General features: G+C 36.4%; 5 protein-coding genes across 5 annotated transcripts; 2 read left to right on the top strand and 3 right to left on the bottom strand.

Annotated features, from left to right (window-relative positions):
- The first annotated feature begins 22,835 nt into the window (after positions 1–22,835).
- On the top strand, positions 22,836–25,598 carry LOC113300606. The gene is made up of 5 exons (XM_026549809.1): positions 22,836–23,294; positions 23,546–23,596; positions 24,145–24,278; positions 25,106–25,206; positions 25,299–25,598. Exons 1-5 carry the CDS (start codon positions 22,917–22,919, stop codon positions 25,478–25,480), a joined length of 846 nt encoding a protein of 281 aa, XP_026405594.1. The 5' UTR covers positions 22,836–22,916; the 3' UTR covers positions 25,481–25,598.
- A 534-nt stretch (positions 25,599–26,132) lies between these two features.
- LOC113294379 (F-box protein At3g07870-like) lies at positions 26,133–26,813 on the bottom strand. The gene has a single exon (XM_026542776.1). The coding sequence runs from the start codon at positions 26,811–26,813 to the stop codon at positions 26,133–26,135; it is 681 nt and encodes a 226-aa protein (XP_026398561.1).
- A 565-nt stretch (positions 26,814–27,378) lies between these two features.
- On the top strand, positions 27,379–28,757 carry LOC113294380 (MATH domain and coiled-coil domain-containing protein At3g58360-like). The gene is made up of 6 exons (XM_026542777.1): positions 27,379–27,450; positions 27,544–27,676; positions 27,758–27,918; positions 27,994–28,267; positions 28,350–28,519; positions 28,618–28,757. Exons 1-6 carry the CDS (start codon positions 27,411–27,413, stop codon positions 28,755–28,757), a joined length of 918 nt encoding a protein of 305 aa, XP_026398562.1. The 5' UTR covers positions 27,379–27,410.
- Positions 28,758–28,904: 147 nt separating this feature from the next.
- Positions 28,905–30,140, bottom strand: LOC113294381 (probable serine/threonine-protein kinase At1g01540). Its single transcript, XM_026542778.1, has one exon. The coding sequence runs from the start codon at positions 30,138–30,140 to the stop codon at positions 28,905–28,907; it is 1,236 nt and encodes a 411-aa protein (XP_026398563.1).
- An 846-nt stretch (positions 30,141–30,986) lies between these two features.
- LOC113296732 (40S ribosomal protein S5-like) lies at positions 30,987–33,445 on the bottom strand. The gene is made up of 4 exons (XM_026545057.1): positions 33,251–33,445; positions 32,810–33,081; positions 31,418–31,621; positions 30,987–31,301 (listed from the first exon to the last, which is right to left on the bottom strand). Exons 1-4 carry the CDS (start codon positions 33,332–33,334, stop codon positions 31,247–31,249), a joined length of 615 nt encoding a protein of 204 aa, XP_026400842.1. The 5' UTR covers positions 33,335–33,445; the 3' UTR covers positions 30,987–31,246.
- Positions 33,446–72,089: the final 38,644 nt, after the last annotated feature.

Genomic DNA, 72,089 nt, shown 5'->3' on the forward strand with positions numbered 1-72,089 from the left:
AGATTCTATCTCAGTTTCGTAACACCTCTTTCCTTCAACCCAATCTCCCTTTATGATTCCTACACCACTGGGGTGAGGGAATTTGATGCACTGGTGGAAAGTTGAAGCTACACCTAGAATCCCATGTACCAAGGTCGACCAATTAACGCATTGTAGGGTGATTCTACATCAACGACACAGAATAAGATTTCGGAAGATATTCCTTTCAATGGAATTCGCATGGTAACCTCACCTTTAGGCTTGTTAGCAGTACCATTAAAACCATATATCGTATATGTTGATGGTATAAGATCATCATCTCTTTCACCCATGGTTTTATAAGTATGATAAAATAAAATTGTTCACTGAGCTTCCAGTATCGATTAGAATTCTATTAACTTCCTATGAATCTTCAGCTTCATCATCCTCATCTTATTTCGGTTTTGGATTAATTTCTAATTTTACTACCAATAGATTGTCATGCACCTCTTCTCCTTCGGGAATTTCTTCTGCGGTAAAATAAATGATATATTTCTGTCATTCCTCTAGTGGCGAGATTTTCGCAATATTCATAATTTCTCTTCCATCATTATCTCTTGCGAATACTCTACTCAAAACATTATCATGAAAATCTTCAATTGTCTTATATGAATGTACGATAGAGTGACATAATAGATTTTTTGCTTTTGCACCAACTTCTATGAAGAATGTTTCCTTCTTTTTCATCGTATTCACTTTGTAATGCTCTGGTGGTGGTAGCAGTGGTTGAGATTGTGGATGCCCTACCAAAAAGTCATTTAGTTTTCCTTGATCTATCATTCTCAAAATAATTCTTTTTACATTTCTGCAATCATTTGTTGTATGTCCATGAAAATGATGATAAGAACAAAACTCATGACTTCTGTGGTTTGGAGGTGGTTCCGTTCCCATGTTCCATGGTGTTGGTATATTCTCCATCAAGATTATAGCTTCCCATATCTTCTCCACACTTGCATTTAGAGGTGGAATCTTGATTTCTTCCCATACTACCTTGTGACCTCCTTGTCCTTATTATAGTTTTGTCTTTGACCTCCATAAGTTTCTTGTGGTTGATCGAGTCTTTGAATCTTGTTATTTCCACCACGATTGTAGAAATTTCTTTCTCTTTCATACTCTTCTTGATCTCGGCTTCCCATAGCCACCAGTTTCTGTTGATTGTTACTCGTCACCTTCTCTTGTTGTACTTGCGAAGTATTCGCTACCGTGTTTATTAGCTTGGGTAATAAGCTTGCATTCGCTGTTTGTGAGATGATGTTCGCAACTGGATATGATTCCATTTCATTTTGCCTTTCCTCTAGAGCAATGTATTCTTCTTGAAGTTCTCGCAATTCAGTCATTGTGATCGTATTCTTGACTCTGAAAATTTGGACATACAATAGGTTTGTTGCAAACATAGCATTGATAAATGATAATATAAGATATCTCTCATCTACACGGACAACCATTTCGCTACACATAGTTATCCATCTTTTAGTCAAGTGCTTCAAACTTTCGCTAATCCTTTGTTTTAATCCAAACACATCTTCTATACCAGGTCGCGAGGAATTATTACTTACATATGCCCCTAAGAATGTAGTCTGCAAATGATTGAAGGATGTTATTGTGTTCTTTGGTAGACCTTCAAACCATTTTAACGCCTCTCTTGTTAAGCTGGATGCGAAATATTTGCACAATACGGCATCATGATTTTCCCATTGTAACATGCACCTCACATAGTCTTTAATGTGTTGAATTGCACAAGTTGTTCCATCAAAAATGCTGGTTAATGCGGACAAATTGCATTTCGGTGGTATTCCTCCTAATTGTACTTCCCTTGTAAATGGAGTTTTCGCAGCTTCTTCTATTGCTTCATCCAATTTTCTTCTGCCTACTTCTCCTCTATTATTTAGCATTCCTCTCATTTGTTCTAATTCTTTCAAGATTTGTTTATTTACACCTGAATCTTGATCCATTGGTCTTTTTAATTTCTCCTCTCTTCTTCTGCGTTCAAGTCTATCTTCTCTCGCGAAATTTTGCATTTCTTCTTCATTATCCTCATCTCGTCTTCTTCTGCGATTCTCTTCCTCATCTCTATCTTGAATTCGCATATGATGATGCCTTTCATTTTCCCCTCCATGATTTTGTTCATTTCTTATTAATTACATTCGTTGTCTTTCAGCCATCCTCTTTACTCTATCATACTCCTCATTGAGATTACCGTTATTCCGGTTTTGTGTACGCCTTTTTTCTCGATTATCGTGATTGTTCTGGCGAATTGTCTCCTGAAGCTCTTGTTCTTCCATTTCCGCTCTCAATCTTTCACGTTCGCAGATTAAACGTGCTTGTTCAGCATAATGTCTTTCAATTTCTTCTTCAATTGTCTGTTGATTTCTTTGAGTTTCTCTCTCATGTAAAATTCTTCTTCCTTCCTCTCGATTTCCTTCGCCATCTTGGTCATTTCGTCCCTGACGTTGTCCGTTCTCTTGATTTCCACCATTTTTCCCATCATCAAAAGTTTCATTTTGTGGAACGTAACGATCATCAGCTCTTTCTCTATTTTCGCGATATTCTTCATTAGGATTTGATATTTTTTCTTGAATATTGTTTCCAGCATTGATTGTGGGTGAGTTTCGCCTCATTTCTCTTCTAGTCGATCTTGAATATGATTTTGTAATACTTCTCGATCTTCTATTCTGTAGTCTTATATTCTCCATCCTTAATTCGTGATTTTACCTTGTTAGATTTGCACGTTCTTCTGCCTCAGCTCTTCTTTCTTCATGTATTATTCGTCTCAATGTTTCTAATGTTCCAATTTCCTCATCTCCGTGAATTATTCCTTCATCTACTTATTGATTTCTCTCTTCTTGTCTATAGTTTCTGTTTTGTTGTTCTTCTTCTACTTCTTCTGTCGAATTTGATTGCCAAGTGTGTATACTCACCTTGTCATAATCTATATTCCTCCCTTGAACTAATGTTTGTTGAATTGGTGTTTGAATTTGATTTTCTCTATTACTTCTCATTCTAGTAGATTCTCCCATTTCACTTCTTTCTCTCCCAGCAATTCTCTTGCTTCTTCTAACAGTAGTCGGTTGTTCGGATGTATTTCTTCTTCTAGCCATTTCTTCAATGTTAACAATATTGCAAGAAATTATGGAAAATTCTTAATCAATCACTCTATATTTTCACAAATCTCAATATTAATTTTCAGCTTTTTCTAGAATAATATTCAATACCTCCATGTTTCTAGCGCCATTATGTAGTTGCAGGAAATCCTACACTACACCCCTCATATGATTTCATTATTAATCAACTCATTTTTAGGTTTACACTCTTAATTTTATTGATCAATCTTTGAATGTTCTTACAAGAAAAGATAAAGAAATCAAGAATGACCTCTGCTCTAAACTTTCTCTCTCCTATTTACTTGTTTCTTACTCAAAAAGATCTCTTTCTCTCTCTTTACAACTTGAACGACTATTTATAAGGAAATACATAGTGGATGACAACTAATCTGTCCTTTATTTTTGGGTATGGTCTGGGACATTCTCGCAACCTTACAAATGTTAATTTCGCAAGCTCTCTAATTTTCGCAGGACAATCACATCTTTCTCGTGATCCTAGATGATATTGTTTATCGTATCATTTCTGAAATTGTTCTGTGACGCTGTTGTATTGTGTTGTTGATAATTTCGCTGAGATATTATCGTTGCGAGATTCTGATCCTACAGTTTATTTGTTGGTATCTTGTGGTCCTTTTGAAATAGTAGGACTAATCTTATTCTAATTTGTAATACTAAGACAGAGAACCTGGGGTCTTTAGATCCCAATTTTTTGTTGGTCCTAGTGCAATTGGTTGGTTTTCTCGAAATTTTAATCAATTGTGGGTGCAAATTTAATGGTAATGAAAGATATTTTTAATTTTTAGAGGGTTAGATATGTAAATTTTCCAGAAAAAAAATTTATTTGACCCGTTCATATTTTTTTAGCTTCGTCATTGTTAGCAACTAAATACCCGTCCAAGCCACGGAACTTACTCCGAAGAGTCCTAACAAATAATGATTTAGACGAGATTCAGCATTTTAAAACCACTAAATGTTAGAGCACTGCTCGGTCGAACTCGCATGCGTTGTTATCTCAAGCATGTTTGTCAATGTTAGTGATCAAAACTATAAGTCTTGATTTCTAGCCTATTTATAGATGTCTCGGACTAGGAAATAAATTGTGTAGTTGAACTTAGACTTCACGACGTTCATCATTTGAAGACGAAGAACTACTAAGGGGAGCTTTTGGAACTTCATCGACAAAAGGTATGTGGAGACTTAAACTCATCTATCACTTGGAAAGTCTATTTCTACTCTATCTCCTATATTGAGACATAAGTCATATTACGATATAGTTTTCTATATACACATTTGAGATTTCGAGCTGAGTTTATCCCGCTTAGATATTTCTCGAAATATGTGTTGGCAAGCTTTCGCTTCGACCAAGTTCATCTTATATCATGTGAAAATTTTCGAGTAACATCTTACATGGTTTGTGTGATACAATCATTTGGTGTTGTCTTGGAATGTTTCGTTGTGATTATTTCAATAAATTGAAAATCTCTTTGATGCTAATAGTATGTGAAAACGACTATTGTCATCCTCTAAGAAAGTTTCAATGATTGAAATAATAGTTTAGAACACTTAACCATTACTGGATATGTCATGTTGTGCACTCTTGCACATATGTAATCCATGTCCGGGAACCATAGTATGCACACCCGTTTGCGTACCTGTTGGTTTGAGAAATATGGGAACCTAAGTATACATACCCGTTTGCATACTGGCGTACTAGATTCATGTACGAGAATTTCTGCTGGGATTGAAAGTTCGCATACCCGTTTGCATCTGGCGAAACTCAATCTTAGTCTGGGTATTTCAAGTATGCGTACCCGTTTGCATACTTGAAGGTTAAAGTTCTAAAATCGGTTATGAACATGAAGATAAACATTTATATAATAAGGAATGCAATCTTTGCAAACCGTGGTTGTAATGTTTATGATTGATTCGAGTGAATCAACAGATTTTGCTTCAATTGTGTTCTTGTATAATTCTATGAGAATATAGCAATTGAACAACTCTTTAACTAGTTTCATTTGAGTCATTTGAACTAGTTATGGTTAAGATGAATAAGGTTGATATGAGAGTAATCATATGGCTAACCTCGGTTAACTATTTGTGAACCAACATGGTGTACACGTTTGGGTACGGTTACATAAACCTAAATGAGGGTACATTTCATTGTGTGTAACAAGCTAAGTTCGATCTAACGGTTGAAAGATATTAGCTTGGTTGAATCAGTTTTTTCATCTAACGGTGAATATTGAATGCTTTGTTACCAAGGTAACTTGGATTGTAAACCCTGATTTGAAAACTATATAAAGGAGAACTCTAGCATCTGGGAAAACTAATCCCCACACCTCCTATGTGTTACTAGTTGCATAAACTAGAGTCGATTCTCATTTAACCTTAGGTTTCTATCAAGACCCTGTGGGTTAACGACTTCAAAGACTTCATTGGGATTGTGAAGCCAGACCCAACTATTTTATTTGTAGTTGTGTGTTCTGATCTTGCCCGATTCTATAATATTGAGTTCAATTGAAATAATTGACTCGAGATTAATTTCTCCGATAGGCAAGATAAAAGTAATCACAAACATCTTCGTCTCATCATTTGTGATTCCAAAATATCTTGTTTCGCTAGTCGATTAAGATTATTGTGAGGTGATTGATAATACCAGGTTGTTCTTCGGGAATGTAAGTCCGGTTTATCAATTGGTTCACGTTCACCTTGATTTATCAAAAGACGGAACAAAAACTCTTGGCTATTTCTGTGGGATACAGATTTATTCAATCTATAGACTTTTCTGTGTGAGACAGATTTGTTTATCAAGTTTTCGAATTTGGGTCGTAGCAACTCTTGGTTGTGGGTGAGATCAACTAAGGGAATCAAGTGTGTAGTATCCTGCTGGGATCAGAGATGTAAGGAACACAACTGTACCTTGAATCAGTGTGAGATTCATTAGGGTTCAACTACAGTCCACTCCGTAGTCAATTGGTAGTAGGCTAGAGTCTGTAGCGGCTTTATACAGTGTGGTGTTCAATCTGGACTAGGCCCCGGGGTTTTTCTGTATTTTCGGTTTTCCTCTGTGTTATTTATTTTCCGCATTATATTTTGTTATATAATTGAAATATCACAGGTTGTGCGTGAAGTTCAATCAATTAGAATATCCGACCTTGGGTTGTTGATTTAAACTGATTGATACTTGAACATTGTTCTTTGGTACCGTTCAAGTTACTCCTCTTATATGCAATCGGGCTTGCAGATTTCTATTTGTTGATTGCGGATTGAATTAAGAGTTAGAGATATTAAACTCTTTGATATACTTTACTCTAGATTGAGTCTGATTGTCTAGTTGATTCTCTAGAAAGTATATTGGAGTAAGTCCTCTCAGATTCCCAAACAAATTGTTGGGTGTGGTTGTTAGACCCCCGCATTTTCAATTGGTATCAGAGTAGGCAAACACATTAAAGACCTCATAAGTCTGTGTTTGTAGCGATCTGATGATGGATAATATTGTCTATGAAAACGCTTCACCAGAAATGGATAAACTCAACATCGAGAGTGTTCAAGAAACCATCGACAAGGTTGAGAATCTTGATTTGAAAAAACTCATTAATTTCTCGTGTCTCGAAAAACTTCGATGGATAAGGGAAATTGATGGTTATCATTATGAAGTTTATATCAAAAAACCTAAACCTCGAGAACGCTCTGAAGAGGTTGTTGACCTCCAGAAAAAGTTAAATAAACAAATCCCGATCAATTCTGATCTTGCTGCAGAAATTGCAAAGCTTAAGGATTTGAAGTCTGTAAAGTCTTTTTCAAAGGTTTTATATGACGTCTCTAATTCTACCTTGAAGAATTGTCGTAAGTCAGATGATAAGCAAGGTCTAGGCTTTGTAAAACATGACAGTGCTCAGAACTCTTCGAACAAGGTTTATAATGTTGGTACATGTTTGTTTTGTGGTTCTCATAATCACTTTCAGCATGTGTATTTGTCTTTCAAGAAAAGACTAAAGGTTTCTGGTGATCTTCATAAGAAAGCTATTCACCTTTTATCATCTCTTAAAATACATTCAATACTAACAAGAAAGCCTAAAGTGGTTAGTAGTGCTAGTATGGGAGATTTTTCTCTGAAGTCAACATCACCCTTTCATTGGTTCCTTGATAGTGGATGTAGCAGGCACATTACTGGAGATCTCTCATGGTTTATCAACTCAAGCGATTTTGATGGTGGACCAGCAACTTTTGGAGATGGAAGTTGCTGCTACATAAGCAAGAAGGGGATGATCAAGTTACCTGGCATTCCTGAAATTCATGATGTCGTATATGTTAAAGGTACAACTTCTAATCTTCTTTCTATTAATCAAATCTGTGACAAAGGCCATAAAGTTGTCTTCAATGATAAAGGATGTGACATTGTCGACAAAATCTGGAAAAGTGATTTTTCAAGGATCATGTGGCAAAAATAACTGTTATCTTCTAGATACTCAGATCAGTAATTGTTGCAATTTGACTAAGGTAGAATCTACACACCTTTGTCATGAGTGTTTTGGTCACATCAATTATCGTCTTTTAACTAAGATCATTAACAAAGAACTTGTTAGAGGCGTTCCCAAAATCAATGCTAAGGTTGAAGGTGTATGTGGTGCTTGTCAAAAGAGTAAACAAACGAAATTTCCACACAAATCATCTCGAAATATTCTCACCAAAGCTCCACTTGATTTAATTCATATGGATAACAATATACAGTGGCTGGGAAGAAATATGCTTTGGTTATGGTAGATGATTACACCAGATTCACCTGGGTGGCTTTTTTAGCTCACAAGAATGAAACACTCAGTGAGTTCAATATTATTGTTAATAGAATCCAGAATGAACAAGGTCGCAAACTAAAGAAAATTAGAAGTGATTGTGGCACAGAATTCAAAGAACCAAAGTATTTGAATACTGTAACTCTCTGGGAATTATTCAACAATACTCTCCACCTATCACTCCGCAAGCAAATGAAGTTGCAGAAAGGAAGAATAAAAATATTCAGCAAATAGCAATGGTAATGCTCCATAACAAAAACTTACCATTAAGGTTTTGGGGTGAGGATGTTTTTACGGATTGCTATTTGATCAATCATGTTTACTTGCGGTCAAAGACCTTAAACACTCCATATGAGTTGTGGTACGGTAAGAAATCCAACTTACATTATCTCAGAGTGTTCGACAGTAAGTGCTACATTCTAAAGGATCGTGAACAGAAAGGGAAGTTTGATTCGAAAAGCGATGAGGGTATTTTTCTTGGATATGCATCTGACAGTCGTGGTTTCCGAGTCTTTAATCTCAGAACCCAAGTCATGATGGAATCTGCAAATGTTATCACTGATGGTCTAAGTAATTTTCTTCATGATGACTCTCCTGCTGAATTGCTTCCAACCGAGACAATTGATAAAATCAAAGAAACATCAGAATCAGAAGAAGTTGTTCCAACGGTTACTGATCCTGATGTCTCTAGTGATGAGGATGTTAGAGCATAGCTCGGTCAACCTCGCATGCATTGCTATCTCAAGCATGTTTGTCAATGTTAGTGATCAAAACTATAAGTCTTGATTTCTAGCCTACATAGCTAAGTCTCGGACTAGGATAGAAAAGTGTAGTTGACCTCAAGGACTTCATGGCGATTCATCATACAACGACGAAGATCTATACAAGGAACCGTGGAACTTCATCAACAAAAAGGTATGTGGAGACTTGAACTTATCTATCACTCAAAAGTCTATCCCTTCTATTTCCTACTTCTTATGAGACAAAAGTCGTATGTTATATAGACTAGATCATACACATTTGATATTTCGAGATGAGCATTCATTGCTTATCTTTTATCTCGAAATCGTGTGTCTAAAGATGTGCTCTGAACATGTTTGTGAACTCAAGAGGTTATGATCTAAAGATGTGCTCTGAACATGAAATATTAAATTACTAAGGAATGCTTTATGCAAACTGTGGCTATAATGTTCATGAGCCGATTCAATCGAATCGAATCATCTTTGTTTCAATTGTGTCTTGTGTAGTTACATAAGATCTCCTAGCAATTGAACAACTCTTTAACTAGTTCATTTGAGTCAATTGAACTAGTTATGGTGAAGAAGAACAAGGTTAATATGAAATGCTCATATGGTTAACCTTTTGGGTTACTATGTTGAAATAACATACACGTACATGTTTGGGCATGGTTTTCACGAACCCAGTAAACGTCTACCCAACTGTGTGTGACAAGCTAAGTTTTTGATCTAACGGTTGAGAAATATTAGCTTGAATCTAAATCAGGTTTTCATCTAACGGTGAATAAGAATTGCTTTGTACCTAAGGCAAAACCCTGATTTGAAGGCTATATAAAGGAGACATCTAGCATTGTGTAAAACTAATCCCCACACGTCTATGTGCTACTAGTGCGCCCACTAGAGTCGATCTCCATTAACCTTTGATTTTCTTCTCAAAAATCAGGTTAACGACTTAAAGACTTCATTGGGATTGTGAAGCCAGACCGATACTACTTTATCGTAGTTGTGTGATCTGATCTTGCATCTTCTATCATTCGAGTACAATCGATTGATTGGCTTGAGATCGTGAGAGTTCTCCGATAGGAAAAATAAAGAAGTCACAAACATCTTCGTCTCACTGTTTGTGATTCCTCGACAATCCGCTTGTATAGTCAAGAAGGATTGTAGAGAGGTGATTGATTAATCTAGGCTGTTCTTCGGGAATATAAGACCGGACTATCAATTGGTTCCTGTTCACCTTGATTTTATATCAAAATACGGAACAAAACCTAGGGTTTATCTGTGGAGACAGATTTATCCTTTTATAGACTTTTCTGTGTGAGACAGATCTGTTTATTATCAAGTCTGTGATTTTGGGTTGCAGCAACTCTTGGTTGTGGGTGAGATCAGCTAAGGGAATCAAGTGAGCAGTATCCTGCTGGGATCAGAGGCGTAGGAGTACAACTGTACCTTGGATCGGTGGGATAATGATTGGGGTTCAACTATAGTCCAGTCCGAAGTTAGCTTGGAGTAGGCTAGTGTCTGTAGCGGCTTAATACAGTGTGTATTCAATCTGGACTAGGTCCCGGGGTTTTTATGCATTTGCGGTTTCCTCGTTAACAAAATTTCTGGTGTCTGTGTTATTTCTTTTACGCATTATATTTTATATAATTGAAATAATACAGGTTGTTCGTTCCTGATCATCAATTGGAAATCCAACCTTTGGTTGTTGATTGATATTGATTGATCCTTGGACATTGGTCTTTGGTACCGTCCAAGTTATCTCTCTTTGATAAAGACTCGCATATTTATATTTGCTTAAGTAAAGATCAAATCGAGATATTGAGATATTAACTCCTTGAGATATTTTTATCTAGATTGAGTCTGACTGTCTAGTTGATTCTCTAACAAAGTATTTCGTAATTAGTCCATACAGATTGCTAATCGAAATATTGGGTGGTGTTGTTGGACCCTCGCTTTTTCAATTGGTATCAGAGCAGGCAAACACGTTCAAGACCTAACAAGTCTGTGTTTGTAGCAATATGACTTTATGGACAAAGGTGTTATCTCTATTAACGTACCACCAGTCTTCGATGGCTCCAATTACTTATGATGGAAAATTTTTATGCGAGCTTTTCTTCAATCGCGTGATTTTCAATCATGGGTATATGTGGTGAATGGTTATGATGCGCCCGTTGTTGCAGCTGGAGACGGAACTGTTCCCAAGAATATTGGTGAATATAATGCTGCCGAGATTCTTGCTGCAAAGCAGAATTCTGAAGGGTTAAATGCTATCGTACATGCCATTGCCTCAAGTCTTCAACATCATGTGTCTAATTGCACTAGGTCTAGAGATGCTTGGGATATCTTAGAAACCATATTTTAAGGAAACTCCAGTGAAAAGGAAGCTAGGCTTCAAAACCTTAATTCTGATTGGGAGAACCTTCGTATGGCAGATGAAGAAATATTTGATGAGTTCAACCACAAAGTGTTTGAAATTGTTAATGCATCTTTTGCATTGGGTAAGACTATTCCTGAAAAGGACATTGTGATGAAAATTCTCAGATCGCTGCCATCTAGATACGAGTCTAAGAAGCATGCCATCGTTGAGGGGAATAACCTCAATAATATTTCCAGAAACACTTTGGTTGGGAATCTAAAGATCTTTGACCATGAGCATACATCCAAAGTCGGTAAGGATGTTTCCTTTAAAGCACATAAGAGCACTAAATTACTTTCCAAAGGTAAAAGTGTTCATGTCTCTGAGGATGATCAGTTTGAGAATGATTTTTCAGATGAAGACCTTTACAAGTCGGTCTTCTTGATCACAAGACAGTTTAGGGATCTTCTATTGAAAAGAAGTAAACGGTTTTCAAGAGACAAACCTAGGTCATCAGACAAACCTCATGGTCGCGTACCTCCTAAAAACAGGGATGCTGACGAGGCTGATGACGAGAACATGCCTTAGTGCTTTAAGTGTAAGGGTTTTGGCTATTTTGCTAACGAATACCCAAATCGTAGAAAATACACTGGTAACAAAGGTCTAGCTGTAACACTTGATGAAATGTCTGAAACCTATGATTCTGATGAAGATAGGAAATCAAGTGTACGGCTCCTTAGTGAAAACATCGATTTTGATACTTGTAGAAATACATATATCAACCTCAATAGGTTCGGAGAAGAAGGAAACCCAATCAAGATGGAAGATTCTCTAACTGGAAACCCTGTCAGTAATGTTTCAGGATCTACTGTATGTCTAGCTGCTTGCACATCTCAGATGCCTGAATACTATCCAAGTTTGACGTGCTCGTTTTGTTCGATGAAGGGACACGAACTATCAAGGTGTTACAAGTACAAGCACCAAATAAGGCACGCCAGCAAACTTCAACGAAGAGCATATCGATTAGCAAGGAAGATGAAACTTGCTCAGAAGACCGCCGAGGTATGTAGGATCTTATCTTCGTCTAAGAAGTTGGTTTCCAGGAATAGAGTAAGACCATTTGAAAAGAAAGTATGGTCGAAACGTTTTGATAGACAGAAGTCTGAAGATTCCTCCCTTGAGGAAAAAGATGGACAAATCGCTGTTCATCGCAACACAACTTGATTGTGTTGTTGGGAAAATCTTGTCTCATGTGCCTGATCGAAAAGAGACAAGATTGAGTGTTGATTCAGGATTCAGTAAAGTTTTTCCTTCTTTTCTTAGATTTTTTTATTTTCTGTCTATCAAATAAAAATAAAGGGTCATTATCGACAATTCTACTCTTTATAGGGTTTTAGAGTTGGGCGTATACGAACCTGTCAATAGGTTTCGAACCCTGCATTCCTTTTTCCTTTTTGACATCCTATATAAGATTGCTTGTTGAGTTAGGTGATTCAAAAACACAAATCCAGTTGTTTATAACTGTTCTCAAAGCACCATGTCATATGGAAAAGATGTCAACATGGTTGTTAAATCTTCAATCAAGGAAAAATGAAAATCTCATGTTTCTAATTCCCTGAAAAGAAAAAGAAGGAATACAAGAAATCCCAGGTGCCTTCTAACTCTCAGAAGTTTTCCGATGTTCTTGATGAGTTGAAGGAAGTAAGAAAGGAGACTCGTGAAATAAAGGCTTTTGTGTCAAAGTCCTTAGAAATTCAGAGAGCCTTGGTACGACATAATCATCCAAGACAGTTCGTTGATATAAACTCCTATCTTCGTGAACCGTATGTTCCAATGGATATTGACAACAAGGAGTTCGGGAATGATGTTGAATTTCTCAAAGGCATTGTCGCCTAGGATGTCTTCTTTTTGGATTAGTTGGAAGAATAACTAGTGCTTTGAATAGCGATGAATGTGACTACACATAGCTATTTTTGTTTTCATCATCTTATGTTACTTTTTTAGATTTATTGGTTTTAAATTCTAAAAATATTTGGAGGATGATGTTTGTTGCAGTATTTTAATGGTTTGTGATATTGCAATATTTTTATGGGATATGTATTGTTTACGTCCGTGAACTTGAAGGTCCCATATTGCAGTCAAAAGTAAAGTCATTCATGAATCGGTATTCGTATTGATGAAAGGACGAATAGACTTTTGACATATACAAAAGTTATGCCAATGCAGTCATGTATTTGATGGAAAATAGGATAAAATCTTTTGTTCAACAAGGATAAAGTCTATTATGTCGTTCTGATGGAAAATAGAATAGATCCTTGTATGTTATCCACGATATTGATCTTCATTGATCCATTTTATTATGTTTTACCGTGAAGGCTCCATTGTGTGTCTTATGTTGAGCACCTTACAACTAAGTCGATTACCTTGGCTTTGTTGGTTGTTCCATGAGATGATATATGTCGAGCATTAGGAACTAAATTAATCAACTAGTTTGGTTATTTAGTTAGTACTCCATAAGTTTTCTTTCTTATGTTGAGTACGTATACGGTTAAGGTTGTCATATTCTATGATGAACTTAGTCGGGGTTCCACAAGTTCTTTTGTGTTGAGCCCAAAATAATTAAATTGATTACTTCGGTGATTAGTTTGGTTATTTGTATTCCAATTAGATTAATTATAGGTTCTCTTGTAATTAATCTAGTTGAGTTTTCATATATTCCACAAGTTCTTGTGTTGAGTATATGAAAGGCTACACTATCATGTTCTTTGGTTAATGTAGTCATATATTCCGTAAGGTTTTACTTATGTTGAGTATTTGAACGGTTAAGTTAGTCATCTCCATATGATTGACTTAGTCGTCGCTCCGTGAGTTTACTTATGTTGAGCACTTTCAATTAAATTGATCACTTTTGTGGTTTGATTTAGTTGCGTATTCCAATTGAATTAATCATGGGTTTACTTATGATTAATTTGGTTGAGCTTTGGATATAGAAAATCATTCCTATGGTTTTTGGTGTCCAATAAAAAAAAACTTATTTTCTTTCGAAATTAAGGTCGCTCTTGTTGTTCTCTCGGGAATGACATCAAATAGGGGAGAGTTCTTTTGAACTTGTGATTAATGGTAATATCTTGCGGGGAGTGCGGCTGTGGAATTTTATAGGGGTTATCTTGTATCTTAAAACTCCTTGATGAATGTTGTTAGCTTCGGCTATTAGATTGCATCTAAATTAAGTTGGTATGTATTTTTCTTTTGGTCATGAAATGTCTCTTACGGAAATTTCATTATGATCCCATTCTTGTACCTTTGCCAATTTTATTGACAAAAAGGGGGAGCAATATTGTAGTTCACACTACAAATACATATGGTTTTCAGATCATTGTGTAAGGGGGAGTGGTTTCCATGATCGAGATGGAGTATTGACTAAGAGGGAGTGATACATATCACCGTAGTATTATTGTTAAAGTCATGATACAATTGGACTTTGATGTTATATAATAATACTATGACACTGTATAATAATGATCGAGAATCTAAATTTCTCTCCTTGTTATAGCTACGGATCTTCAACAACGATGGTGCTAAACTTACAACCTTTGGGATCTTTGGAATACTTGGAAGGACGAAGATTTCAAGGAATGTTGAAGATTAGATTATGGAATATGAGCCACTAAAGTTTATCTTTTTTGTATTCCATATGTATTAATAGTTTTGTCACTAAAATTGACAAAGGGGGAGATTATTAGAGCATAGCTTGGTCAACCTCGCATGTGTTGCTATCTCAAGCATGTTTGTCAATGTTAGTGATCAAAACTATAAGTCTTGATTTCTAGCCTACATTAGCTAAGTCTCAGACTAGGATAGAAAAGTGTAGTTGAGCTCAAGGACTTCATGGAGATTCATCATACAACGACGAAGATCTATACAAGGAACTGTGGAACTTCATAAACAAAAAGGTATGTGGAGACTTGAACTTATCTATCACTAAAAAATCTATTTCTTTTATCTCCTACTTCTTATGAGACAAAAGTCGTATGCTATATAGACTAGATCATACACATTTGATATTTCGAGCTGAGCATTCATTGCTTATCTTTTATCTCGAAATCGTGTGTCGGTAATGCGTTTCGCTTTGACAAGTTTATCTTCACCTAGTGACGAAAGTCATGAAAAGTTTTAATCACTTTGAGAATTGCTCTGAGTGAATCGGTCTGTGAGTAACGGCTACATAGCGTCCTCTGAGAATGTCTCATTGATTGAAATGAGAGTTTGGATTACATAACCATGTATTCCTTGAACCGAAGTTTTTGAACTTTGTTGATCAAGAGAAATCGGGAGGATTATGGAATTGGCTTGCCAAGTCCGCGAACTGTCGGAAGTTCTCGACCGAGAATTTCTGCTGGATTTTCCAAAACTCGTTTGTGTGCTAAGTCCGCGAACTCAGTCCGCGAACTGGCGGAAGTTCTCTTTCCGAGAATTTCTGCTGAGTTTGGAAAACTCAACCGATTAACTTAAGTCCACGAACTTGTTTGTGAACTTAAGAGGTTATGATCTAAAGATGTGCTCTGAACATGAAACATTAAATTACTAAGGAATGCTTTATGCAAACCGTGGCTATAATGTTCATGAGCCGATACAATCGAATCGAATCATCTTTGTTTCAATTGTGTCTTGTGTAGTTACGTAAGATCTCATAGCAATTGAACAACTTTTTAACTAGTTCATTTGAGTCAATTGAACTAGTTATGGTGAAGAAGAACAAGGTTAATATGAAATGCTCATATGGTTAACCTTTTGGGTTACTATGTTGAATTAACATACACGTACATGTTTGGGCATGGTTTTAACGAACCCAGTAAACGTCTACCCAAGTGTGTGTGACAAGCTAAGTTTTTGATCTAACGGTTGAGAAATATTAGCTTGAATCTAAATCAGGTTTTCATCTAATGGTGAATAAGAATTGCTTTGTACCTAAGGCAAAACCCTGATTTGAAGGCTATATAAAGGAGACATCTAGCATTGTGTAAAACTAATCCCCACACGTCTATGTGCTACTAGTGCGCCCACTAGAGTCGATCTCCATTAACCTTTGATTTTCTTCTCAAAAATCAGGTTAACGACTTAAAGACTTCATTGGGATTGTGAAGCCAGACCGATACTACTTTATCGTAGTTGTGTGATCTGATCTTGCATCTTCTATCATACGAGTACAATCGATTGATTGGCTTGAGATCGTGAGAGTTCTCCGATAGGAAAAATAAAGAAGTCACAAACATCTTCGTCTCACTGTTTGTGATTCCTCGACAATCCGCTTGTATAGTCAAGAAGGATTGTAGAGAGGTGATTGATTAATCTAGGCTGTTCTTCGGGAATATAAGACCGGACTATCAATTGGTTCCTGTTCACCTTGATTTTATATCAAAATACGGAACAAAACCTAGGGTTTATCTGTGGAGACAGATTTATCCTTTTATAGACTTTTCTGTGTGAGACAGATCTGTTTATTATCAAGTCTGTGATTTTGGGTTGCAGCAACTCTTGGTTGTGGGTGAGATCATCTAAGGGAATCAAGTGAGCAGTATCCTGCTGGGATCAGAGGCGTAGGAGTACAACTGTATCTTGGATCGGTGGGAGAATGATTGGGGTTCAACTATAGTACAGTCCGAAGTTAGCTTGGAGTAGGCTAGTGTCTGTAGCGGCTTAATACAGTGTGTATTCAATCTGGACTAGGTCCCTGGGTTTTTATGCATTTGCGGTTTCCTCGTTAACAAAATTTCTGGTATCTGTGTTATTTCTTTTACGCATTATATTTTATATAATTTAAATAATACAGGTTGTGCGTTCGTGATCATCAATTGGAAATCCAACCTTTGGTTGTTGATTGATATTGATTGATCCTTGGACATTGGTCTTTGGTACCGTCCAAGTTATCTCTCTTTGATAAAGACTCGCATATTTCTATTTGCTTGAGTAAAGATCAAATCGAGAGATTGAGATATTAACTCCTTGAGATACTTTTATCTAGATTGAGTCTGATTGTCTAGTTGATTCTCTAGCAAAGTATTTCGGAATTAGTCCATACAGATTGCTAATCGAAATATTGGGTGGTGTTGTTAGACCCCCGCTTTTTCAGAGGAGAAAAGCTCTAGTCAGGCCATTCCTTTTGAACAAGAACGTGTCGCTTCATGACACCTTTTGGTTCAAAGGAATCATGATACCAATAATATCATTGCAGGTAGGGATTCTACTGCTAAGACGAGAGGTCAACTTCAAAATATTTGCAATTTTGGTTGTTATCTATTGCAAGTAGAGCCTAGGAATATTGATGAAGCTCTTAGTGATCCCTTTTAGGTAAATGCAATGCATGAAGAGTTAAATCAATTCCAAAGACAAGATGTATGGAAACTCGTACCTTGTCCCCCCAATATAAATATAGTTGGTATCAAATGGATATTTAAGAACAAGTTTGATGAATTTGGCACCATTGTCAGAAACAAAGCTGGACTTGTCGCTCAGGGATATTCACAGATTGAAGGAATCTACTTTGACAAAATCTTTGCTCATGTGGCACGCCTTGAGTTCATTCGATTATTATTAGCTCATGCTTGTTTTCTTAAGGTTAAGCTGTTTCAAATGGACATTAAATCCATTTTCCTAAATGGAAACTTAAAGGAAGAAGTCTATGTCGCTCAACCTAAGGGATTTGAAAACCCTGATTTTCTCGATCATGTCCTTAAGCTCAACAAGGCATTGTAAGGGTTAAAACAAGCACCTCGTGCTTGGTTTGAAAAACTAACTACTTCCCTTCTTAGGAAAGTTTTTTCAAGAGGTGGAGCTGATAAAACATTGTTTACCAAATGGAGTGGGAAAGATGTTGTAATTGCTCAAGTTTATGTAGATGATATCATCTATGGATCAACATCGGAGAAACTTGCAAAAGATTTTCAAGTCTCTCTTGGAAAGGAGTTTGAGATGAGCAATGTTGGTGAATTAAAATTCTTTTTGGGTTTACAAATTCAACAACACAAGGATGAAATTTACTTATCTCAAAAAAAAATGCAAAAAATCTTATTTCAAGATTCGGTCTTGATAAGTCAACTCCAAAACTTACTCCTATGCCTACCATGGGTAAACTACATAGAGATGAGAAAGGTGTAAATGTGGATCAAAAACTTTATTGATCTATCATTGGAAGTCTTTTGTATCTCACTGCCACGAGACCTGACATTGCTTTTAGTGTTGGTTGTTGTGCTAGGTTTCACGCAAATCCAAAGGAATCTCATCTTGACGCCACAAAGAGGATCATACATTACATTAATCACACTACCAGGTATGGTCTTTCCTACACTTTTGATACTAACACTGAATTTACTGCCTATTCTGATGCTGATTGGGTAGGATATGTGGAAGACAAAAAAAGTACATCAGGGGGATTCTACTATGTAGGGATGAATCTTATAGCTTAGCATAGCAAGAAACATAATTCACAATCTCTCTCAACATGTGAAGCAGAATACATTGTTGCCGGTTCATGTTGTACTCAACTCATATGGATGAAAAAAATGCTTGCTGATTATGGAATTGATTTCGGAATAATGAAGATCTTTTGTGATAAATCAAGTGCGATTCGCATCACTGAGAATCCTGTTGAGCAATCAAGGACTAAGCACGTAGAAATATGGTACAATTTTATTCGAGATCTTTATGAAAATGGTATCATTACTATGGAATGTGTGCCTATGAACAACAATTGGCTGAGATTCTCACCAAACCAATAGACACTGCCACATTTCAACACCTACGGAAGTCTATTGGTGTTGTTCTAGTTCATTAGTTCTCCATAACTCTTTCCCATGCTTTTATCTCAATCTATTGAGGAATTGAGTTTGGAATTCCCAGGGTGGTGTTGCTTCATGTTTTCATTTGTTTCTAGTAGATGTGTTTTTGTCAAGTATCCTAGTGTTCTTTAGAAATCCTTCTTTTCTTGTAAAAGCAAGGTCGCATTTGTTATTCTTTCGGGAATGACATATTATGGGGGGGAGTTCTTAATTGATCTTGTGCTTAATTGCCAAATCTTTGTGGGGAGTGCGCCTGTGGAATATTATAGGGGTTATCTTGTATCTTTATAAACTCCTTGATGAATGCATTTAGCTTTGGCTTTATGATTGCATCAAAATAAGTTGATATGTTATTCTCTTTTGTTCATGAAGTATCTCTATGAAAATATCATGAGTATCCCACTAGTTACCGTACCTTTGCCAATTTATATTGACAAAAAGGGGGAGAATTAATGTGTAGTTTCATACTACAAATACATATGGTTTACGGATCATTATGTAAGGGGGAGTGGTTTTCATGTCGAGATGAAGTATTGACTAAGGGGGAGTGATACATATCACCATAGTATTGTTGTCAAAGTTTTGATACAATTGAACTTTGATGTCGTGTAATAATACTATGACACTGTTTAACAATGATTGAGAGCATTTGTTTTCTCATTGTTATCGCTACGGATCTTCAACAACTATGATGCTGAGTTGAACACATTTAGAATCATGGAGTACTTGGATGTGACGAAGTTTTTGAGTCGTGTTGAAGATGCCAAGGAGATCAAGCATTTGGATGAGAAGCTACAAAAAAAATTTATTTGTAATCCATATGTATTGATAGTTTTGTCACTAAAATTAACAAAGGGGGAGATTGTTAGAGCACTGCTCGATCGAACTCCCATGCGTTGCTATCTCAAGCATGTTTGTCAATGTTAGTGATCAAAACTATATGTCTTGATTTCTAGCCTATTTATAGATATGTCGTACTAGGACATAGATTGTGCAGTTGAGATTAGACTTCACGACATTCATCATTTGAAGAAGAAGAACTACTAAGGGGAGCTTGTGGAACTTCATCGATGAAAGGTATGTGGAGACTTAAACTCATCTATCACTTGGAAAGTCTATTTATACTATATCTCCTATATTGAGACATAAGTCGTATTACAATATAGTTTTCTATATAAACATTTGAGATTTCGAGCTGAGTTTATCTCGCTTATATATTTCTCGAAATATGTGTTGGAAAGCTTTCGCTTCGACCAAGTTCATCTTATATCATGTGAAAATTGTCGAGTAACATTTTACATGGTTTGTTGATACAATCATTTGGTGTTGTCTTGGAATGTTTCGTTATGATTATTTCAATAACTTGAAAATCGCTTTGATGCTAATAGTATGTGAAAACGACTATTGTCATACTCTAAGAAAGTTTCAATGATTGAAATAAGAGTTTTGAACACTTAACCATTATTGGATATGTCATGTTGTGCACTCTTGCACATATGTAATCCATGTCCGGGAACCATAGTATGCGCACCCATTTGCGTACCTGTTGGTTTGAGAAATCTGGGATCCTAAGTATGCGTACCCGTTTGCGTACTGGCGTACTGGTTCATGTTCGAGAATTTATGCTGGGATTGAAAGTTCGCGTGCCCGTTTGCGTACTGGCGACTATTTCAAGTATGCGTACCCGTTTGCATACTTGAAGGTTAAAGTTCTAAAATCGGTTATGAACATGAAGATAAACATTTATATAATAAGGAATGCAATCTTTGCAAACCGTGGTTGTAATGTTTATGATTGATTCGAGTGAATCAACAGATTTTGTTTCAATTGTGTTATTGTATAATTCTATGAGAATATAGCAATTGAACAACTCTTTAACTAGTTTCATTTGAGTCATTTGAACTAGTTATGGTTAAGATGAATAAGGTTGATATGAGAAATCATATGGCTAACCTCGGTTAAGTATTTGTGAACCAATATGGTGTACACGTTTGGGTACGGTTACATAAACCTAAATGAGGGTACATTTCATTGTGTGTAACAAGCTAAGTTCGATCTAACGGTTGAAAGATATTAGCTTGGTTGAATCAGGTTTTTCATCTAACGGTGAATATTGAATGCTTTGTTACCAAAGTAACTTGGATTGTAAACCCTGATTTGAAAATTATATAAAGAAGAACTCTAGCATCTGGGAAAACTAATCCCCACACCTCATGTGTGTTACTAGTTGCATAAACTAGAGTCAATTCTCATTTAACCTTAGGTTTCTATCGAGACCCTGTAGGTTAACGACTTCAAAGACTTCATTGGAATTGTGAAGCCAGACCCAACTATTTTATTTGTAGTTGTGTGTTCTGATCTTGCCCGATTCTATAGTATTGAGTTCAATTGAAATAATTGACTCGAGATTAATTTCTCCGATAGGCAAGATAAAAGTAATCACAAACATCTTCGTCTCATCGTTTGTGATTCCAAAATATCTTGTTTCGCTAGTCGATTAAGATTATTGTGAGGTGATTGATAATACCAGGCTGTTCTTCGGGAATGTAAGTCTGGTTTATCAATTGGTTCATGTTCACCTTGATTTATCAAAAGACGGAACAAAAACTCTTGGCTATTTCCGTGGGATATAGATTTATTCAATCTATAGACTTTTCTGTGTGAGACAGATTTGTTTATCAAGTATTCGACTTTGGGTCGTAGCAACTCTTGGTTGTGGGTGAGATCAACTAAGGGAATCAAGTGTGTAGTATCCTACTGGGATCAGAGACGTAAGGAACGCAACTGTACCTTGAATCACTGTGAGATTGATTAGGGTTCAACTACAGTCCAGTCCGAAGTTAATTGGTAGTAGGCTAGAGCCTGTAGCGGATTAATACAGTGTGGTGTTCAATCTGGACTAGGTCCCGGGGTTTTTCTGCATTTGCGGTTTTCCTCGTTAATAAAATTCTGGTGTCTGTGTTATTTCTTTTCCGCATTATATTTTGTTATCACAAGTTGTGCGTTAAGTTCAATCAATTAGAATATCGGACCTTGGATTGTTGATTTAAATTGATTGACACTTGAACATTGGTCTTTGGTACCGTTCAAGTTACTCCTCTTATATTCAATCGGGCTCGCAGATTTCTATTTGTTGATTGCGGATTGAATTAAGAGTTAAAGATATTAAACTTTTTGATATACTTTACTCTAGATTGAGTTTGACTGTCTAGTTGATTCTCTAGAAAGTATATTGGAGTAAGTCCTCTCAAATTGCAAAACGAATTGTTGGGTGTGGTTGTTAGACCCCGCATTTTCACTAAACGCTTGGTTTCCATTTCTTTTCTTTTTTTTCTATGGACAAAGTGCAACAGTGATGGTTCCTTTGATAATCCTTTATTGGCTAATGGCGTAGGATATGTGAAGAGAGACCATACAAGTAAAGCATCATTTTGTACAACCTTGATGTCTAAAGTTACTTCTCCATCAGAAGCTGAGATCCGAACAATCTGGGTAGAATTGAAGAAAGTTATGGAACTGAAATCTTACGCATAAAATATCGAGGGTGATGTAAAGAAATTGATTGACAATGAAAGTTTGATGGAGATCAAAGAACGCATGCTTCTTTCAAAGACTTCTTTTTTGTTGTTGTTCTAAGCTTGTGGCTTGTAAATTTACAATTTAACCATGTGCTTCTAATGATGCAACTCGTATTTTGACTGAAAGCTAACTATTTTATATGTTTTGGTCTACTCCTCTAATCTGGTTACTATCACTCTTTCAGGCAGATCGGTAGCCTTTTCAAGTAATTGGTATTGGTCGGATGTTGGCTAGGACTAGAGTTGGACCATATCACCCCCAAAAGCATCACTTTATCGGTTTCAAAAGAAACGCTAGTCAGTTTCACAGTGAAAAATCGGTAGTCAAAGTCAAACAACTAAGATTGACCATGAGATTCTATCGAGTATTTGAGTTCCCCAACATAGTAAGGTTCGCCACAAATGTCTGTCACAGATTTCATCTTCTTCTCCTTCTCTCCAGTTTCAAAACTTCATTCTGCTTCTGCTACTACTCCATTATTCACTTCCAGTTAAATGAGTTCATCTTCAATGTTATCTCTAAACAATACTTCAACTCTAACTTCAAATTTCTCTACAAATTTACATTCATTCAAACGAAATGCCCAAACCCCAATTCTCATTTCAAATGGGGGGTTTCTCAAAACCCAGAGTAGTAGTAAATTTCTATTGAACTCACATATTATAATATCTTCTTCTTCTTCTAGGTTAATTGCATGTTGTGCTAAAAATCAAAGTGTTTATGAAGAAGAGGAGATTCAAAAAGAAGATGGGGTTATTGAAAGTGAGCAGCTTAATGTTGAAATCGGAAACCCTCCTCCAGTGGTTCTTCCTGTTTCTAAATTGAACTCGACTAATCAAGTATTCTTTCTATTGGCTTTCATTGCTGCCACGGTAATTATCTTTCTCACTCGCTTTCTGTGGAATTTTGTTTGCTCTACAGCCTGCCAATGCTCAATTGCTCGATCTTGGTCTCTATTTGTTAGTGTTGGGATAAGAATGTAATGCATATCGCCTTCTAACCGTGTGATAGTGGATTTGGCAATTCTAGATGATATTTTGCACTAAGTTTTGAAGACATTTGAAATGGAATTTTTTCTTTTTGTTGTGAAAACTGACAATGCACAGCATTCCCGTGGTTGCAGACTTCCATAGCATTTACCAGCCTTGTTGTAGCAGCTGTGCCGGCATTATATGTAAGTCAGTTTTTTTACTTGGAATTTCTTTTTCTTCTTACACATTTAATGCTCATTGTGTAAACCTCATGGAATGATGGATGGTACTTTTCCTGTACTCTATAGAAACATTTATGTTTGTTCCCATTGCCTGCCTATTAGCATACCTCTTTATATTTTGTTACAGACTCCCTGATGACTGAAATCTGACCTTCTTTGAGCCCTTTCGATGTGATGCTGAATTATATACCCTTATTTGTTTTTGATTTGTCAGTACCCAGTAGGGTAGTGTAACCATCTTCAAGTGAAGAGGTCTCAATTATTTTCTACTATGGTCTGAACCAGATTTAAACTAGAATGCTTTAGGTTCATGGTCAAACAGGAAGAGCATACAAGCCAAAAAAAAAATTGTAGTTTGAGTTTAAACCTTGATATTAGCTTTGTACTTTTAAGTTTGTCCTGAACTGTTCACTCTTTTAATTGGTTGAGCAAGATACGACTGTTACATTGTTGCGTGGATCCTGGAGTACCCCGAGTGATTTTCCTTTTTCACTTTTGTTCCTGTTTAGGAAATGGGAAGAGCTGCAATATCTCTTTCAAAGCTGGCTGATACAGCTCGGGAAGAACTCCCTAGTACGATGGCCGCAATCAGGCTTTCAGGCATGGAGATTAGTGATCTTACTTTGGAACTGAGTGACTTGAGGTAAGAACTTAATTTTAGGTTCTTCCTTCTACCATTGTGTGCTATCAAGGAAAATGTGTGGATATTAAAATCTTTTGAAACTTGTGCATCTATGACTTGGCAGTCATTCTTGTTATATTGCATAAAAAATCTTTAGCTGTCTTTTTTAGTAAAGGCGATGGGTTGCTGTTGTCTCTTAAGAATAGCCTTAGTGCTAAATACCTATCTTAAGCTCTTTGCAATTCTCAGGGTTCTTTTATTTGCATGAGGATGCTACCTTTCCGTCACTTTATTTTGAGACATATATCACCATTTACATAATTGGTCGCCTTGATGCTAGAGACCTGTTTTAAGCTCTTTGTAATTTTCATGGGTCTTCTGTTCGCATGAGGATACTACATCCTTCACTTTATTTTGAGACGTAGATCACCCTTAACATGATTGACCAAGTGGAAGTTTGGACCACTCCCAAAAGCATCCTGATTACAGATGTCCTAAAAGAAAAAAAAATTGTCGAAGAGATTTAGTTTTTCTCTAGTTCCCTTTGTCCTCCACTTGATATCATTTATCTTCTACAATTTTGACCAATTAATCTCGCATATTTTAGTATTGTTGTATTTGATCTATTTAAAGTCAGGTATATTTCTCATATTTTAATTATTGTCTTTTTTTTAGAACTTAGTATCCTAGTCTAGGTTATATTTGTCTCTTGGAAACCCTTTGTCTGGCCCAAAGTGACAGTCTTGGTAGAAATCTGCTTCTTAACATGTTTTCACCTAGTTGAGATGTGTTGAACCCTTGTTAACTTGCTTCTGCATCTAACATCATCTATTGGATGCGTCACTCAGCCAAGAGATATCAGATGGAGTTAACAAGTCGGCTCAAGCTGTTCAAGCAGCAGAAGCTGGTATACGTCAAGTTGGAACTATTGCCAAACAGCAAGCCGTATGTATGTTGATGAAAATCCAACTCTTGTTTCCTCATATATCCTTTTTTTCTTTGCCTGTCTGCTTATAAAATGGTATTGTTCACATTATACAGCAATGATACAGGAGAGAGCCAACTTACCCGTTATCTCCATACAACCAGTGGTTGTAGGGGCCGCAAAGAAGACATCTCGTGCTGTTGGCAATGCCACAAAGACGTTATTGAATATGATAACACGAGGTGAGTCTACCTCTGACGATGAAGATCATGGAAATGATAGAATTGATCTCTTCTGATCATCGTTTGTGGGTTCCGAAAAAGTTTGCAACATCTTTTCATATCTTAACCCTGTAAATATTTCAAAAGTTTTGCTCAGTAATCCTAATAGATTTTTTATTTTATTTTTCTGTTCGAGTACAATTCTTACTAAATATTCTTTCTTTCATAGTTCAAGAATACTATCTGAACTGCATATCCAAAATCACAAACTTTGGATTTGCTAATGCTTAGTTTCTCCATACTGATCGCTTTGGGAGTGTACGTTTTATAACCTATTTTGGACTTCGCATAAAGAGGGTCTCTCTTAATACCATCAAGATGCTTTATTGTACCAATTTGATTACAGAGAACAAAAAGATGGGTGAAATTGTTATCTTACAGGCACGGATTTGAACAGTTGCACTTCTTATTTTACTCCCTCCTTCCAAGTTATAATGGTCGTTTTTCACATAGATTAAGAACAAATTTAATTGTTTTTGCTTAAATCATTTAGCCTTTAAAGTATTTTGATTTTTTTAATTATGATATACTCAGTACAAAAATCTAGACAACAAAAAACAAATATGATTCAGAAAGGATCCAGTGTTCACTGATTTCTATAAGAGCTGAACATGTGAAGGAAACTTACCATTGTTATTTAGCATCTCTATCTTCCTTCTGCTTTGTTAGCTACTGCTTTCTGTCTCGCACTAAATCTTGCTCTTTCATGTCCATCTGTTTCGTATCTTCTTCTCCTAATGCTTTCAATGACACTAAGGTGTTCGTGTGAGGGATTCCAAATTGAAAATTTCCCCCAAAATTCCCAAGCAAGTCGAAAGATGAAACCGTGGGAACGTAATGGTAGACATTTTTAGCACAACAATCATAGCATAGAAGGCAACCACTATTTGTAAAGGTGATCGGTATGACATTAACATGACTACACTCTTGACTCCAAATCACATCCCCAGTATTATTTATATTCTCCTTCAGAAACCATATCTCAATACCTCTCTTAAATTTATAATATGTGCATAAAACATCGCCTATAACCAGTAGTGTACCAAAACTTGGCCGAGTACCATCTCGTGGCAAACAAGGTGGTGGTGGAAGTTTGCGGAACTCTTCATCATCCAAATCGAAGGCAACAATGGTTCCTTCCTTACCTAGCCAATGAACAGCTCCATTCGCAAATGCACCAATTTGTTTATGAAATAACACATCATAGTCCATCTTCATAACATATCTCCATCCAGTGCCACTGCCAAGAGTGTAGACATACAGAATTCCAAAATTTGGGTCTCTCCCAGACTTGCAGACGCTGACAACCTTGTACTCCTTGGTTGAAGTACTGTAACCAAATCCATGCATTTTCCTTCCACTTCCGGAAGGACAATATATTCTCTAGTGATGGGGTTACATATATAAGCAGGTTTGATATCATCGCATGCATTGAAACAAACTAAACCATTACACGAACCAAAGATGTAATGATACTTAAAAGGAGGTCTTAAATTTATCCTTGGGCTTATCGGTATAGATAAACGGTTCTTCGTTATTATTAAATATGAAACTCAACTTACCAGAATCATGAGCAGAAGTAAGATCATTGAGATGATTTAAGTGTATTCTTGAGAATGATGGATGCTGAATAAGGTTTCTCCAAGATTTTGATACCAATTTGCTTTGTAAAATAGATTCAGTTGGCAATCGAGATAGAATTTCTGACAGGCAAACGTAACTAGTTCACATCATTGCTGAAGCACGCATCTGCAGCATGGTGCTTAAGCTTAACCCAAGGCAAAGCAACAGCATTAGTGCATAATGGATTCATTTCCTTGAGCACTCTAAGCACAACTTGTAAGAACAAAAGTACTCTTATAAATACTGTTAAACTACATGAAATACAAAGAGCCAATCCATACCATAAATTCTTATTACTTGAATTCTTTGTACAAGGTTTCAATTATGGCAAAAACACCGGAACTTACACCAGACGACCGGCCAAGTACGTGCATTCTTTCTTTTCTCTTCATTTCTGATTATTATTTTTTTTTGTACTCCAAGGGCTAATTGTTTTTAAATATTTTTCGAGATGAAGCTGGAGCTATAACAATGTATAGAGATGCACCACCAACTCACTTCTCCTTTACAATCCGGTCATTCTCGATGCTTGCAAAAACTTCAATCGAGAGCTATGAAACCAATCATTTTGAAGCTGGTGGTTACAAATGGTAACTAATTTTACATCCTTTTGATGATCTAACTAGCTCCTAATTAAAAGGTTTAAGGCAATAATTTTATTTTTCTTGCAGGAAGTTGTGTATGTATCCAAATGGAAACAAGACTAAAAATATCAAGGATCATATTTCTCTATACTTGGTAATGGTGGATGCAAATTCATTAAATCCAGGGTGGAACGTCAAAGTGGTGTTCTTGTATGATCAAAACCAAGACAAGTACTTGGCAATGGAAGGTACATTACAATTTATAAGAACTCAAAACTTTAATCCAAAACTCGTTTAACGTCTCTCTCAATGTGCATTGGTAGACAGCAACACAAGGAGATTTCATGTAAGGAAGATGGACTGGGGTTTCGACCAATTTATAGCTCATAAGGCTTTCAATGATCCTGCCAATGGTTACCTTGTGGACGATGTAGCCGAGGTGTTTGTTTCTAAAGAGAGTTGTAAAGGCAGAGAAGAGCACCTTTCAATGATAAAAGGAGCCGTTGCTTTTAAACATTTCTGGAAGATTGAAAATTTTGCCAAAATCCAGACCGAATTTTTGGAGTCTGAAGCATTCATTGCCGGGGATCACTCATGGTAATTGTTGCTAACCACTAGAAAGTAAAGAATCCAAGGCCATTTGCTGCGGAAGCAATTTTAACTGGCATCCATTTTGTAGGAAAGTCAGGCTTTTTCCTAAAGGAAGTGGAGAGGGCAAAGGAACTCATCTGTCTCTTTACTTAGTTTTGGCTGAGGATCCTGCAAAGTTGCCCGTTACACGGAAAGTATACGTAGAGTTCATCTTACGCGTAAAACACATAAGCGACGGAAGATCTATACAAAACAAAGGTACCTTGGTTTTGATTTCAATTTACCTCTAAGCTGCTGTAATTACCATTATAAAGTAAAAAAAATATTGAGTAACTCAACTTCTGTGTTGGTTGCAGTAATCAGGTGGTTCGGTCCTGGCAACAGTAAAGGTTGGGCAAAGTTTCTGCAACTTACTTACATGACTCAACAAGGATTTCTACAAAGAGATTCATGCAATGTTGAAGCTGAAGTTACTGTGCTTGGGGTAGTCGATTAATTACTATTCAATCAAATGTGACGCAATTTGTAACTTCATCATTGTCATCTTAATCAAGTGTCAAAATTTGTATTATGCAACTAAAACTCTTTACATCTACATTCTATGTAACAAAGATTTGTATAAACTAAGCCGTACAAGCTATTCTTACGCCTCTTGCGTCGTCTTATGTTTCTCATGGTAACGCAAGCGATCTGTATTCTCGAGCATGTGCACAATTTGGCTCATTTTAGGCCTTTGTTTTGCATCTGGATCAACGCATCGAAGAGCAACTAGTAGAACATTTTTGAGCGCCTTTGAACAAGGTTGATAAGGCATTTTAGGATCTCCTGTTTCATTGAATCTTTGTGTCTCAATCAGCTTCTTAAACCAATCCACCAAGCTCGTCTCTTCAGAGGATTCACTGAAACTGGAAGGTGACCTCCCGCTAACTATCTCCATAACAAGCACACCAAAGCTGTAAACATCACTCCTGTCATTCAAGATACCAGTGCAAGCATATTCTGGTGCGACATACCCATATGTTCCAATTACACGAGTTTCCACTTGGCTAATGTAAGAATCTAAAATCCTGGAAACTCCAAAATCAGCAACCTTAGGATTCCAGTGGTTGTCAAGTAATATATTGCATGACTTGATATCGCGATGAATGATTTTATGCTCAAGACCTTCATGGATGTTGCTCAATGCTTTCGCAATTCCAATCATAATATCCAGGCGCATGTCCCATGTTAGAGGGCTGTATTGCATTACACCCATATGAAGCCACTGATGGAGATTACCATTGTTCACATACTCATAAACAAGCATCTTGGAAGTCCCATCCAAACAGTATCCAAGCAATGTGATGCAATTTTTGTGCCTGACACGCCTAAGTGCTTGGACCTCAGCTATAAATTCTTTGGCATTGCCATGGTTGAACCGTTTCACAGCTACCCATGTACCATCACGCAAAACACCTCGGTAAACAACTCCATGCCGACCTTCTTCGATCATATTATCATTAGAAAAGATATCAGTCGCAGCACTAATTTCTCCGGAAGTAAACTGATGTAGCCTCCAACCCAAAGGAGAAATTTCCAACGGCTGAGAAAACTTTGATAATGGATTCTCTGTTTTATCTATATCAATGTGTACTTGAGGAACATAAGGTAAAGAATTTACTTTCTTTTGCAGGGTTTGGTTTTTAGGATATGAAACAGCTCTGTATCTTGGAGATTTTCTGCAACCAATACAGCAGCAGGTTAAGAGAATAAGAAAGACGATGATGCCAATCATAGCAAACACCCAGAGTTTCATGCCAAAGACGAAAGGGAGTCTCATGCCGAGGATTAAACTGAGCTGTGAAAGAAATCTGTTTACTGTATCTATCCATGATGCCATTGCTGCTGATAATAGACTCGAGGAGAAAAAGAGTGAGAATCGTTCACTTGTAAAGATGTTTGGGCTTTTATAGAGAATGATGGGGAAAAGGAAAACACTGGTTTCCTGTGAGAATCGTGAGATGATAAAAAGATGAATGAATCAGTTGTAAAGATGGTCGAGGCTTTTATATACAATGATGATGGTACTAGGAAAACACTGGTTTCCTGTTTTTGGTCAGTTTCCATATTGTGACGAAGAGCCTGATATTACTACGGGACTGTCAAATACAAATACATATTGACATGCATGGGTTTCTAAATTTGAGGAGTCCGCTAGTATCATACAAATACGCGACTCTGAAATACCACTGTAAAACCGAGATCAACGCGTCAACTGAGCTGTCCCTCTCGATGCACTTACTAAAAAGATTGGGTTACATGTATACTAAAAGGACCCCCAGGAGTTCTTTTATTTTTAAATCACCAAATAATATTGCACCATAGTTGATTCACTGCAATGAATAAGAGCACATTGCCAGTTGTTAGATCTAAGCAAGAGAAACCCAAGTCTCAAGACTAAGACTCTTCTTTGAAGGTAATTGCTATTTGGGATAGCTTAATTATGCAAGACAGCTAATCCCAACCTTGATGATACTACATTAACATCAACCCAGTCTCTAAAGAAGAGATCTCTGCAACAGAATCCAAAGTCTGTATATGCAGACATTGCAAGTCTAGCCCAGACCTGAATTTTCGAGATGCAGCATTATATCTCACAGATAATAAGCTCGTCACCCACATGGGATGCTAGCTCATGTGACAAAAACAAGACGCCGGCATGGGGCACCATAATATTTCCACAGCATGCAGCAAGATAAAGATAAATTATCAATAGAGAAAGAGGTGAACATAATAAAGAAAGAGATCCAACATCTAAAAACTCAACATTTTAAGTAGTTGACACATTGTAAACTATAAACCTTTGAATACAAAAATAGTCTCAAGCACTACACTAGAGCACATCCTGCTAATATAACTGTCAAAATCCTCTCACAGGGTTCAGATTCGAATTCAGACGACAAAAACAAACCATTTGAAGATGCCATACAGCATAACACTTGGTAATTAACGATTGGCCTTGGCAACACGCTCAATCTCATCCTTCTTCTTAATAGCGTAGCTGTGGATGAACATAATACGCATTCGTTAGATGACCATTGTCTATCACGGGCAACTCTTAAACAGGTACCGAATACGACATGTAAAGAAATACTTTAATATCAAACGATCTCATACCTGTTGGAAGAACCCTTAGCTGCATTGATAAGCTCGTCAGCAAGGCACTCAGCAATTGTCTTGACATTCCTAAATGCACTCTCCCTGGCACCAGTGGTGAGAAGGTATATTGCCTGGTTGACTCTCCTCAATGGGGAAATATCAACAGCTTGACGCCTTACAACTCCAGCTGAACCAATCCTTGTAGCATCTTCCCTTGGCCCACTGGTACAAAAGATTTGATAGAACATTAAGAATAAGAAAGAAAGAAAAAACAAAGGAAGCACAAATAGCCATGGTTTCATGTTACACAAACTAAAAATCTTATAATGTATTTGTGCTCCCGCATAAGAGAAGCACAAATAGTTGCAATGTGTTTCTATGATATAGTTAAGTTTCAGAACACAAGAGATAAAACCCATAGAATCTTGTAAGTCACAAACAAACCTATGTGACACAAGTTACTTGCTAAGTAAAAAAGGAGAGGCGCAAACAGATAGTAAAACTACATTAGCAAGTGTACGAAACAAGATTCAAACAGTTCAATATTTACATGGTAACTAAATAAAAACTGACAACTTGGATTTTAGAGAAAATACTAAGAAAAAAAATCCACATAAAGAAGAACAAACAGTCACACCGTGTTCCTATGTTAAAGTTTAATTTCTCAAACTAAGAATCCCAAATGATCATATGAAATTTCAATGCCTCTTATTGTAACAATTAGATAAGACCCACGGAATCTTTCATGTCAAAATCCAATATAACACAAACTACTTTCCTGCTAACTAAAAAGGTAAGGCACATACAGACCATAAACTACATTCGAAACTAAATGTAAATAGTTTAGTTTTCTTACTTCATAACTACACAGAAACTAACAACAACATGGATTTTAGAGAAAACATAGAGAAAAAAATCAACTTAGAGGAAGCACAGATAGTCGGACCATGTGTTTATGTAAAGTATGATTTCACAAACTAAGAATCCCAAAAAATCATTTGAATTCTCAATGCCTTGTAACATTAGATAAGACCCATAAGATCTTTTATGTCACAAAGCAATACAGCACAAACTATTTTCCTGTTAACTAAAAAGGTGAGGCGCATACAAAGCATTAAGCTACATTATCCGAATTTGAATTCCTGGGTGAAGAAGACAAGCAAAATATGACTACAGTTCATATAGCCATATTTTGCTTGTCTTATAGACCCAAGAATTCAAATCCAAGGGACTATTTAACCAAGTATACAAACTAGATTTAAACAGTTTAGTTTTTACATGATAAACTATACAGAAACTCACAACAACATAGATTCTAAGGGAACAGGGCCTAAATTACATAAGCATAAGTTGATTTTTCACAAAAATAAGACACATGAACAATTAAAATAGAGAGTTTAACAGATATACCTGTTGATAACAGCATCAACAATGATTTGGATAGGGTTGGCATCAGTCAAAAGATGAATGATGTCCATAGCATGCTTGATGATACGAACAGCCATAAGCTTCTTTCCATTGTTACGGCCGTGCATCATGAGAGAGTTTGTCAATCTTTCAATAATAGGACACTGTGCCTTACGGAACCTTTTAGCAGAGTATCTCCCAGCAGTGTGAGGAACGTAGGTAGCATGTCTAGATGCATTTACTCCAATGTAATCTGCAAGTGATATGTCACTAACCTGAAAACAAGAACAATGAACAACAAATCATAAGAAAAGAACAAATCTAGAGAAGAAAAATGGATATAAGATTGTCAAAATAAGCAGATTCATAACAATCAAATGCAAAAACATGAACTGAACTGATTAAATCTAAGGAGTTTTAAAAAACTGAATGTTGAGGGGTTACCTGGATATCATCGAAAGTCCACTTGTTGAAAAGCTTAACATCAAGGTTTGGTGCTACATCTTGAGCAACAGCTACTTCCGCCATGATGTTTTTGTTGCAGGTGAAGGAAGGAGATGACAGCCGCAAAGAGTTTTGAGAGAGAAAGAGAACCCTAGTTGTGTGTTGCGGTGATGGAGAAAAGAGTGAAATTGCGATGGCTAGGGTTTTTAAGCGGGATACTTCGGATGGACCATTTTACCCCATTACAAGTTTGGATTTTACATCTCCTTTGCCCTCTTACAGTACTTGTGTTGTGTTGTGTGTAGAGCTGGCAAACAAGCCAAAACCCGCGGGTTAATCCGTGCCCGACCCGTGAAAACCCGAACCCGGCTCGGCTTGTTTCAAAACAAGCCGGGTTCGGGTTGGAGAATTGTCGGCTTGTGAGTAAACGGGTTAACCCGTCCCGACCCGTGAACCCGCGGGTTCAACCCGTTACGGACATAAAAATGCATTACGCAACCTCCAGTGCAGAACGATATGCATTACGTAATTGAAAGAGTAAATTGCGAAAAAAATCTGACTTACCGTATGCCTATCCTTGGGTTAAATTTTATCTTCCATCGCTCTAATCTCGACAAATAATTGACGGTCTAGATTGTACACATGATAATAGTGAGGGAAGATACAATCGTGTACACGATCGATGTTGATTGACCACTATCCATTTTCTTTTGGTCTCTCTGTCTTGCTTCGTTTCCATGAGTCGATGAGTCCATGACTCCATCATTCTTTCCCATTTTCTCTTCATTTCTGCTGCTCCACTAAGTCTTAATCCCACTATATAAACAGTGTGATTTAGGATGTTATTCTCCATCACAATCACAATGAAGTAAAGTTTGAAAAATGCTATTTTCAAAGTGTTAAGTTGTAATGGCTACTTCGAAAAGGTTAGTTTCACAAAACCCTTTTTTTTCCCTTCTGTTTTGGTTCTAAAGGGAAGGGCGTAATGAATTGTGATGATAGTAACGTGGATGATTTCTGGAATGCAGCGATGACACAAGCATCTCAGGTTAAAACAACTGCCATTGCTTCTCAGGTTGATAACCTTCAACTTGCAAATATGGAAGAAGATGAATGTCATCCCGATGATAATCCTAAATCACCCAAAGGCTATGATAGTGATGAAGGTCAAGCTACAAGAGACTATGAGCAATTTCTACAAAGCATCTTAGATGGACAGGACAACAGTGAGGATGAAGGTAATGTTGCATTACTCTTCTCTATTCATGTTAATTATTTTAACTTGTCTACCCCAAAATTTAACCATGAACTCTTATTTTGTAGGTCGACAAGGTGAGGAGGACATTGGCAGGTAGCAGTGGGAGAAACGATGAAACAGTGATAGGCCATCTTGAAAGATGATCATCAATTGGGATTTACAGACGTGTTAATACGGGCTAACCCGTGAACCCGTGGGTTCAACCCGTTACGGGGACGGGTTGAAGAAATGACAACCCGTGAAGAATTTCAACCCGCGGGTTTCAACCCGTATTAACCCGTACCCGTGGAACCCGTAACGGGCCAGCCCCGACCCGCCCGTTTGCCAGCTCTAGTTGTGTGTTCAATTATTTTTGTGCGGTTTTCTTACACCTTGTCCACACCTAAGGATGGCACCGCTTTAGCCAATGCGATGGGATTTTGGATAGTCTAGTCGCAAAGGTCCAAGGGGAAGAGTTGTGGTTCCAGATATCCCCCGTGGATTTCAACAATGCCTTTGTTTTTTTTTTTTTTTTTTTTTTTTTTTTATAGTAAGAGGGACTTTAAAAAAGAAGGCACAATTGGAGATACCTCCACAAATTGGGAGATACTCAAAAAAAAAAAAAAAAAAACATTATGAAATAATTGAAGTACCCCTTATCCAAGTGTGTTTGGGGGATACTTCAAATAATACATTTTGGCTAGATGAAAAGAAGGATGTTGGAAGATTTATGTGATTTGAGAAGGTGCTTAAATTAATTTTAGTGACTCCTAATTGCAACCTTTTTTAGACAAAAAACTTTCATCTATGAAAAACTCCAAACCAAAGCCCAACTCAAACACTAAGTCAATCAAATTTTGCATTTACAGAGCTACTTTCGGTATTGTATTCATCTGAAAAAACAATACTGAAAGTACTTTCGGTATTGTATTCGTCCGAAAAAACAATACCGAAAGTACTTTTGGTATTGTATTCGTCCGGAAAAACAAGACGAAAGAGCTTTCGGAATTGTATTCATCCGACAAAACAATACCGAAAGTTAACCTGGTACTGAAATTCAAATTCGATTTTTTTATATAAATACATTTTAGACGTTTTTTGATAACCTAGATGGTTTTGATTCAAATCATTTCGATTATCATAATTTGCGTCGCTCGTCGCTACTCAAAACGATTTTATTGATAACCTAAATCAAAAATCATTCATCATGATTTGTGTGATTTTTTTGATGGAGAAGAAAAGTGAAAGGGGAATACTAAAAAAAAATAGGTTTCCAGTTTTTCTTTTTAATTTTTATTAGGGTAAGGATAATATGGTTATTTCACACCTAAAAAAAGGACCCCTAACTTTGAGTATCCCTAAATTTGTGCGCCTTCTTTAAAAAAACCCTAAAATTATTCATTAGATTACCTCATTCAGATTGAGGTTTGTATTGTTACATAGCAGAAGTGGTAGATAAATATACCCTTATGTTTCATCATGATACATTGCACACCGATACAACCAATATACAATATGAATTCTTTGATCTATATGAAACCAAATAAAATGGAAAAGACTAATCTAAATATTGGTATTTTGATTATTCTTCAACCATTCAGAGGCTTCTTCTTCAGTAAAATGAAATCCGCCAAAGCGGTTTCCGCTAATCATTGTAATCACGACCCATTCCGATAGCCATTGATCTTCTTTGTATAATTTTTGATCATCGTCACGTCGGAATCGGTCGTCTTCAAAGATATGCTTGAATCTCCCATCAGATTTCAATTTAAGAGCACATAGGCCATAATAAAACGCACTAATGGCGATTAGAATTGAAATTATAACAAGGCATGAAATAACCATTAAAACAACAAAAACAGAAGAACAATAACATAAAAGTAAAATTCTAAAACCTAATCACAAAGTTATTTTTTTTGAAAGCAGAGAAGTTAACTATACAATTACAAACCCAAATTTACTTGGAAAATCTGATATATCAGATTCAATCCTAGTAAATCTAGGTTTGAAGAAGAAGAAATTTGGAAGAAACTAGGTTTGTATAATTTTTTGGAAAAAACGGTTATGGAGAGGATTTGGAGAGAGACTTTTTTTCCCCATTCAACAATGCCTTTGTTTTGAATCGTATTATTGGGGATGAATCTTTTTTGGTTTAGGGGTTGAATAGGATTCTAATATCCTAAACGTGGGTAGAGGGAAACAAATATGTGTTAAAATTCAAATTTACCCTTTAAATATTTATATTACCTAAAATCAAAATTAATTCAAATTTTAAAACCAAAATTAATTCACCCATGATTCTAATGTTTATGAAGGTGTTGAATAACAAATTGAAGATTCAGTGAATCCACCGTCAACTTTCCAAACACCAGCAAATCCTCAATGTTAAGAATTGAAAAACTTACTATTTATTTTACCTTTAGGTAAGTAAGATTGATGAATTTCGGGTTTAAGAAAACTGCTTCTGGGTTGATTATGGCTAGGAGTTCTTGTAGACCTAACCGTGAAATGACAGTTACGGTTGGGAATCTAAGAACTCCCAGGCATGATTTTTCCATTACGGTTGGCACTTTCTTAGCCGTTAGTTGTTCTATATTTGAAGAAAACTAGAATTTTTTCTTTCGATCGGCTAGGAATTCCCGACCGTGACCGCAATATCCCATCTGTGACATAAGTTTCCCAGACCTAAGTTCATTTTAACGGTTAGGATTTGCGGTTTTTCAAGCCATGAGTCGTAACTCGGTTGGGGATTTCCTAGCCGTTACTAATTCTGTATTTGCAACAACAAAAAAACAACAGAAAGACATACATATTATTTCATAGCATAAAATTTTAAAATTTAAAGAAAAGATGACTATATTGCAAACATGGGTCCCAATAATAGTGATCGAAATCAGTATAAGTACTTTCTTCCAAGATACGATAGCAACCATGAAGCTCAAACTTCTTACGATGGATCCTCATAATCAGCTTCGGCCATCTCCCAGCGAAAAACAAATCAATTATAAGTTAGTATTTTTCCAAAAAAAAATTGATGGGCGAATTATTGACAAACTTACTCTTTGAGCACGTGGCATATTAGGATTGTTTTCGTTTATGGTTTTCATTTCCTCTTTAAAAGCTTCCAATTTGGAAAGAGCTTCTCGAATATTTTCTTAATGAGTTTGAACGATCTTCTTATGATTTACGTCTAATGCCACAAAAACAATATGCACACGGTTCCAAAAAGAATCGGAGGTTTCATCTATGTAAATGTTTGCATCTTCGTGATGCTTTACTATCGTCAGCCACACTCTAACGATTGCAACATCCTCCTCGGTAGTGTAGCGAGTAACCATGTTCTGTATGACACCGAGCCTTACGAAACCTTTTAGTAGAGTATCTCCCAGCAGTGTGAGGAACATATGTAGCATGTCTAGATGTACTAACTCCAATGTAATCTGCAAGTGATATGTCACTAACCTGGAAAAAAAGATAATCAAGAACAGATCATAAGAAAATGCCAAATATAGAGAACAAAAATGGATATCAGATTGTCAAAATAAGCAGATTCAAAAAAATCAAATGAATAAAAAAATCAACGGAACTGATTAAATCTAAAGAGTGTCGATGGTTTTATTAAAACTGCATGTTGAGGGGTTACCTGAATATCATCGAAAGTCCATTTGTTGAAAAGATTGAAGTCAAGGTTTGGTGCTACCTCTTGGGCTATAGCTACTTCCACCCTGATGTTGTTGTTGCTGGTGAAGGAAGGAGATGATTGCCGCAAAGAGTTTTGAAAAGATAACCCTAGTTGTGTGTTGCGGTGGTAGAGAAAGAGTGAAATTGAGATAGCTAGGGTTATTAAATGGGATACCTGTAATTGACTATTTTACCCCAGTATAAGTTTATATTTTATGTCTCCTCATCGTTGCCTGTTAAATTAGTTTTTTCTTTCTTTTTCTTTTGTTTCTTTTTAGAAGAAAATTAAAATTATATAAAATAGATGGAAAAAGAAAGCATATTTTTTGAGCTGCAAGAAATTCAAAGGCTTGCAAGATAAGATGAAATATGATCATCAAAACTCTGTATCCAAATATTTTTCATAATAGTTGAATAATTCTCATTTTGAATGTTAGCTGTTAGATTAGGTTAGTTAGACATAACTTATATTTGTGGCTAAAAATTAACACAATATTTAAAACTCTAAATTGAGATATTAGTAGCAAAAATAAATAATTAATAAAATTAGCTTTAATAATATTTTTTTGGTACTTGTAATCATTTATTTATTTAATTTTATTATCTCCAGATTGGGTAGGTCGATAAAATTTCCTAGCCGTATGTAAAAAATCGACTAAGAATATCACGAAATCTTACCCATATGTAAAGAATATTTTACCATACCATAACCAATGATTAGGTGGTATTTAATCGTAGACATAAATCTTTGATATATATTGTTAGGTTGAATTATGTTCTTCTTACCCATAAAACTCACTTGTTCAACATTATAAAAAACAACCTATCACCATAAATTCAACAAACTAAATGTGGAGTTTCGGCACCGGAGACTACCTAATCATATGTTAAGAAACCTATACCGTAAATCGACGTGCAACCACAAATATTCTCTTCAAATTTAAAAGATTTCTAACATATTTGATCAATTAAAAAATAAATTGAAGTTTGGGTTTTCGTTTTAGATGTTGTAATATGGTAATGTAGTTTATTAAAGTGTAACTTACTCATTTGACACGCTCATATCCCTGTACCTAGACAAATTAATCTTATTCCAGCCATTTCAAATTAACTGCAACCGTAAAACTGGGTTAAAATGAAAAAACAATTTGGCTCAATTTATCCAAACCCACTTAACAACCATCTACTAAAAGTGAAGCTAAACAAATTTTATTCAACTTACCCCCTTAGCCAAATAATAAGTATTATATATTCATCCGACAAATTAATTAGTGATTAGGTTCCAGAAAGTTAAATTACTGAATTAATTGGTGTAACACCCTGATTTTCTTTGGGCCTGGATTGTTAGATGAATCCAACCCTAAAACTTGAGATGTCACATATGGATCCTAGTCTAAGCCCAATCTAATCAATCCAAGTACACTTGATGAAAAGAAAATTCATTCATGTGCACTTCTTATAAGTTTAAAGAAGAAGAACATAAATCAACTTCGAATTAAATTCAATTAATGATACGCGTAATGAATACCATAATTTATCGCAAATTCATGCTTACTCGAATCTCTGAAGCAACATCACTAGCTTAGTGTCAATCACAAGTGTTGAAACGCCACGCGGCTGCCTACGTACCCAGAGGGATAGAGCACGACCATAGTTCATCAAATAATACTCATAGTATAACATTGTCAAAAACATTAAAGATACCCTTACTTGAGATCCACATTCAAACCATTTGAAATACAACTCGCCTTATAGGAGTCTGCTCCTCTTTCCGAAGCTTTCTTAAAATAATCATAAATATCTGCTCGCCCCAGGAAGCATGTTTAAAATAAATACAAAAATACGCTCGTCGCAGGAAACCTATTTAAAATATATACAAAAATATGCTCGCCCCAAGGAGCCTGTTTAAAATAAATACAAAAATTTACTCGTCCCGTGTAGCATGTTTAAAATATATACAATAATTCACTCGCCCCAGGGAGCTCCATGTGGATTTAGGGAACGACCATCCCAAGGATATCTCATATCCAGTCAATCATAATGAAAACAAATTAGCCGCTCGCCCAAGGAAGCCCCACATGGATTTAGGAAAGATCGATCATTTCCAAGGATAATTCGTACTCCTTTAGCCAGGATATTTAGGGGTCGCCGCTCAAGGCCCCTCTTCATATCCATAAAAGTTCACATATAATATAGATATATTAATTTCCAGTATCATACCACAGCTACAAATGCATCTCGTGACAACATAAATTCTGAAAGTTAACTTCACAATCAAGTATACTATGTGCATGCATATTAAATCAACATCCCCAATACAAGAACTCCAACCAGTATAAGTTTCAATATAACAAACTAGATGGTTGATAAGCACTACAATTGCTAGTAATAATTGTGGCCTTAATAGTTAGTTAATAATTATATAGAGACCTGCTACCTGAGTACACTATACCATGTACCATATATGGTCAACTAGCATCTCATTTTCACAATGTAAATTGATTGGATGAATACGAAGTAGATAATATTCTTATGACGTCATGAGAATATTCACATTACAACTACACAATTCATTCCCTTACTATTCACAACTTGAGTACCTATGATGACCATATCTTCATTAAATTTATACAGTAAGTAAACTATGTTATCATAAGTAATATAACAAAAGTCCAGCTCGATCTGATCGACACATGATGAGATAATGAACAACGAACACGTTGTACGGAAAATTCTGATTTACATAATGCGGTTTTAGTTTCCCCAATCTTGGAAGTAGAAAATGACACCTGATCTTTTTGAAAATTTTAGAATATATTCATGGATAATTTTAACATAACATATTAAAAATTCATCAAGTTATAACGATTCATTTAAGATATACATTTATTCGAACTTTCCTACTTGTATTAACACCCTATTATAGAAAATAGTTAGGAATCTCTTATGTTTTAAAGTATTTAAACTACTTAGATCTTTGAAATTTTTACAGCAAGTTATCAGATTCAAGCTCAAGTTTTTAGTTGTTCTTAATTGACTTTACTTTTGCAAGGTGTATTGAGATTCTTCAATGCACATCTAAGTCATATTATTTTAATGAAATTTGACTATTACATATGCAAATTTGAGGATTCTATAGAGCATCAAAACTACACCCTAATAAAAAGGATTTACATAATAACCTCGTCATGAGAATTAAAAAAATATATATATATATATATATATATATATATATATATATATATATATATATATATATATATATATATATATATATATATATATATATATATATATATATACATATAGAAAAAATAAAGACATAATCAAACTCAAATTTGGACGCGGATGTTACAGTTGGAGTTGGTGTTTGATCCCCATAGATAAAGAAAATTTTTCACCTCAATGATCGAAGTATATAGCACTGTCATTTGGTCTCTTGTTTTCCATTCTTCTTGCACTTCTTTCAAACCACATGATCATAGGGTTGCAAATGGAATTAGCTTCCAAAGTTTTTTCCCATCTTTTTCCTTTTAGATATAGACCAAGGCTCCAATTGAAGATTTCACTAAGACTTTGTGTACCCAGTTAAGGTCAAATTTGCAACAAACCAGTCTCGTAGTTGTGTTGACATGGTGCAATTGATTAAGAAATGGTTCACATCCTTTTTTTATGAGTTGCATAAACTACATGTAGAGTCAGAAATCTCATATCCCCTTTTGTTAAGACTGTTCATAGTGGGTATGGCATTTTGGACATAAACCGGCAAATATGGAGATTTTTCGAGGCACGTATTTCACCTAGATAGACTTGGGAGAAAAAGAGTAAGATGTTGTATGTTGAGAAGTTATCCATTAATAACATCCCTTGAAACCAGTCTTGAAGATGCGAGAGAGTCCTAAGATCGTCAACAAAATCGTTTATCCCAGCTATTTACTAATTAGTTGGAATATTCAATAATTGAATCTTCCACTTCTCATTCTCGATTAGTTCCCATGACTTGGCATATTTCTTATCAATAATTTTGAATATCTTAGGGTATGTGATAAGAAAAGGAATTGCCAACTTCCACTTACCATAACAGAACTTAACAGCCAAACCATTTCCAATCATGACCTCATTGTTCTTCTCCACCATGATTTTCTTCTTTTGAATACTTTTTTAATAAACTATTCCTCGAAATATTTTGGCCATAAATTATTCAAGTCTGAGTCTGCTTTGTGTTATATGACTGTCTGTTAGAGCATCGCTCGGTCGAACTCACAAGTTTTGTTATCTCAAGCTTGATTTCAATATTAGATGTACAAAACTATACCTTGATTTATAGTATACTAAAGTCAAGTCTTGGACTAGGATTAGAGCATGGTGGTAGAGTATCAGATATCAGTAAATAACCCTCGAAGATTAAAGACCGAAGAAAAAGCGAGGACATTTATGAGAGATTCATTAACAAAGAGGTATGTGAAAACTGACCGATCATATTTACTCATCGTATCTAACATTCCATCTTATGAGACATTATCCTATGAATTTAGTAGCTTTAGTTATGGTAAAAAAAAATCCAGTTCAAGATTGTCTTGGTTAAACTTTCGAAACATGACGCAATAAATGGATATTCATGGATCCTAAGCAATCAATTGAATCTGCTACTGTTGATTTTAACAATGAGAAGAAGATGAAGAAATTCAGGGTGAGATGGAACTTGAGTATGAGTGAGTTTTCGAACCAGATGAACAAGAAACGGGAAAGATGATGGGTTATTTAGTTTTTGGTGCTTATATTTTGCCCAGCGTTAATGTTTGGTCTAACATTTGTCCAACTTGGTGTTTGGTACCTGGACTTCACGTTAACCCGCGTTGACTCTGTTGAGTCAAATTTCAATTACTTGATTTTGTAAATACCAAAATATCTTATACTTTATTAACAATGACTAACCAAGTCCTTTACCTATTATGACAAGTCACACCGGTCCAAACCGAGTGGCACCGGTTAAAACCTAACGAGCTTATATTGCTTTTCACGAAATCTTAAATCTTGCTCTCTGTAATTGTTTGTCTTTGCTATCACTTCTCTATTCTCTTTATTCTCCGCTGTAAATAAATTTCCTTTTCTTGTTGGAACTCATGATATAGACATATCAAGCTTTGCTTTTATGGCATCAAATGATGAAATAAACTATTATGGCAGAGATTTGGAATCTAGGGTTTAATTTTGGAGATTTTGATCCAAACAGAGGCTATGTAATTTTTTTTACAGAGATGATTAACATTTAGTTACGGTACTATTTGTATTTAGTTACGGTTTTTTCTTTGGGTTTTAGTTGGGTTCGTAATAAAATTGATTCAAATTCAATAGGGTTTCAGTAGGGATTCCATTAACGTTTTAATGGTTGATTTTGATAAAAAGGATAAGAAGTGATTAGTTCTTGTTGCAGATTCACTGATTTAATTTGGGTTCAGAATGGTACAGTGGATTCGCTGACCTAATTTAAGTTCAGATAGGTATGGTGAATCTAGTGAATCTTGTTGTTTTTTATTTTTGTTTCCCCAATTTCAGTAGCAGAGAATGTAGAATTTTGTTCATGTATTGAATCTTGATGAACAACTATTGACAATAACCTATTTATTTATCTTTTTGTGCGATTTTGTTACGGTTTCACTCAATGTCTCAAAATTAGGTTTATGTTGAATATGTTGTTGTGGTTTGTGAATTGGGTTCATTAGGGTTTTACTGAATTTCCCCTCATTGTATTGAATTTTCATTTTCAATTGCAATTGGAGAGTTTATCGTTGTTTCCCCAGTTTCGAGTTTTTGAACTTGGTACCTATTTTGAATAATAAAAAATATCCAGGGGTGATGATCTTCGTAGTTTGGTGGTGATATTTTTATTTTGGTGATGGTTGTGTCTATCGGTAATAAGTTATTTAGTTTCAATCTAAGTCAGTTTGGTTCTGAAAATCAATTACGGTTCTCCAAGCTAAAAATGTTAACTAAATAGATTTTATTTATTATTTAATTACTAAACAAAAGTCAAGATTTAACAGGCCAACACACGTCAACGTCATTTCAAAGTGCCAAACCCTAAGTTGGACAAAATGTAAGTACCAAAAACCAAATAACCCAAAGAGGATTAATGGACTGTCTGTTGAATTCGAGTTTGAAATAGAAGATGGGTTTATACGAGAGAGCTTCTGAAATCGGGATTTATTGTTGATGTTCTGTGACTGTTGGTTGATAGTTCAGATGTGAATAAAAATATGAATTAAGTTTGTCTTAAACTTGAGTTCAGGGAAACTGATGAATTGTAGCTGAACATATGAAGAGCTTGTCTACCAAAGAATAGACAGAAGTTGTTAGAACATTGCTCGGTCGAACTCACAAGTGTTGTTATCTCAAGCTTGTTGCCAAATTTAGTTTATCAAAACTATATCTTGATTTCTATTCTATATTTAGTCAAGTCTCTGATTAGGATAGAAGTGTGTAGTTGAATACCAGACATCATTGCGTCTGCGTTCTACCATTTGAAGGCGAAGATAAATCGAAGCTTTTGGAGAACTTCATCAACAAAAGGTAAGTGAAGACTAAACCGCCTATTACTCAAGTTTTCATCTTTCTATATATGATACAATGTCACCTGAATAAATTATACATTACATGAATAATAGAAATTTCGAGTCAAGTTTATCTAGATAATCGTTCTCGAAATATGCTAAGCTTAAGAACATTTGTTCATACTTGATGAATTTGGTTAAGAACAATTTATTTTTTAAATTATGATCAAGATTTAATCATTTAAAATATTATGGAACAGTGATATGTATCATTGATGTTATTCGCGAATGTTTCACATCAATTATTAGAGAGAACTACTGTAAATCTAGATACATGACAGTATGCATACCGGTTCACATACTGGGACAACTGTTATAAATATAGAGTCACAGTACATGTACCCAATACACGTACCAGCGTAGCTATAGTTCGGTAACGACTTCTTGGTACGCATACCCGGTATCCATACCGTAAAAAGTCTATTGACTAGTGAACCAGGAATGTACGCATACCTAGTATGCAAACCGAAAGAGATTTGTTGGTTTCTAAACCGGAAAGGTACGCATACCCAATATTAAAACCATAAAAGATATGTGAATTCTTGAACCCATTTTTGTCTTAAGGGTATACAAACCCGGTACACATACCATGACAAAAATAATCACGAATAGGTATATAATACACGTACCAGGTACACGTACATACCATGTCGAATATTTTCAAATACATCAGAATTATTTCTATGAGATAATCAGCATTTGAACAACTCTCTAAAAACACTATCTATACATGTTTGATCACATTTGTGACTTAAGATTAAAGTCTTAAAGTATTGTATGAAAATGGTTAAGCTTGTTTTTCGAGTTGCTAGTTTTAGGTAACCTTTCATGAACAAGTCATTGTACACTGTTCGATTATGGTTCCTCCTAACCAGAGTGTATATTCTGTTATGTTAATCTCAAGTCAAGTTTTTCATCTAACGGTGATTATTGATTACTTGATTCCAAAGCTACCTTATCTTAAATCTAAAGCAACCTTGATCTTGAAGGTCTATATAAGGAGAACCTCAAACAACTGGGATCTTTGAATCCCTGCCACTATTCTTGTGTGTCCTAGTTGTAAACTAGAGTCATCCTCTTCTTTAAACCTTTTTAGGTTTAACGACTAAAAAGACTTCACCTAGGGATTCGTGAAGCAAGGTACAAACTATCTTTATCTTGATAGTTCGTGTATCCTGATCTTTCTTTGATTGTTGAGCCTTTAGATCCAACAAGCAAGATAGATAGAAATCACAAAGTTTCTTCTCTCAGACTTTGTGATTCCACAAGTATCTTCTTGTGAGGTGAATAATAATTTAGGCTGCTCCTCGGAAGTCATAAGACCGGATTTTGAGGTTTGCTAGACTTTGTCTATTACAACAGATTTCCTACCTCACCTCGATCTTTTATCAGAATGAAAATCACATATAGGCTTATATATCTGTGGGAGGAAGATTGGTTTAAAGTCTTCAATTAAGTTGAAGAAACTCTTAGGTTGTAAAGTACGTCGACTAAGGGAATTAATTGCACAAAGTTTTATGAGATTCAAGAGTCGTAAGGAGCGCGACTACAACTGAATCGCCATGACGGTAGATTCGGCCTCAACTACATTTCATTCTGAAGTATTGATAGTGTGCTAGTGTATGTAGCGGCTTAATACAATTTGATGTTCAAATATGGACTAGGTCCCGGGGGTTTTATACATTTATGGTTTCCTCGTTAACAAGATATCTGGTGTCTTTTTTATTTCCGCATTATATTGTTTATCTTTATAATTGAAAATCACATGTTGTACGTAAATCAATTCAAGTAGATAAGTTCATTGCAATTGTTGGATAAGACTTGATTGATCTTGGATATTGATCTTGTTAGAGCACTTTTCGGTCGAACTCGCATGCGTTGCTATCTCAAATTTATTCCGGATACTTAAGTCCGCATACCAGAACTAAAGTCCGCGTACCAGTACTAAAGTCCGCGTACCAGTACGCGCACTGTCGGAAGTTCACGTCCCTAGAATTTCTGCTAGAGTTTGTGAACTGAAAACAAACTTATTCCGGGTACTTAATTCTGCGTACCAGTATGCGTGCTTAAGTTGGTTATATTCTAAAAACGATTATTCGTAACTTAAACTTATATAAGCTAAGGAATGCATAATTGCAAACCGTGGCTATAAAGTTCATGAATTGATTCGAGTGAATCAAATCGTTTTTGCTTCGATTGTGTCTTGTATACTTCTATAAGATCTAAGCAATTTAACAACTCTCTAACTAGTTCATTTGAGCCATTTGAACTAGTTATGGTAAAGAAGAATATGGTTGATATGGAAGTGCTCATATGGCTAACCATTTGGTTAACTACAATTGAACCAACTAAGTGTACATGTTTGGGTACGGTTACACAAACCTAAATAAATGTGCATTTCATTTGTGTGTAACAAGCTAAGTTTGATCTAACGGTTGAAAGATATTAGCTTGAATTTATTCAGGTTTTCATCTACCGGTGAATATTGAATGTTTTGTTACTAAGCTAACATTGATTGCAAACCCTGATTTGAAAGTCCATATAAAGGAGAACTCTAGCAACTAGGAAACCTAATCCCCACACCTCCTGTGTGATACTAGTTGTATTAGCTAGAGTCGATTCTCCTTTAACCTTAGGTTTCTATCGAGACTCTATAGGTTAATGATAGACGCATTTATGTGTCTAATATATCTTATTTGTATATACTGTTAGTGCCCATTTTTATACTTATTATGGTGTTTTATTTATTTATAGGTGTTTTTGGAAAAATAATCTTTTGAGGCGAAATTGGTTTAAAATGCGACGTTTGGAGCTCCGTTGATAGCGCACCGGAAGTACCCCAGAAGTGCACCGGAAACATCCCAGAAATGTCTTGGAAGAACCCATAAAAATTACTATTTCCACCCAAAATTACTATCTCCACCCCAATTGCTAAAGGGACACCCGTACAGGATTAGGGGGAGGACACTTTTCTTCTCATAATTCAAATTTTGGAAAAAGGCGGGAAAATATTTCTTCTCACTGGCAGTTGGGTCGATCGATTTTTGGAGGGGTTAGAGTTTGATTAAACCTCTGATTTTCAATGGGTATTTGTGATATGGATAGAGGAAGACATTTTGGGTGTTAGGATCGATCATAATTGGCTGGAATCATCGCAATCAAGAAATTAGGAAGCACGTTCAAGAAATGAATATCACACGATCACATCAAATTTAGACGTGTACTCATGTGTTTGGAGAGTGTTGAATCAATTCTACAACGTGTAAGATCATGTTTGGAGTGTTTATACATCATTTTAGCGCGTGGAGAGCTAATTAAAGGAAGAAAATATCCAAAAAATATTTTCTCTTTAAGCCGAGTAAAGAGATAATTATCTTGAGTTATGGCGTGATTAAATGAGGCTGAGGAGTATAAATAGATTTCTGGTATCACAGAGAATGGGTGTCGAGAGTCTGGGGGGTTGAGGAGAGCCAGAGAAGAAGAAATTCGAGTTTTCCCAAACTCAGTTTCTGCTGCTGCTGATGATGATGAACATGAAGAACACGAAGAACGGACCTGCAGCAGCAGTCGGTTTTCTACAGTAATAACGACTCACACTTGTGGGTCGTACATCAGGCAGACTTATTTGCCACAGCGTTTGTGACACAGCTGCAGCAGTCTTATTTTGTCACTGAGGGTCGTAGTTCTCTGGTTTGTCACAAATATAATTGTTACAAACCCGGTTTTATTGTATTTCTCATATTCTCATCATTTGTAAACCATTTTTGAGCATCAATGAAATTCTTTGAGAGGTTTTCCAACATGATGAGCGGCTAATTCTCTCGTAACCAAGGCAATGGATGAAGCTATTCACACATGAACAATGGTTAACTATTTCATTTTCTCTAATATTTAATTATAATTCACTCAGTCACTGCTTTTGCAGAGTTCTTAAAAGTTTACATAATTTTCTTCATTAGTTGTCATTCAAATAGATAGGTTATGCTTTGGTTAGATAATCTATGCTTAAGGGATACAATTAATTTTTGAGAATATGTTTGATTATTTGTGGATTAAGAAATAAATGATTAAAAGGATAATTAGAGTTATGAAATATTTGACATCATTCATGTGTAATAGTGGATTCTAGTGTCTTGGTTACCTCTCGCCCACTTTGTTAATATTTTTGTGTATAATTTTATGAAATCTTTAAATTTAATCTTCACAAGTCCGAGAGTTTGAACCTCATTACTACAACAACAATCAAAAACTTAATCATTTTGGCGCCGCCGACGCGGATTTGTGCTTAGGTAGAATTTTTAGGTTTTTTTTTATTTCATTTGTTCTTTTTACGTTTCTTTGGGTGTTTCTTTGTATTACAGGTTTGAAGTTGGATACTAAAGACTTGGAATCAAAGCTTAAAGCCAAAAGAGAAGGAAAAAGACAAAGTAAAAAAAAAAAAAAAAAAAAGCGAAAGAAAAATTTTTTAAAAAAAAAAGAGAATTTTTTTATTTTTTTAGAGACCTTCCATTTTTTGTAATTATTATTTTTTATTTTTTTTTCTTTTCTTTTCTTTTGCACTTTATTTGGACTTTGGACTTGGACAATTATTTTATTTTTTTTAAACCCTAAGGAAGGGTACATTAAATATAAAACTGTTTGCAGAGAAGGACGACGATTAAAATATCGTCTCGGCCCCTCGGGTTCGCACATGACATAGGAGTCGTGGCCCGAGTCGACTTCAGCGGTTCTGCGCCCGTCTGGTACGGGAGGTAAGCTTTCGAAACACCCGCGAATCCCCTGATAGCGGGTTTATTGTATGCCTTAAGGTGAATATATGCTGAGGATTTGAATACGGTTGTTTTAATTTCCTAGTAAAGGGCAAGGCCTGGTGGTGGGCCCGGAGATGTGTAAAATTAAGCGTAATAAAACGGGCCTACAGTAATACCGCAAGTGCACGGTCGTCAGTTGTAGCTCGTGCAAGTACGGGTCGATCCACAGAGACTGGGTGTGTTTGGACTCTGGAGTGTTTAGCTATTTTGGGTTCTAGTTGGCTATTGGGCTTTAGGTATCAAAGGGGTGTGGCACCAATGGGTTATGAATACCTTTTGGAACTGTTGGGCTTTGAATACCCTTTGAGTAAATTGGGCTTAATGGGTTTGTTTTTAACAATGAAATGGTTTTGGGCTCAGTGGGCTTTTGGATTGACTGTGAACTTATGGGCTTTTGGTCTTTTGAATTGCACTGGGCCTTGGGATTAAACCTGGGCTTTTAGCCTTTGGTTTCAATGAACTGAACTTGGGCTCAGTGTTGAAGTGAGCTTTGGGCTCAGTTGGCTTGTATGAGGATCTGGGCTTGACAGTGACAGGCCTTAGCTTGGAAAGTGAACTGTGAGCTGGGCTTTGGAGAGGAAGCAGCAGCAGCAGTGGAAGGGAAGCAATGCAAGGGAAGAAAACAGGGCAAAACAAGGCAATATAGCAAAGGGAAAGACCAAGGCAGTGAGGATGGCAATGGAGATAGTATCAATATATACAATGTAGCAATATATACAATGATAAAACAACAGTAATCTACATGTGCATATTAACAATGGCATAAGCAAACAGCAAACAACAATGATGATGAGAAGGTGACAGAACACTGCAACTACAAGCAGAGAACAATGGAAGTGAATCAAGGCCTAAGCCAAGGGCAGGGGAGATGGTGAAGCTAACAGTGACTAAGCTAAGGCTTAGAATCCACCCTTGTGACCTATCCAGACAATGTAATTCTAGGTTGAATTCCTAATGGAACTAAGTGACAGCTAAGGTCAACTTATGATCCTAAGCATACAAATGGAATGGAAAGAGAATTAGCTTGCTATGAGCACTAATTTCTCCCATTGCTCAATCAAAACAATGCATCCTAAGCATACAAATGGAATGGAAAGAGAATTAGCTTGCTATGAGCACTAATTTCTCCCATTGCTCAATCAAAACAATGCATCCTAAGGCTCTAACCTAGCATTCCACTATCTAACAGTCCACTAAAGCTTCATCTGAGCCTCAGCAGTGAACTCAGAACATGAGAAAACAAATGGAACAACACATGATTGACAGGAACAACACAACATTTAAACTAACAAACATTTAACAGGAACAACACATTTAACAGGAACACATTTAGAATGGCAAAACAGTAACACACATGTAAACAACACACATTAACAGGAACAACACACATTTAACAGGAACAGAGAACAAAATGGAAAACAGCAAATATAAACATTAACAGTTAACTTAGCAGTGAGATAAACATGAACAGGGCATAAAAATGGAAGAAACAGTGAACAAAAAGATTGTAAAAGAAAACTGAAATTACACAGAACATGAAAGTCTTGGACGCCGGCTATTCCAGGCATACCCAAAACATTACACCCTCACTTCCTATTTATAATCAGAACACCCAATTAGGGTTTTTACACCAACCCCCCAAATTTAACAAAATTAGGGTTTATAGTAATTTGGGAAAAACTCACCATACCCTCTGAATTTGTCTCCCCTGTGCTCGACCCATGCTTCCTTTTCGTCCTCTCCTTCTTTTCCCATACTCTCTGATGCTCCTGTCGACTGATACTCAAACCCTAGCTCTCTTAGATTTATCTCATAGGGTGAATGAGATAGAGGTGAGAGAGATAGAGTTTAGAGTGATGGGTTTTGGTTTCTGGGGTGTCGGGTGAAGGTGGAAGTGGTGAAGCTCGAGGTGGAGGAAGAGAGCAGCTCTGCCATGGTTGGGGAAAGGGATTTGCAGGCTCTGCAAATTTTGGGAAGAAGGGGAAGAAGAGCTCGAGAGAAAAATGGGTTAGGGGCTGTTTGTTTTGGGGTATAAGGGTTCGATGGCTAGGGTGTTGAGCGGAATCATCTGAAGTTGATGCGCAGCGAGGTGATCCGTTGGATAATCACTTACTAATTGAATCGAACGGCACGATGTAAACAAGCTCTGAGCGACCGTTGGATTAAGTGATACAACGAAGCTGACGGCTCCAGATGCAGTTAGGTGCTGTAGTGTTAAGCGGAAGTATCGAGGTTTGATGCGCAGGCAAAGAAGCGACCGTAGGATGCAGATGCGATCCAATCTGACGATCGGGAATGGAGGCGGGTATGGATATATAAAATGGGTTTGGGTAAGGGTTTTGGGCCTTGGGTATGCCAAGCCCATATCTTCTTTAAGGACAATTCTTCTTCTTCAAGCCCACTTCTAGCCTTTTGGTCTTGTGCACAACATTCTTTGCGGCTTCCTTGCGTAATTCTTCCCGGCTTTTCACTACTTTTCTGCTCTTTTCGCTCCGCGACTCATCCAAACTTTATTTATTACCTAAAAATGCAAAATTAAGTAAGAAAAATATTTATTCTTGAAAACAATGAAAATACAGAATATGGGATAAAATGTAGAATTAATGCACAAAAGATGAGTTAAATGCCAAGAAAAATATATAGAAATATGCACTTTTTAGCACTCATCACCTGGCCAAATTAAGATAAGGACTCGGATTTCATCACCGTTTCCTTCTTGCCCGCCTTAGGAAAACGAAACCAAACGCGAACCTAAGCTTAAAATTTTGACTAGAACGAGACCTATAGGGTAACGAGCTTAATAGGAAAGTCGTTCGAAAAATATTGGTTACTCTTTTAGCATACTTCGAAGTTCATGATGGTTTCTGTGAGTTGAATGCGTGACTGTGCGGCCTTGTGATAGCGGTGAGGCCTTGGGTATCAAATCTCCACTGAGCTTCCCTCGTCTCAATTCAACTTACTTTGACTCGGATTGATTCCAGAGGGGTTTGCTTAAATTGTAACGAATTCCCTTTCGAAGGATTAGAAGCTGGTCTAGAAACAATCTAAGTGGAGCCATCATGCTTGTGTTTTGCTAGATTTTATAGGTTTGATTTGGTCGAGTCAGCCTTGTTTGTGATTGTGTAGAATTCCCTTGCAATTAAGAATGTCGAACTGGTATGATAGAAGCCAATACAATGATTATCGACCTGAATTTGAATATGGACATCATCCTTTCTATGACCATGTTGGGAATAGTGGTTGGGAACGCCATCATTTGGAAGGATATGGGTCATACCCTGGTGAGCCCAATTACTATCCACACATGCATCAGTCTTACGAGCAAGAAGATTATAGTATTAGTTCTTCGTCTCTAGAGGATACAATCAAACTATTGAAAAGTAGTCCTTTTTATGATCCCTCTGTTCCTATTCCTCCTTTAGAAGAGTCCTTCAGGGAGTTAGCTGAGTCGACGCGTAAGTTAGCTGAGATGAATAGTGTAATTCTAGACGAAATAACTACAATAATGAGTGAACTTTCTATAGAGGAATCCCTCAAGCTGATGGCTGAGACGAACGAAAGACTTGCTCGAAATAATCTTACTTTCCAATATAGTGTTTCCAATAATACCCTTAAAAATGAGGATAGTTATTTGCATAATCAAGATGACGAGGTTAGAATTGGTAACACTACTTGTTTTGATGAGGTTCGATCTTTTTCATGTTATTATGATGAGGATAGTGTTGATGAAGAATCATACTTATGTAGGAATAGTGATCAGGAAATGGTTACTCCAATTGAGCTTTACAATGATAATATTATTTCTAGTTCAAATCCAAGTAATTTTAATAATTATTCACTTATTCAAAAGGACGAGGATTTGACTAGAGATACCCTCGTTTTAGACGATGTAGTATTTCTTGTTTACAAAGACGATAATGATTTAGAGGAACGAGTTTATTCTGAGAATAATGTTTTAGAGTCTAGCGATTTAGAAACAATAGTCTTAGACGAAGAAGATGAACTCATAGAGATGAGTGAGAATGAACCTGACTTAGAAGAATCAATTGACCATTTCCAGGAATCTGATGACCTAGAAATTAGGAAAGTTGTGACTAGTCTTTCTAGAGACACAGAAAACTCTAAGTTTGGGGGTGATTATCATTCTCCATGTGATTTAACTCTTAGAAAGTTCCCTCGTGTAGGACTTGACATTTATGCCTCAACCATATTACAAGATTATCTTCATACATGTTTTTCCGAACCTAATGATGTCCATAGAGAAGCTCAGTTGTTAGAAACCCATCCTCTGGTTGATGTGGTTAACCCAGGCTATGATACCAAGATTGACTTTGTTTTCCCACCAAAAACTTTTCTTCCAATTGTGGGAACATATGATTTTCAGATGTGTCGGATATTAAGTTTTGAGACTAAACCTAATTACTTTAGGATATTAGGGTCGACACATTTTCTTAAGAATGACCATTATTATGGTCAACTTCGTGAGTCAAATCTAATTGACTTACAGGATCCCCAATTATTCAGGTTGTTATTATGTGCTTCTAAATTTTTATTTGAGTTTTTACAGACTCTAGGACCTAATAATTCGGATCTCACTTTTGAGGAGTTGCAGCCTAAAGAAATTTATTTAGACCCTTTTATAGAACCTGAACCTGAACCACAATTAAATGTAGTTGTATTAATCCGGAAAATAGGTAAGGGCATGCTAGTCTTGTTCATTTTCTTGGTTTACTGCAGTTTCCTTTGGTCAGCTCTATTTGGTTTTGAAGACCCGCAGTTATTCCGGCTACTGTTATACGGTTCGAGTTGACTAATCCTTTCCTAAGTCTGGCTGAAGACTTTAAACTTAGCACTTCTTGGGAGGTAACCCATGCTCATGCAACATGGTAATATCTTTCCTTAACTCTTTTTCTTCAAGTGGTAACCGTTCCTCCTTGTTCATGCTTTTACTTTTATCTTTAGAACATCGAGGACAATGTTAGATTTAAGTTTGGGGGTATGGGAGAAACTTTTTAGTTGCACTTTTGAAACTTCTAGCGTCACATGGTATCCGGTTAGCTAAGTTTACATATTGTTTCTCACCGAAAAGATATAAATTGGAATGCTAGAGATAACAACTTATTGAGACATTAGAGAAAAAGACATTGAGATCCTTGACATTCAGGAAAGAACTTGTTCCTTTTAGAGGGTAACCGTGATGGACCTAACCATACATGATGGAAAGGCAAGTAGGTCATGGAAATGCCAGAAAGACAAAGCAACCTCACAATGTAGTCTTAGTTACTGGATTGCGACTCTCTCTCAGTAGAAACTTATCATCATCAACAAGCGGAGCGACATCAAAATCTATGAAGAAAGTTGAATATGTTTTAGGCTTAGAAGCAACAATAGAAGAGAATAATTCAAAAATCAAAGTTGAAGTTATAAGAGAAAATGATATAAGTTGTTAGAATCCATGATACCAAGACCTCACAAGTTGCGAAGATCCAAGTTTTGAAAGTCCTTCTCTCATGGCCATGTAAATTTTTGTCTTGTAATTTTTTGTTTTCAAAAAAAAAAAAGTGAAAAAATGTGAAAAATGAAAAAAGAAAAAGAAAAAAAGAAACATCATTACGTTCTTTTTGTTCAATAAGGCCATAGGGAAGAAGAAATTTATAAGTCAAGCAAGAAATCGAAGAGAAGAGTTAATTGTCAAGGTTTTATGAGGTTCGAGAGTTTATCATCAACAGTTGAAGACCGAAGAAGGCGTTGTTTCTACTGAGCATTGTGAGAGAGTCGAAGAAAGATGCATTTTGGTTGCTTTGTTAGTCTGCTTTCAATCTGGCACAAAATCTTTCTAGCACTGGTTTAACTCATCACACGTAATTAGTCCAGCTGTGTAGCAGATGTCCCTCTCATTTTTATCTCTCTCCTAATCTTATCCAGCTGTAAAGCAGCGGACGCATCTTACAATGTTTATCTAGCTGTGTAGCGGATATCTCTTTATCTAGCAGTCGTGTGGATGTGTCTCCCCTTTTCTTCAGTCAGCTTTAGAGCTGACACCTTTAATTTCTCTGGCATTATACTTACTTGGAGATAGGTTGAGAATATGTATGTCCTCATAGATCTTTGGATACTTGTGACCAATTAGGAGTAAAGTTTTTGTGGGTACACCTCTGGTAAACCCTCCGGAGACAACACTCCGCCGCTAGGGCCACCTAGAGGTTTGACGGCCTGCTGCACGTGCTAGGTGTAGTCTTTTTGTCTTTTCAAAAATAAATTTTTCTCGAGGAGTAGCAAACAATAAGTTTGGGGGTATTTGATAGACGCATTTATCTGTCTAATATATATCTCATTTGTATATACTGTTAGTGCCCATTTTTATACTTATTATGGTGTTTTATTTATTTATAGGTGTTTTTGGAAAAATAATCTTTTGAGGCGAAATTGGTTTAAAATGCGGCGTTTGGAGCTCCGTTGATAGCGCACCGGAAGTACCCCAGAAGTGCACCGGAAACATCCCAGAAATGTCCTGGAAGAACCCATAAAAATTACTATTTCCACCCAAAATTACTATTTCCACCCCAATTGCTAAAGGGACACCCGTACAGGATTAGGGGGAGGAAACTTTTCTTCTCATAATTCAAATTTTGAAAAAAGGCGGGAAAATATTTCTTCTCACTGGCAGTTGGGTTGATCGATTTTTTGAGGGGTTAGAGTTCGATTAAACCTCTGATTTTCAATGGGTATTTGTGATATGGATAGAGGAAGACATTTTGGGTGTTAGGATCGATCATAATTGGCTGGAATCATCGCAATCAAGAAATCAGGAAGCACGTTCAAGAAATGAATATCACACGATCACATCAAATTTAGACGTGTACTCATGTGTTTGGAGAGTGTTGAATCAATTCTACAGCGTGTAAGATCATGTTTGGAGTGTTTATACATCATTTTAGCGCGTGGAGAGCTAATTAAAGGAAGAAAATATCCAAAAAATATTTTCTCTTTAATCCGAGTAAAGAGAGAATTATCTTGAGTTATGGCGTGATTAAATGAGGCTGAGGAGTATAAATAGATTTCTGGTATCACAGAGAATGGGTGTCGAGAGTCTGGGGGGCTGAGGAGAGCCAGAGAATAAGAAATTCGAGTTTTCCCAAACTCGGTTTTTGCTGCTGCTGCTGATGATGAACATGAAGAATACGAAGAACGGACCTGCAGCAGCAGTCGTTTTTCTACAGTAATAACGACTCACACTTGTGGGTCGTACATCATGCAGACTTATTTTCCACAGCGTTTGCGACACAGCTGCAGCAGTCTTAGTTTGTCACTGAGGGTCGTAGTTCTCTGGTTTGTCACAAATATAATTGTTACAAACCCGGTTTTATTGTATTTCTCATATTCTCATCATTTGTAAACCATTTTTGAGCATCAATGAAATTCTTTGAGAGGTTTTCCAACATGATGAGCGACTAATTCTCTCGTAACCGAGGCAATGGATGAAGCTATTCACACATGAACAATGGGTAACTATTTCATCTTCTCTAATATTTAATTATAATTCACTCAATCACTGCTTTTGCAGAGTTCTTAAAAGTTTACATAATTTTCTTCATTAGTTGTGATTCAAATAGATAGGTTATGCTTTGGTTAGATAATCTATGTTTAAAGGATACAATTAATTTTTGAGAATATGTTTGATTATTTGTGGATTAAGAAATAAAGTATTAAAAGTATAATTAGAGTTATGAAATATTTGACATTATTCATGTGTAATAGTGGATTCTGGTGTCTTTGTTACCTCTCGCCCACTTTGTTAATATTTTTGTATATAATTTTATTAAATCTTTAAATTTAATCTTCACAAGTCCGAGAGTTTGAACCTCATTACTACAACAACAATCAAAAACTTAATCAGTTAACGACTTGAAGACTTCATTGGGATTGTGAAGCCAGACCCAACTATTCTCTTTGTAGTTGCGTGATCTGATCTTGTTGTTTCTATCGTGTTTGAGTACAATCGTAAGATTGACTTGAGATTGATTTCTTTGATAGGCAAGATATAAAATAAGTCACAAACACCTTCGTCTCATCATTTGTGATTCCACAATATCTTCTTTTGCTAGTCGATTAAGATAATTGTGAGGTGATTGATAATTCTAGGTTGTTCTTCGGGAATTAAGTCTGGGTTATCAATTGGTTTTGTTCACCTTGATTTATCAAAAGACGGAACAAAAACTCGTAGGTATTTTTGTGGGAGACAGATTTATCTATTACTGTAGACTTTTCTGTGTGATACAAATTTGTTTATTAAAGTCTTCGACTTTGGGTCGTAGAAACTCTTAATTGTGGGTGAGATCAGTTAAGGGAATCAAGTGCGTAATATCCTGCTGGGATCAGAGACGTAAGGAGCGCAACTGTACCTTGGATCAATGTGAGATTGATTGGGATTCAACTACAATCCAGACTGAAGTTACTTTGTAGTAGGCTAGTGTCTGTAGAGGCTTAATACAGTGTGTGTTCAATATGGACTAGGTCCCGGGGGTTTTTTGCATTTGCGGTTTCCTCGTTAACAAAACTTCTGGCGTTTGTGTTATTTCTTTTCTGCATTATATTTTGTTATATAATTGAAATATCACAGGTTGTGCGTTGAATCGATCAATTGTGAAATCCAACCTTTGGTTATTGATTGAAATTTATTGATCCTTGAACATTGGTCTTTGGTACCGTTCACGTGATTTCTCTTGTATTCAATTAGAATCGCAGATTCCTATTTGCTTGAGTAAGTATTGAATCAAGAAAGTGAGATATAACTCTTTGATATACTTTTAATAAGATTGAGTCTGACTGTCTAGTTGATTCTCTTAAAAGTTTATTGGAGTTTGTCCATACAGATTGCTAACCGGAATATTGGGTGTGGTTGTTAGATCCCCGCTTTTTCAATTGGTATCAGAGCAGGAAAACACGTATAAATACCTTATAAGTCTGTGTTTGTAGCGATCTGACTATATGAACAGTAATCTCTCTGATAACGCAACATCAGATCAGTGTCCTCCTGAGATGTTTCAAAATCCCGAGACATCTAAGAAATCTCATGTTTCTGCCTCTGTGTCTGAATCTGACTCCAACTGGAAAAAGTGTCTTGATGAACAGTTGGATGATCTTTCTGATGAGAGTGATTCAGAAGAAGGACAAATTATTGATGAGGAAATCTCTCAATATATCAAGCTGTTTGACCATCATTTGAAAGAAAAAAAGTCAACAGCTTGCTTGAGAAAATATGTGGCACCTCTTTGTCAAGAAAACATAAAGATGAGAAAACTCTTTTGAAAAAGCGTATAACAACCACACCCAATATTTCGATTAGCAATATGTATGGACTAACTCCAATATACTTTCTAGAGAACCAATTAGACAACCAGACTCAATCTAGAGAGAAGTATATTGAGGAGTTAATATCTCTCTCACTTGATTTGATCTTTACTCAAGCAAATAGAAATATGCGAGTCTTTATCAAATACAAGGATAATATCTTGGATTGTACCAAAGACCAATATCCAAGTGTCAATCAATTTAAATCAACAACCAAAGGTTGGATATTCTAATTGATTGAGCTTAACGCACAACCTGTGATATTTCAATTATATAACGAAATATAATGCGGAATAGAAATAACACAGACACCAGAAATTTTGTTAACGAGGAAACCACAAATGCAAAAAAAACCCGAGACCTAGTCCAGATTGAACACCACACTGTATTAAGCCGCTACAGGCATTAGGCTACTACAAACTAACTTCGGTCTGGACTGTAGTTGAACCCTAATCAATCTCACACTGATTCAAGGTACAGTTGCGCTCCTTACGTCTCTGATCCCAGCAGGATACTACGCACTTGATTCCCTTAGCTGATCTCACCCACAAACAAGAGTTCCTACGACCCAAAGTCGAAGACTTTAATAAACAAATCTGTATCACACAGAAAAGTCTATGATAATAGATAAATATGTCTCCCACAGATAAACCTACGAGTTTTGTTCCGTCTTTTGATAAATCAAGGTGAACAGGAACTAATTGATAATCCGGACTTATATTTCCGAAGAACAGCCTAGTATTATCAATCACCTCACAACAATCTTAATCGTATGGTAGCGAAACAAGATATTGCAGAATCACAAACGATGAGACGAAGATGTTTGTGATTTCTTTTTATCTTTCCCCATCGGAGATATAATCTCAAGTCAATTATTCAATTGAACTCGTACGATAGAAAATGGCAAGATCAGATCGCTCAACTACAAGAGAAGTAGTTTCGTCTGGCTTCACAATCCCAATGAAGTCTTTCAGTCGTTAACCTACAGGGCCTCGGGAAGAAACCTAAGGTTAAAGGAGAATCGACTCTAGCAAACTAACTAGTATCACACAGGAGGTGTGGGGATTATTTTTTCCAATTGCTAGAAGTCGCCTTTATATAGTTTTCAAATCAGGGTTTGCAGTCCAAGTTACCTTGGTAACAAAGCATTTAATATTCACCGTTAGATGAAAAACCTGATTTCTCCAAGCTAATATCTTTTAACCGTTAGATTGAAACTTAGCTTGTCATACGCAAATGAAATGTGTTTCATTTAGGTTTGAGTAACTGGTGGACCCGGGAAAGCGTATAAAATTGAAGCGAAATGAAAAACGGGCCTACAGTAATACCGCAAGTGCACGGTCGTCGGTTGTAGCTCGTGCAAGTACGGGTCGATCCACAGAGACTGGGTGTGTTTTGGAGTTTTCTAGCTATTCTGGGCTCTAGTTGGCTATTGGGCTTTAGGTTACCTTTGGGTTATAAGCTTGTTTGATAATGAAGTGAACTGAGCTTGGGCTCAGTTGGTCTTGAAGTGCACTAGGCTTGACCTTTGAAGTGCAATGGAATGGACTCAATTGATTTGGTCTTGGGCTTTTGAGTTTAGGCTTTTGGATTAAGCCCACAGTTGACTGAATTGGGCTTCTAGATTAATCCAAGACTGAACTGGGCTTTGAGCCTTAACCTAAACTGTGGCTGGGCCTTGGGCAGCAGGACAGTGGCCAAGGCAAGAGCTGGAGAAACAGCAGACAGCAGGAGTGGAAGCAGACAGCTGCAGTAGCAAAGCTGGTTGAGGTAGCAGCAGCAGCAGCAGTGGAAGGGAAGCAATGCAGCTGTCAGACCAAGATAAGGCTCTAGGCCATGACACTGGCCAAGGCAGACTAGCACAAAGGCTAAGTCAAGATAGCTAGCTCTAGGACCAAGCTGAGACAGGGAAAAACAGGGTCAAGGTAGTGCAACAATGCAGTGAGTTAACATGGGAGAATAAGGCACCAAGCCAAGACAATGACATAAAGAAACCATGAAGCATAGGGCAAGGCTGCAGTGCTTATGTACAAAGTAAGGTTACAGTGACAGTGGCAATGGTGTTGCATATTTACAATGTGGTAATGGCAATGACAATAGAGAAGTGACAATGCAGCTGGAGTATTTACAAAGGCCAAAAACAATTATGAAACTAAGGTGGCATTTACAATGAATGGTGACATAGTGCTAATGTGATAGTGCAAGCCAAGTAATAACAAAACAGAGATAGTTGCAAACCAAGGCTACAAGCCAAGGGCAGTGGGAGAACAAGGCACAAAGGCAGCTAGCCTAAGGCAAAGAGTGAAGAAAGAACAAGATACAAAAAATGAAAGGCAAAGTTGGGAGCCTAGGCATACAACTAGAGTGGGAAGAGAACTAGTTTGCTCACAGTCACTAGTGAGCACTAGTTTCTCCCCACTGCTCAATCAATCCAATGCTTCAAAGGCTTTAGCCTAACATTCACACAAAACAGTAAACATCACAACTAGGTTATGAATCCACCTTGTGACCTAGCCAGATGGTGTAATTCTATGTTAAATCCCTGTACCTAATGGAGCTAGGTGAAGGTTCAAGCCTGCCTATGTTCCAGGGCATACATAAATGGAATGGAAGGAGAAGAAGCTTGCTAATGAGCACTAAATTCCTCCATTTCTCAATCAGCTCAATTTACATGAATTATAACCTATCATTCCACCACTAACAGTGACTTAAGGCATCATCTCAGCCTAGCTATACACATACACATGAGAGCTCACATAACAGCAACAACAACAAAACAATTACTAAACAGAGCATTGAACTGAACATAAACAAACACAGAAGACATAAAACAAAAACATGAACTGAATTGAAACACAAAAACAGCAACTGAATTGAAACTTAATAAGAGTAATGGAATAAACATAAAAATAGTTGAAAATTAAACACTAACCCTTGAGACACTGGCTATTCCAGTGCTCTTGGGTGACACACTGGCTAACCTAGGCATCCCCTTCTCTCTACACATCAGTTGCCTTTTATAGTTTTACAAAATATCCCCAAATTTTGAAACCCTAACTTGCAAACCCTAATTTTTGAATTGAAAAGTCCACTCACCTAATCCCTGAATTGATGTCGACCCATGCCTATTCTCTCTTCTCTGCTCCTCTCCATGTCTTCAATTGCGTCTTATAGCCTCACCTAATTTATTGATTTATCACCTAGGGTTTCAGTGGTGAAAAATCAATGAGTTAGATGGCTATAGAGGTAGGGGAGGTAGCTACGGCGTGTAGGTGGTGTTTGGTGACAGTGGAGGAAGTGGCGATGGCAGGGTGGCAGTGGACATGGAAGAGAGGTAAGAGCAGAGCTCGACTGCAACTGTCGGGGGAAGAAGAGAGTTTTTGGGGAAAAAAGATTTGGGGAAGAAGAACTTGTTTGGGTGAAGTCGATGGTTTTGGATGCTAGGGTGTGAAGCGGGTGTAGCGAACTTTGATGAACAGCAAGTAAAGAGCGTTGGATGATCCCATATAGATTGAATCGAACGGCTACGATGGAGAGGTATGTAGCGACCGTTGGATTATGAGATACAACAAAACTGACGGCTTCAGATGGAGTTAGGTACTATGGTGTTTGACAGGAGCTTCGGATTTTGATGCACAATGATGAGGCGACCGTTGGATGACAATATGGATCCAATCTGACGGCTCTCATGGAAATGAGTATGGATAATGGAAATGGATTTGGGTAAGGGTTTTGGGCCTTGGGTATGCCAAGCCCATATCTTCTTTAAGAACAATTCTTCCTCTTCAAGCCCACTTCTCGTTGATCCGGGTCTTGCAAACATCATTCTTCGCTTCCTCCTAGCGGGAGTCTTTGCCGTTCCTTTGCTCTTTTCGCTCCGTGAGATAACCATGCTTTATTTAGTACCTAAAAATGCAAAATTAATTAATAAAAAGATTTATTCTTGAAAACAATGAAAATACAGAATATGGGTTAAAAATGGAGAATTAGAGCACAAAAGATGAGTTAAATGCCAAGAAAAATATATATAAATATGCACTTTTTAGCACTCATCAGTAACCGTACCTAAAAGTGTACACTTGGTTGGTTCACAAATAGTTAACCGAAGTTAGCCACATGAGTAATTTCAGATCAACCATATTCATCTTTCTCATGACTAGTTCAAATGACACATAAGAACTAGTTGATAGAGTTGTTCAATTGCTTAGGTCTTTATTCATAGACACAATTGAAACAAAATCGGTTTGATTCATTTGAATCAATTCATGAACAATATAGCCATGGTTTGCGAAGATTGCATTTCTTATTGATTTATTGTTTTAAGTTCATGAACTTCCGATTTGAGAAATAACCAGCTTGGGTACGCGTACGGGTATGCGTACCTGATGCGCGTCGTTTACGCAACAAATTAATTACTTCTTTTCACAAAATTAACTGGTAATATAATGGCAAGGAGTTCGTTCCCACGAAGAGCAGGGAGTTTCTAGTTGTTAAAAGTAACCGAAAAGGGGGTTTTTAGATTTCAAATAAAAGTAACTAATAAAAGAAAATAATAAAGACTGATTTAAAATAATATGGAGAAAGATGACTAGGGAATCATTCGCCATCACTGAACCGAAACTTAATTAAATAAAAATTTATTTCTTGTTGAACTTATATTGTTACCAACAGTAGAATAGCAATAAGTTCTGCTATCCCCCGGATTCCTACTGTCACTGGATACAGAAGCGCTCGACTACCTGATTCTATTCAACCAACCCACCAAGAATAAGCTCTCAAGGTGTAAATTAGTCGAATGCTTTATATTCTGTGAATCAGGTTGATCCTAGCATCAGACGCATAAGCTCGGCCTGCTTACTAGTGTTATCTTTACACACAATTGCTTAACAAAATCCCTTTGTCAGATCTTGCGATTTACTACTGTGTAAAGAGTTGATATGACAATTACACGTTGTTAGAGCATAGATCGGTCAACCTCGCATGCGTTGCTATCTCAAGCATGTTTGTTAATGTTAGTGATCAAAACTATAGGTCTTGATTTCTAGCCTACATAGCTAAGTCTCAGACTAGGATATAAAAGTGTAGTTGAGCTCAAGGACTTCATGGAGATTCATCATACAACGACGAAGATCTATACAAGGAACCGTAGAACTTCATCAACAAAAAGGTATGTGGAGACTTGAACTTATCTATCACTCAAAAGTCTATCACTTCTATCTCCTACTTCTTATGAGACAAAAGTTGTATGCTATATAGACTAGATCATACACGTTTGACATACTTTGTTGATCAAGAGAAATCAGGAGGATTGTGGAAAGAAACTCTTTCTTGGTGCCATGGTGAGCAAGACATTGTTACATCAACTCTTGGTTGTGGGTGAGGTCAGCTAAGGGAATCAAGTGCGCAGTATCCTGCTGGGATCAGAGGCGTAGGAGTACAACTGTATCTTGGATCGGTGGGAGACTGATTGGGGTTATACTATAGTCCACTCCGAAGTTAGTTTGCAGTAGGCTAGTGTCTGTAGCGGCTTAATACAGTGTGTATTCAATCTGGACTAGGTCTCTGGGTTTTTCTGCATTTGCGGTTTCTTCGTTAACAAAATTTCTGGTGTCTGTGTTATTTCTTTTCCGCATTATATTTTATATAATTGAAATAATACAGGTTGTGCGTTCATGATCATCAACTTCTCTAATCCAAACTTTGGTTGTTGATTGTAGTTGATTGATCCTTGGACATTGGTCTTTGGTACCGTCCAAGTTATATCTCTTTGATAAAGACTCGCAGATTTCTATTTGCTTGAGTAAAGATCAAATCGAGAGATTGAGATAATAACTCATTGAGATACTTTCTATCTAGATTGAGACTGACTGTCTAGTTGATTCTCTAGCAAAGTGTTTCGGAGTTAGTCCATACAGATTGCTAATCGAAATATTGGGTGGTGTTGTTAGACCGTCGCTTTTTCACACGTATCACACAACCCCAAACTAGTAGAAGAGATATTGATTGGTTATTTTGATTGATCATTTTAAATAACCCCTCAGTATTCTTAGACATTAAAAATAATAAAGATAATCAATAATAAAATAAAACTTGAAATAACCGTAGTTAAAGAAATCAATGCTTCATTGTTCAGGACGTTGAAATTATCCCTAGTCAATTAAAAAATTAGCTACTCATAATTAAAAAGTAATATCAAATAAACAGAGAAGAAGGAATTAAAATGAAACTAAAACTCCGAGTAAAAGCTCTTTCTGTTTCTCGCTACAAGGGAATGAATGGTAAAAGAAGAAGTCAAGGAAGAAGTAGTTTGAATGAAACTTTCCATTGCTATTTATAGCCTCCGAGCCCCTCCAACGATCCACAAAATCCGCAGTGGGAAAAGCTTAAAATTCTAGCCGCCTCTGTCAGCTCTTTCGCATGCATAACATTCCACGAAAATCCCGCAATTGATAACTGTAGGAAGTCAGTGACAGAACTTATCTGTCTTGGGAAGGTAAATACTTCTGCTACGATGTGACATGGAGCAGCTTAATAGGATGTACATGCCTCTTTATTGGATCAAGATGGTAGTGGGATCCGCATAAATAAATATCTCCCAATAGACACTGACGTCAGATTCAAGTTGATATATAGTGCTACACCGAAATTCTGCCTAACCCCAACATGTCAGAGACATGTTTCTTCTACCGGGTCCCACTTTACCTTTCTTTTCTGTTTTGAAAAATAATTGCTTCTGACCCAATGCAACAAGAAAATAAAGTGCATGTACAGTTGAACGACTTTAGTTTCATCGAGATCCGTGCGAAGCTATGTGTCTTCCACTAACACTAGCCATACATCCAAGTGTATGTGCCACTTTGTACCAAATTCACATTTTCTGTTTCTTTATCTTCCCTCCATTCACGTGCTGAGCAAAAGAGAAATCATAACAAGACATAAGTGGGTCCCGCGTTATTTAATTGATAAGGAAATCAATTAAGTAAAGAAATAATGCCATGGATGCCCCTTATCAGTTCTCGGGATCCGAATAACAGTTGCCCATAAAATCCACTTTAAATCAATTTCACACTGTTTCCAATTCCATTCTCCGGAGCGTGCGAAAGAGGTGCGGTGAACTAGTTGCCCCTTAGCAGACAGAAGGGTGCCAATAACAGTTTTCTATAAAATGACCATTTTGCCCTTTTAGCCTTCCAAATTCTTCTTTTGCTCATATCTTCTTCATACGAACTCAAAATGACTCCATTCTTTCGCCCTTGACTTTGTATTTCGTCCTCTTCAACGTGATAGCAAGAACTCCTGAGTTTGAACGAGTTTCTCTTGGTCTTTTCCCCTTCTCCACTTGTAGCTAGCTTATTTTATTGCACAATTAAGCACAAATTCACTTCTTTTCAGATGATTCACCTAATAAAACACAAATAAGAGAAAACAAGCGTAACATACAATAATTTGTAAGAAAACCAACAAATGCTAACATGGAATTGACACCAAATATATGTGAAATATCCACTTATCAAATTCCCTCATACTTGACTTTTGCTAGTCCTCGAGCAAACTATCTAACCTAAAATAAAACAAATCTCTGTCGTTGAGGACCCGGTTGCACTTAGCATGTGCAATAAGCCTTTAAATCCCTAGGTGTCCCTAGTGGACGAGATAGTCTCGTGAGGGCTTACGAGAGGTATACCCACAAAACCTACTCCAACTTCAAAGTGTTCCAGCGTCCCAAGCATCCAAAGAGCTATGAGGACATAGAGTTTCTGCATGCTAGTAATAAGAAGTTAGAAATACCAAAGAACATATTCTCATACTTAAATATTGAGTGAGAAATAATCACACCATAATGAGAGAACGCATGTTTGAGAGTGACCAATAAGCATTTCGCCTCGACTTCTGCCTCACTTAAAAGGATTATATGATAATTGCACTCAGTAAGACGGCTTTTTTTACGGGTCTCACATGTGTGCAGGTAGGAATTTAGAGAGAAATCCTACACACGTTGAACGATGGGAAGGAAATCTTCCGAATTATTTCTGGAGACCCCACAAAATCGTGAGAAGTAAAAACATATTTGATGATCTCTAAGAAAGGAAATCAACCATTATGCAAGGATGAGAGTACTTACCACCTTCACATCTAATCGGCAGTGATGAAAGCACCACTCTCACAGCATCCAATAGAAACGTCTTCGGCTCGTCTTCTTCATCTTCTTGGTCTTCGTCTTCGGCTTCAACTGTTGATGATAACCCTTGTACTTCATAAAACTTTGACAATTTGTAACTTTTTTCCTCTATTTCCTTGTTCCTTGAAACTTCTTTATAGATTTTTCTTCCTCGTGGCTTTATTGATAAAATAAATCCTAAATGCAAATCTTTTTGTATTTTTGTGTTTTTTTTTTTGAAGAGATATGTATATTCTTTTTGCTTTTCTTTTTCTTCTTCTGTTTTTTTTTTTTTGATAAAAAGATTGCAACTACAACATAATAAATTTAACATGGCCATGGGAGAAGGACTTTACCACTTCGATCTTCACAACTTGTATTGTCTTTGTATTATAAACTTCAATAACTCTCATCTTTTGATTTTTTTTTCTTTTGTAAATAAGTCTTCATACTTGGATATATAATTATGCTCATTGTATTGTAAGTCTTCAACATGTATATAAAATCTGCTCATTGTATGTTTTTTTTCTTGGATATGAAACTTGCTCTTCTTTGTATTGTTGCTTATAAATCTTAAACGTCTTCAACTTTCCTTATAGATTTTGATGTCGCTCCATTGTTGATGATGATGGTGTGTTTCTATGGACCTATTGTTGGCAAGAGAGAGAATGGTGCTAACTGCATCAAACTACAAGAAGGTGGTTTTCATCTATAAACGTCACCCTCATGATTGATAAAATTAGCACTCAAGAGATCAAAAATAGTGTTGAAACTAGTTTGAATTTGGGTAGCTCACCATTCTACCAGGAATTAACGTACGGTGACACACACTCTAAACAAATCTTTTTAGTCAACTACAAAGAATTTAAGGTCTGGTGCCTCTGTTGATGTGAAAATAGGTAGTCTCCACTAATGATTGATCAGCAACTCTAATAATGCATTTCCGCTGCTCCTCATTTGCCACCAGCATGATTAAATCCATTATTTAACACTCTAACAAGTAAGAAATCCGAACGTAGTTCCCTAACACTTCCAAGTTAAGTTATGTCGGTCAGAAATCTCTATGTAAACATACCTAGAAGTATGCTAGTGACTCTAAAATCTCTACAAGTTGGAGGTTTTTATGCAAATATTTACAAAAATTTTGAAAAAAATCGACTCTAAAAGGCTAAAAACTCTATATGGAAAATACTCCCCCACACTTAAGCTTTACATTGTCCTCAATGTAATTGAGTCATCCAAAGTAAAATAAGGTGGGAAATCCAAATATGACATGAAAAACTAAGAAAAATAAAACATAGAAATAGAAATACAAAACCAGTGGGTTGCCTCCCATTCAACGCTTAGTTTATCGTCCTCAGCTCGACTTAGCACTCATTCACATTACTCCTCCAGAGGAAGCAAATCGTGAAGCTCAAGGGAATCTACATCCACATTGTCGCATGGAACCTCCCCATATACCAGTAATCTGAAAATCTAGAAGTCCACCCAAAAAATAATTTGCGATTCTAGTAACAACTTCACAAAAATGTTAGCATAAGATATAAATAATGAAATTGTTATTTTATGGAAGTTTCCCCCACACTTAGTCCTTTCTACACTCGGAAGTGGATATAGAACATAAAATATGGGAACTTCTTCGGGTGCCTCTCGGTGAACCCGCACAATGCTAGAATCAAACAAATTTGTTGGTGGATAATTAGAAGTAAAATAATTCTTTAAAACTTTAGAAGCACACAACTCCAATCCTAAGTGATGTGGATCAAAATATTTAGAAATATGCAAAGGATTAGACAAACCTTCCACAATATCTTGTATTACAGGATCTTCATCATTCTTAAAGAATTGCAATGGATTATTTACCTCATGTGTATCGTGGTCCTCTATCAAACTTTTTAGCCATTCTTCATCGGTTTCTGCTTCAACTAAAGTCTCAGCATCATTATAATCCTTGGCAAGCTCAATTGGGTCTTCCACGACTTTAATCAATTTGGTTTCTTTCTCAATATCTATTTCCCCCAGAACCTCGTCATCTGAATCTGACCATTCTCCAAGAAAGTCCTCTTCGGTACAAATTCTAAGATCTTCGCTTGAGTACGATACACCGTTTATAACAACGGTTACGTCATTTCCATTCTCTTCCTTTTGAATAGGCAAGTGATCTTTATTATGATCCGGAGTTGGAATAATCGTACCGTTGTTACAATGAATTTGCAAAGGTTCCTCACCATCAGAATCTTCCTCATAATCTTCCATATCGCAACGACGTTCTAATTCCAATTCTATGACCTTGTAAATATCATCAAGATTCTTTTGTGATGCACCGACTTCTTCTAGCTGCTCGTGCTGCTTGAAAAGTCTTCTGACATAAACACATTTTCCACCATTGTTTTCAATAGAGTTTCTAGACAATATCTCATCTTTAAGTGAAGGAAAAACAAAATAAAAAGGAGTATATCCTGATTCGGTATTATAAGTTTTTGGTTCCAAACTCTCTGCCAACTGCACATCACTAGAAAACAATTGATTAGAAGTATAACTATCCTTCCATCCTCGTGATTGTTCACTTACATGCCCGTCATAAGGTTGTTGGCATGTATGAGAATATTCATAAGGTTTCGTGGGATATTGATCATAGCAAAAAGATTGGTTTTGATTGTACTGAGATTGGAAACCATATTGACTAGTATTAAATAGATTACCACTTTGATATGAATGATCTTGTACACCGTACATATTATTTCCAAATGGAAACATGACGATGATATAAAATTGTAAGAATTAAAATTAACAAAACCTAAGTCTAAAATTAAAAATAAAATAATGCACACAAATCGTTTATAGAATTTCCGCCCGTTCTAGATGGGTCATAAATACTATTAATCCATTATGAACATATAAAAAATAAATAAAAATAAAATAAAAGCTAGAAGCAAAATCTAAAAACAAAAGTATTAAATAAAATCACTAAAAGAAAATAAACTAACTAAAAATAAATAAATAATAGAATAAATAAATAAATTAATAGAATTACTAAAATAAATAAATAAATAAAAACAACGAAAAGCTACCGACTGCTCCCCGGCAGCGACGCCAAAATTTTGTGCGCATCGTTTACGCAACAAATTAATTACTTCTTTTCACACAATTAACTGGTAATATAATGGCAATGAGTTCGTTCCCAAGAAGAGCAGGGAGTTTCTAGTTGTTAAAAGTAACCGAAAATGGGGTTTTTAGATTTCAAATAAAAGTAACTAATAAAGGAAAATAATAAAGACTGATTTAAAATAATATGGAGAAAGATGACTAGGGAATCATTCGGCGTCACTGAACCGAAACTTGATTAAATACAAATTTATTTCTTGTTGAACTTATATTGTTACCAACCGTAGAATAGCAATAAGCTCTGCTATCCCGCGGATTCCTAATGCCATTGGATACGGAAGCGCTCGACTACCAGATTCTATTCAACCAACCCACCAAGAATAAGCTCTCAAGGTGTAAATTAGTCGAATGCTTTACACTATGTGAATCAGGTTGATCCTAGCATCAGACGCATAAGTTCGACCTGCTTACTAGTGTTATCTTTACACACAATTGTTTAACAAAATCCCTTTGTCAGATCTTGCGATTTACTACTGTGTAAAGAGTTGAGATGACAATTACACGTATCACACAACCCCAAACTAGTAGAAGAGATATTGATTGGTTATTTTAATTGATCATTTTGAATAACCCCTCTGTATTCTTAGACATTAAAAATAATAAAGATGATCAACAATAAAATAAAACTTGAAATAACCGTGGTTAAAGAAATTAATGCTTCATTGTTCAGGACATTGAAATCATCCCTAATTAATTAAAAAATTAGCTGCTCATAATTAAAAATTAATAGCAAATAAATAGAGAAGAAGGAATTAAAATGAAACTAAAACTCAGAGTAAAAGCCAGGAGCTCTCTCTGTTTCTCGCTACAAGGGAATGAATGGTAAAAGAAGAAGTCAAGGAAGAAGTAGTTTGAATGAAACTTTCCATTGCTATTTATAGCCTCCGAGCCCCTCCAACGATCCAAAAAATCCGCAGTAGGAAAGGCTTAAAATTCTAGCCGCCTCTGTCAGCTCTTTCGCATGCATAACACTCCACGAAAATCCCGCAATTGATAACTGTAGGAAGTCAGTGACAGAACTTATCCGTCTTGGGAAGGTAAATACTTCTGCTACGATGTGACATGGATCAGCTTAATGGGATGTACATGCCTCCTTATTGGATCAAGATGGTAGTGGGATATGCATAAACAAATATCTCCCAATAGACACTGACATCACATCCAAGTTGATATATAGTGCTACACCGAAATTCTGCCTAACCCCAACACGTCAGAGACATGTTTCTTCCACCGGGTCCCACTTTACCTTTCTCTTCTGTTTTGAAAAATAATTGCTTCTGACCCAATGCAACAAGAACTATCCTAATAAAGTGCATGTACCAGTTGAACGACTTTAGTTTCATCAAGATCCGTGCGAAGCTATGTGTCTTCCACTAACACTAGCCATACATCCAACTGTATGTGCCACTTTGTACCAATTTCACATTTTCTGTTTCTTTATCTTCCCTCCATTCACGTGCTGAGCAAAAGAGAACATTTTCTCTTTTCATAACAAGACATAAGTGGGTCCCGCGTTATTTAATTGATAAGGAAATCAATTAAGTAAAAAGATAATGCCATGGATGCCCCATATCAGTTCCCTGGATCCGAATAACAGTTGCCCATAAAATCCACTTTAAATCAATTTCACACTGTTTCCAATTCCATTCTCCGGAGCGTGCGAAAGAGGTGTGGTGAACTAGTTGCCCCTTAGCAGATGGAAGGATGCCAATAACAGTTTTCTATAAAATGACCATTTTGCCCTTTTAGCCTTCCATATTCTTCTTTTGTTCATATCTTCTTCATACGAACTCAAAATGACTCAGTTCTTTCGCCGTTGACTTTG

The sequence above is a fragment of the Papaver somniferum genome, chromosome 7 (genome assembly GCF_003573695.1).
Source record: "Papaver somniferum cultivar HN1 chromosome 7, ASM357369v1, whole genome shotgun sequence".
Lineage (NCBI taxonomy): Eukaryota > Viridiplantae > Streptophyta > Magnoliopsida > Ranunculales > Papaveraceae > Papaver > Papaver somniferum.

Excerpts from the sequence above, each read along its gene's own strand:
- LOC113300606 (XM_026549809.1), top strand. The coding sequence starts at position 22,917 with ATGAGTTCATCTTCAATGTTATCTCTAAACAATACTTCAACTCTAACT. Across the intron at positions 23,597-24,144 it reads CAGCTGTGCCGGCATTATAT|GAAATGGGAAGAGCTGCAAT; the intron begins GTAAGTCAGTTT and ends GTTCCTGTTTAG. Across the intron at positions 24,279-25,105 it reads TTGGAACTGAGTGACTTGAG|CCAAGAGATATCAGATGGAG; the intron begins GTAAGAACTTAA and ends TGCGTCACTCAG.
- LOC113294379 (XM_026542776.1), bottom strand. The coding sequence starts at position 26,813 with ATGCATGGATTTGGTTACAGTACTTCAACCAAGGAGTACAAGGTTGTC.
- LOC113294380 (XM_026542777.1), top strand. The coding sequence starts at position 27,411 with ATGGCAAAAACACCGGAACTTACACCAGACGACCGGCCAA. Across the intron at positions 28,268-28,349 it reads ATTGCCGGGGATCACTCATG|GAAAGTCAGGCTTTTTCCTA; the intron begins GTAATTGTTGCT and ends TCCATTTTGTAG. Across the intron at positions 28,520-28,617 it reads AAGATCTATACAAAACAAAG|TAATCAGGTGGTTCGGTCCT; the intron begins GTACCTTGGTTT and ends TGTTGGTTGCAG.
- LOC113294381 (XM_026542778.1), bottom strand. The coding sequence starts at position 30,140 with ATGGCATCATGGATAGATACAGTAAACAGATTTCTTTCACAGCTCAGT.
- LOC113296732 (XM_026545057.1), bottom strand. The coding sequence starts at position 33,334 with ATGGCGGAAGTAGCTGTTGCTCAAGATGTAGCACCAAACCTTGATGTT. Across the intron at positions 33,082-33,250 it reads GGACTTTCGATGATATCCAG|GTTAGTGACATATCACTTGC; the intron begins GTAACCCCTCAA and ends TCTTGTTTTCAG. Across the intron at positions 31,302-31,417 it reads GCTAAGGGTTCTTCCAACAG|CTACGCTATTAAGAAGAAGG; the intron begins GTATGAGATCGT and ends GTTCATCCACAG.